At 37.1% G+C, this 72089-nt stretch overlaps 1 protein-coding gene across 2 annotated transcripts; it reads right to left on the minus strand.

Annotated features, from left to right (window-relative positions):
• Positions 1-38594: 38594 nt before the first annotated feature.
• Positions 38595-44371, minus strand: LOC149206645 (protein NRT1/ PTR FAMILY 4.3-like). Of its 2 annotated transcripts, none has more exons than XM_089395518.1 (5): positions 44021-44371; positions 41515-41732; positions 40959-41399; positions 40049-40212; positions 38595-39694 (listed from the first exon to the last, which is right to left on the minus strand). In XM_089395518.1, exons 1-5 carry the CDS (start codon positions 44160-44162, stop codon positions 38782-38784), a joined length of 1878 nt encoding a protein of 625 aa, XP_089251644.1. In that variant the 5' UTR covers positions 44163-44371; the 3' UTR covers positions 38595-38781. The 2 variants fall into 2 exon arrangements, with proteins under 2 accessions (XP_089251644.1, XP_089251645.1); XM_089395519.1 differs by lacking the exon at positions 44021-44371 and adding an exon at positions 41897-41936.
• Between the last annotated feature and the right edge of the window lie 27718 nt (positions 44372-72089).

Below are 72089 nucleotides of genomic sequence, written 5' to 3' on the forward strand. Positions count from 1 at the left end.
TGGAAGGCAACATATTTGGCTAAGTATTGGCTAGAGCTCATTTGTGAAGTAGTGAGATAGATTGCAATAGTGCAGATTTTCTCGGGCTTGAGTAAAGCATTGTAATATTCTCACATTTCTTGATTAATGCAATATACATATAGCAGGGGGTTTTAGCTATGATTTTCCAAAAAAAATATTTTTTTATGTGTGATTGAATTCTTCCTTTTTCTTCTTCATGGTTTCATCGATCAATTGTTGTTTCTGCTGATGAGTAGAGTATATTCAAGTAAAGTGTTTTAGCATATTACAATCTGCAATTTGAATCTACAAGGAATTTCTATAGGAATTGGGTGTATTGATATACTCTGGTCAAGATGTGTAAGATCCAAAACCTTAAAAAATTTAGTAGACCAAGCACACTATAGTGTTCTAATTAACATAAGCTTTCAACCAAAACGAGAACACATAAGGTATCTTGAACTGCAGCCACTTTATTTAATTAATTACGACAAATAATAAATGTTGGAATAATTAACATAAGAAGCCCTCTCCAATGGCATGTTAGGTTACTCATCAAATGAGAAATCACAACACTAAAGCACAATCATAGATCCTGGATGGATACACCAGACAAATTACTCCCACGGGGTTTTTGTCTCTTGGATCAACTAGAACTGACCTTGCCAAGTTCTCAACAAAGGAAAAATAGATAAATAACTCGATATGATCTCAATGCCTAGCTCATATCCCCTTTTATAGGCTTGATGGACTCTCTAGAATCTTTATTTTATTATTTTCCCTCAAAAAATGAAGGGGAATACTAGGGGAAGATACCATGGGTATATTTCATCTATTTTGACCATATCGAGAAAACAGAATATTACAAATCCCCCCGCCCAAAGATTGATTTCCCTCAAGAAATCTATTGCAATCCAAAACAGAAGCATCTGGACATTAATACCAAGATCCCCTACAACCCAGTGTGTTATTCTATGCCTCCAAGTTAAAAGTTCCTGAATGGATCCTCTTATACCTGGATCCCAAACAATCCTCCAGCCAATCTTGCCCCCAAGGGATTCTCCTGGATCCCAATGCCACCTAAGTCCTAGGACCTATGGGTTATGATACCATCTCAGCCCTGCACCATTTCTCGTGCCAAAGGGCCAAGTTGCAATATTCCCTTGGCTATGAGTATCCTCCTAGGAATCAACCCATCAATAGAGTACCAAATCATAATCTCTCACCAATCCAGGCCTTGGGAAGGATGAATACCTTCAAATATACTATGTTGATGTTGCTCAATGCTCAACTCATGTTACTCAACTCGGTCACCCAAAATGATGCATTTGAATAATTCTTCCCTGCTCTTCCCAATGTATAAAGGTGGGTTGGTGGTGTTGCAAGCCTTATCTATGTACTCATGTAGAGGGCTGCTCTGGAACTCCCTACTGTACTCCTCTTGCTTCCTTGTGAGTGACTTGAGTCGTTCCTCAACACGAGAGAGCTTGGTCCTTGATTTGGCATATACCCCTATGAGCTCTTCAATTTTTCTATTCTCTTGTAAGGCAGTGTCTTGAACTGTCCAGACTCTCTGCTTTAACATCATAAGATATGTCTTGAAATGCATGATCCTCTCCTAAAAGTCCTCTACTGACAATTTGGGTTCCCTATTGAATGTTTCTGTATCAGTCTACATCAAATGCCCCACGACCACAACTTCATCTTGAACCTTTGACTGACCGTCCAGAAATGGTTCATCCTACATACTATATTTGTCATGATCTCCACATGATCATGCTCATCATGTCAATTTATTACCACTGGTTCCTCATTTTATTTTCCTTGAATTTCTTCTTCCAAGCCTTCTCCACATGTGGCGATAAGTTGTCCACCCTCTGATTGAGAAACATGGATGTACTAGTGGGCTATTATCTACACCTGATGGCCCATACTTTTTATGGACATTCTCCTAGATATCTATAGACTCAGATACCACATCATCAAGAGGACTCTACCTCCTTCCTTTCCCCATGTAATTTTTCAAGTTGAATGATTATCATCTGACATCGACTTCTCTGAAAAGCATGGTGTTGATACTCACCATTCGTACTTGACTGCTTGGATCCTTCATAGATTCTCTTCTAAAAATAAGTGAACCCAACTATGGATGAATCCCCATGATTTGAAGAAGTCTCTAACTGTTCTACCTTTGTTGCCTCCTTATCACCTAGACATGAATGGTTAAGGGCCCAAGGTCCCTTGCAGATAAAGCATAGTCCTCTCCTCCTTAGTTCATTCTTCCTCCAAATTTTTTTCTTTCTTCCTCCATCAATCCTTCTAACTGCCTTCCTAGTCAGTGTCTTCTGACCAATTTTATGTTTTTCCTGACCAACTTCTCGACTAGCTCATAGGTAGTTGGTGATACCTTTGGTTCCTTCCTCCAAATGATCAGCAATTTAGATCGTAGTATCTTGCAAATGTCAACATATCCTTTTAAGAACAGGGACACAATATTTTGCATGCATGCTTTAACATGGTTTGAATGAGCTGACGTAATACTGGTGTAAAATTTTTGGAGAAACTAAAATATCAACTCGTCACATTCCAAATTCAACATGAATGTGCCAAAGCTGAATTTTTCCATTAGTTCTAGAATTTTTTTTTGCTTCTGAGAGGTAGGAGGCATGATGTTGTTGAACCCTTGAAGGGTTTATACTATTAGTTGCAATATCCCCCTCATGATATCATGGTTGAAAGATGGTAGTGGTGATGTTAAGGCTATAATCTTGTTGAGACAAGATGCAATTGTGAGTCTAACCTTTTCACAAGAATGCTCCAAGAATCTAGGCTATATCAAGGAAAGCATTGATGCCTTTAAGCCCCAACTTGATTTTTTCCAGTCTGATTCCTCTATCAGGGACAAAGCCATATCTAATGTTTCCAACCGTATCATTACATCTTCAGACTTTGTAGACTGCAATTTGGATCCAAGTTCAAAGAGACACTTGCTTTTCACATCTTCCTTTTGGATATCCTTTGACTATTGAAGGATATAATGGACCTTTCGAGAGAAAGTCTTGTTGTCATGCTCTTGCTTCTCATTTGTAAGTTGTTTCCATTTTTTATCTGCATATGTAGTGTATCCCAGAGGACCACCTGATGTATTTCCATGTCAGTTCCTTAGGTTCTTCCAAAAGTAAAATGATGACATCTTCTCTCCTCGGATCAATTTACACCCTTTGAGAAATTGATCTATACTGGGCTTGAATCTTCATCCTCGATAAATAAATTGATCACCTACAAATAATAATAGTGGAGAAAAAAAATAATAACCCACTACAACAACTACTGGTGTAGAAGAAATCAATGCCCAAAACTCCTTTACAGTAAATCTAAACTCAACTCCCTCTTTTTTTTATTCTTTTTTTTTAATTCTTTTTTATACCCCAAATAATTTCCATATAGTTTATTAAAGCATTGGGCCCAATTATTAAACACAAATATTAAAGAGGGTGTTTTCACAGTAGTTGACCCAACATATTCAACACACTGAAGCTTTGCTTACAAACCAAAGTAGCTATCGCCCTCGGCACTCATTGGATAGTTGATAGGGAGTTATGCTGCAAGCTTGGAGAATAAATAAATGTTGATTCCTCAACCACGCTCTCTGCGTCCCTCACAATGGATTCCTGAATCCTTCGTTTGATGGAATGGTGACTTGCATTTAGACCACTCTTTTGTGATCTACATTTTTGCAGACAACTCTCCCTTCTTTTGTGCTCGTGCCAGAGCTCTCCTCGATGATGGATCGATCCACTGGATTCGACAGTCAAACCCTATGATCTACACGCCCATATTCATGTCAGAGAGCTTCCTCTCTACATTGCAGAGGGTTCATTTCAGGTGCCTTGGTCAACTCGTTCTCCCTCATTATGCTACCAGGGTTCGTTTCGATGCCTTGGGTGATTGTTCTCCCTCAATGTGCTACACAGGGATCTGCTTCGATGCCTTTTTCGACCCATCTCCCTCACTACATTGCATAGGGTTCGGCCCTTAATTGATAGTTCTTAGTTGTGGTCAAAGGGAGGTGGCGGACCATACAACCAGGTGGGTGGTCACCCCAATACCAAAAGCAACGATGATCCGTCTTCCTCCAATATTTAATTGGTGCTACTTTGCTACATTCCTAACTTAGAACTACGACTCCAAATAAATACAAAACTCGCTTGAACAATTAAATTCAATGTATTCCCAACTTGACTTTAAACATGAAATGAATAGTCACAGTTCCCATGATACCTCGGCGTTAAAAACTCCACTCCATTTCAAACATGACTGCCCTCCGTATATTTTCCTAAGTTCAAATCCAACTTATGAGGCCAATACCAAAATTGGGAAGATCTGATATCCATGACACTTCTACATTCGGTGCCTCATATTCCAAACAAACTTGGACACCCTACTATCAATTGCAAGAGGAATTGACAAAGGTAGATTCAGAGTGATCCAAAGATGTTTTGACAAATGGAGAGGGAAACAGGTTGCCTTGCTTTGGTGGGTTAATGCCCATCACATAAGCATGATGTCTCACTACGTGTTCTATTTGGCCGATGTAGACTCTTTGTAGTGATAGCGAGCATGTCTAGACACCCTTAATCCTAGAACCCGTCAATTAGATGGTGTACGATGTAACCCTGATGTCTTTCTCAGGACTTCTCGACAACTCTCTTCAAAATCTTCATCTGATATTCTATCTCGAATTGTAGCGAATTGATTTTCTTCTCAATCTAAAGAATCTGATACGTCTGCCACTCAATATTTGAATTCAAATTGCTTCCCAAATGTTGGGACCCTTTTGGCACCATGATTTTCCCTAAATCTCTAGGGATGACCTTGGAATGGACCTCAATAAAATCTCTATGTGATGGATATGTGGGCCTTCAGCAATCGCTTCTGTGTGCTTGACTATTCTTCGACGAACGCCTCACATAGCTTCTATATGACTGATATGGCCCTTTGTTCTTGGACTTCTGCGTAAGGGATGTAGGGTAGTGTTACTCGACCTCGTGGTCAAGCGACTATGCATAGAGTATGGCCTGTCGACCTTTTAAGAACACACCCTCCTCTTGTGATTTATCAACACTCCAAATATAAATCAAGATTCATTTTTGTTACCTTCGACGTAGAGCTTTGTCATAGTGGGATCGATGATGGCTTGTGCTTCAATGAGGTGTGAGGAACACTCATAACCTTCTGCGCAAGTATACCCTTGGATTTGGTCAATTATTATTCATGATCAATGAATGATAAGCCTTTATCATATATGAATCTATCCAGAGCTTGAGATGAGTTGCCTCATTTCAACATACAAACCGCTCAATAAGATTATGATCGTCTCAATTCGAGTAGAGTGTTACAAAACCTGTAGAGATCCAAAAACTAGTGTAGATAAATGGATAGACGCTTTGAATCTTCAATGGACATATTCATATCTATTCTCAAAAACCTTCTCGAAATAATTAACTGAAAAATAAGAGACCAACTAGGGTGATATCGAATGCCACTGAAGATGGAAAATGCTGGCTAGGGTGAAAGAAATCCCACCAAAGTTACGACAAGGATTTTCAATCCTACAAAATTATGATCTTCTGACAAAAACCCTCAGGCTAGTAGGATGCACAGCTTTGATGTCACTATAAGATCCCAAATCTTAAAAAATTTAGCAGATCTATCATATTATAGTGTTCTAATTAACATAATGATGCAGGAGCATGAGGCTTGAAGACAAAAGGCTTCGAATTTTTTTCCAAAAATACAAAAAAAGTTTACAAACAAAGTTGTGGGATCCTTTAGCTGTCACTTTACAAAGCTTCTAGATAGGATTTGAGCTAGAATTCATGGATTTGGATTATCTTGTAATTAATTCAAGTAGTTAGGCTTAGTTAAGATTCTTGAGGAGAATATCATGCAGATTAGATATTATCTAGGATTAGGTAGTTTCGATCCATTGATTTAGGATCTGTTTTTTGTATGTATAGGTATTTATGTAAGTTTTGAATTAGTGTAATGGGATTTGGCTATGGAGGATTGGATTGTAAAATTTTAAATCTCTCTGTGTCTCTGTGTATTCTATGCATGAATGGTCAATCCTGGAGGTTTTAATTTGCTTCAAAATGTTTCTGAGTGTTGTTGATTTCCAGTTTGGCCCCTCTAGAATTAGAGTTTTTTATAATCTTGTGTTTTCGCATCTAAATCTTCACTCACGGTGCATTGAAATAACTTGAATGTATTTTGAAACCACAAAGTTAGTTAGCAATATTCTAAATCCGACAGATCACAGGAAATACTTTAGAGATAGACTAAACTTGGTGGAAGTGCTAAGTCTGGCGAGGAAACCTGATAAATTCATGAAAAATGTTGGAAATAATACTGAGAGGGGGGGATGAATCAGTATTAGAAAGTCAATAATATTTCATTTCCATAATCAAATTCATATACACTACTTCAGTTAATGAAACTTGTGTGTATACGCAACTGTATTTAAGGCAACTAGTGTATACCCTGCAACCTTATAATTTAGTTAATTCATCATATGTTGATCTTTTAATCTGTGCATCAGAACCATATAAATAGTAACCAGGTGCAGTAAAAACAGAACAGACAATCACACATATGAACACAAGATATAAGGTGGAAACCCAATGTGGGTGAAAACCACCTACTGCAATCGTCTCTATCTTCCTTTTAATAAGAAACTTCTTTTTACAATTCTTGTACTGGTGCAGTCTTATACCAGTACGCAGGCTTCTACCTGCAAAAGGCTACAACCTTCTCTCGTTCTCCAGCTTCTCCTAGAAGGGAGCTACAACCTCCTAGCTCTTGTACTAGCTTATGTGTTTACTAGTACGTAGCTGTTGGCTTACAGAAGGCTACAACCTTCTCTTTTATTCCAAGGACCACGTTTCATAAATTTTCAGACTGGATCTATCAATAACATCAATAAAACATCACATATATCTGCATCAACCAATCTCCTTTTCACCAACCAAAACTGAATCAATCAATCACTTCTTAGAATTTTGTAACCAAAATATAGTAACATTAACCAGAACCCAAGCCAAAACTCAGAACACTGCAATAGCAAACAATAGTAGCTAAAGCATATTTTATGAGGTGTTTTCTCAAGGCGAACCTGCATACAGATCTGCAAATCAAATTTAAGATGTATACGTTGTTTTGATATGCAGAACCAACGTGTATACACACCTTTGCTAAAGTGAACCTGCGTACAGATCTGTAAATGATGATTTAAACTTTACAATAATTCCAAACATCAGTTATACCCAGATCATCATATTTATAGATTACAACATGCGCCAATTAATCAGATAAAAGATCAAAACCACACAAAGATACTTCTCTTCAAGCCTTAAGATCTTGACCCATCATTAGATCTTATCCTTCATCAAGCACTAGGGTTCATCCTTGATTTAGATTCAACTATGCACCATAACCCAATAACCTATATTCTAGAACTTGCTTTTCATAATATATTGAATGCTTGAGTGCCTTTGCCTAATGATCTTCTCCTCCTTTTATAGTCTTAGGCCGTACTCAATACCATGGACCAAAACCACTTAGAACCAATACCTTGGACCAAATACCTGGGATCAACACTTTGGATAAGATACCTTGGACCAATACCATGGATCACAATACCATGGTCCAAATACCACATACCAAAACTAAATTTTCCAACATGTACGTGTCTTTCCTTCCATGAAAGTGCGTGTGTATGCTATACGCGCCTTTTGGTATGCGAACCCGTATGTATACACGGCTTGGTCAATGGGGAACCTGCATATACCTCTCTTTCTTCATTCTGTGAGTCTGAACTGTGATCTGTCATTTGAGTGAGTTGCCATCAAGGACAACACCTGTGTCATAGTGCCAAATCTTGTGTCATAATGCCAACAATCTCCCCCTTTGGACTTTATGGCAACCCCAAGTCACTCTCCCCCTTCATCCTCAAGGGCAAAGGGTTATGCTCCCCCTGAGTACATGCTAAATTCTTTGAGATGTTGAAGTGTGCTGATTGAGCTCCATGCTCGAGTCCATGCTCCCCCTAAGTATAAGTAAGGTCTACAAAAAGATGTTCTAAAAGAATTACATGATTCTATACCTACATCATAAATGACCTTCCTATCACCAATGACTCATACATACATCCATCTCCCAACTAAGTGGGGATATACCAAGTTTGACTCATCCACCCAACCAAGTGGGGATATACCAATACATTACAACATCCATCCCATGCATAGTGGGGAAACAAAATAGGTCATTTCATGACCTTGATATTAAAAGACATACATGACATAGAGACCAAATATTTGAAACAAGATCATGATCGTCATTAGCAACTATCATCAGCAGCATCTCCCAACAACCATGATCTCCTCCTGAACCTGTTCCACCTGAATAAAAAACAATTGTGAATTTGTGCCAAAATAATGCCAACAATGCATTATTAGAAGTATATGCTCCCCTTGAACCTGTGCCAGATGATCATTGTCAAACTCATATCAAACTCCTTTCATCCTAAGTCTGGCCCACTGTTTTTCTCCAAACCAACATATACGTGATTGTATCCACAGAAACCAACGTATGTACTCGGATACGCTTCATGAAACTCGCATATAACCACTTTTCTCTGAAACAGATAAGTTTTAACAGCAAGATGATGCATCAACTACTCCCAACTTCTATTTTAGATATTCAAATGTCTCTCTGGGCAGTGGTTTGGTGCATATATCAGCAACCTATTCTTTGGAGGGAACATACTCCAATTTGACCTTTTGTTCAAGCACTTGTTCTCGTAAAAAATGATATTTGATGGGTATGTGCTTGGTCTTGGAATGCATGACTAGATTATTTGAAATACTGATGGCACTTGTATTATCACATAGAATGGAGATAGGTGGAGTACATGTTTTGAATGTCTTGCAATGTTTGCATCATCCAAAGGAGTTGTGTGCAGCGAGATGCAACAGCGACATATTCTGCTTCAGCTGTAGATAATGCAATTGAACTTTGTTTCTTGCTGACCAAGACACTAATCTAGAATCCATAGAGAATGCACCACCACTAGTGCTTTTTCTGTCATTCACGCTTCCTGCCCAATCTGCATCTGTATATGCATGAAGTGTAAGATCCATATCTCTAGGATACCATAAACCAAAATTCTGAGTTCCTTGAAGATATTTGAAAATCCTTTTGACTGTCTGAAGGTGTGATTCCTTTGGACTTTCTTGGAATATTCCAACTATTCCCACTGCATGCATGATGTCTGGTCGGGTACGTGTTAGATAAAGAAAACTGCCAATCAAGGATCTGTAGGTTGGTTGATGTACTACTGCTGATTCATCATTTGAGCTGAGACTGCATCCTATTACCATGGGGGTACATACTGGTTTAGAATCTTCCATGCCGTATTTTTTCAAGATCTACTTGAGATACTTGGTTTGTGACAAGAAAATACCATCTTTATTTTGTTGAACTTGTAGACCAAGAAAATATGTAAGCTCACCAAGCAGGGACATTTCAAATTCTTGCTGCATTACCATTGCAAAATTCCGACTCATGGCTTCTTCATTGCTACCAAAAATGATATCATCAACATACACAACAAGTATTAACAATTTATTATTGTCAATATTTGTATATAGATTGCTATCAACTCATCCCTTTGAAAAACCTTGTTGATGGAGGTATTTGTCAAGACAGTAATACCAGGCCCTTGGAGCTTGTTTTAGACCATAGAGAGCCTTTTTGAGTCTGCATACAAGTTTTTCATCATTTCCAAGGATGAATCTATCTGGTTGCTCAATATATAATTCTCCTAAGTCTCCATTAAGAAAGGCAAATTTTACATCCATTTGGTATACTTTGAATTTCTGAAAACTAGAAAGAGCAAGGAACATTCTTATGGCTTCATGTCTAGCAACAGGTGCAAAAGTTTCTTCAAAATCTATGCCTTCTTGTTGAGCATACCCTTTACAAACAAGTCTAACCTTGTTTCTAATAACTTCTCCATTTTCATTCAGCTTGTTTTTGAATATCCATTTGGTTCCTATGATATTCTTATCATGAGGTCTAGGAACTAATTCCCAAGTATTATTCTTTTCAATTTGTTCAAGTTATTCATTCATGGCCTTGACCCAACATTCATCTTTGCATGCTTCATTTACATTTTGAGGTTCGATGGAGGAAAGCAATGCTAGATAGCTTGAAGTTCTGTAATAGTTATTCTTGTCTGCACACCTGCCTCTTTCTGTCCCAAGATTTGAGTCTCTGGATGAATTTTCTGAACATATCTGGATGGAGTATTTTCTTCTGCCACTATCTGTTCTTCTGGTGCTTCATTGGTTTCTTCTTCTTCAGAATTAGTCTGATTTGATGTGGAAGGATAATTCTCATCTTCTCCACAATCTTCGATTTTTACCTACTTTGAATTTTTGCCTACTTCATCAACCACAACATCAATACTTTCAATGATTTTCCCAAGTATTTTATTATAACACTTATATCCTTTACTTTGGGAAGAGTAACCAAGGAGAATGCCTTCATCTGCTCTGGGTTCAAACTTGCCAAGTTTTTCATTAGTCCTTTTGATGTAACATTTGCTTCCAAAAACTTTGAAGTATTTTACCATAGGAGTCTTACCATACCAAAGTTCATGTGGAGTTTCAGTGTTGTTTACCCAAACGTTTGCTTTGTTGAGAATAGTGACGGCAGCAAATGCAGCTTCACCCCAAAAGGTTGCAGGAGTTCCAGATTCATCTAGCATGACATGAGCCATTTGTTGAACGGTTCTGTTCATCCTTTCTACCACTCCATTTTGCTGAGGAGTCCTTGCAGTGGAGAATTCTCTTTTTATTCTATGTTCTTCACAAAAGTCAAAGAATTCATCCAAGGTAAATTCACCTTCTCAATCAGATCTAAGGCATTTGATTTTGCAATCTAATTCATTTTCAACCAAAGCTTTAAAGGCTTTGAATTTTTCAAATGCTTCATATTTATGCTTTAGAAGCCCCATCCAACACATTCTGGAAAAATCATCAATGAACAATATAAAGTATTCCTCTCCACGAGGTGACTTTTTCCTTGATGGTCCACATAAATCAGTATGAACAAGTTCAAGAGGCTTACTAGCGGATCCTTCCTTTTCAGGGAAGTTCGCTCTAGTTTTCTTACCAAATTGACATGATTTGCATATTGTATTTTCTGGGATGCTAATATCAGGAAGATCACAAACAGACCAGAATTTGCATGCCTTTCTTATTTGAGAGAAGCTTAGATGCCCCAATCTTCTGTGCCATAGCCAGTGTTCATCATTTTTTCTTAGATAGCACTGTTGTTGTCCTCCCTTGAGTATGTATAGGTTGTTTTTAGTTCTTATACCTTTGATCACTATTTCTCCTATATCAAGCTCACGAACAACACATCCATTTGATCGAAATACTACTTCATTTCCTTGATCACACATTTGACTGACACTCAATAGATTATGCTTTAAACCATCAACATACATAACATTCCCACCTTTAACCTTTTCTTTTAAGAGAACATAACCTTTACCTTTTATGATAGTAGGGGTGTCATTTCCAAATGATACCTTCTTTTCCTTTTCGAAGGCATTATATGACTGAAGTTTTTCTTTATCACCTGTCAGGTGTTTCGAGCATCCACTGTTGGTGTACCACTGATTTTCTTGTCCTTCCGCATATAAGGCTATACCACATCTTCCTGTTTGTGGTTCTTTCTTTCTCCATATTTTGGGACTCAATGAAGTTTGCTCCTTCTAAAATGTTTTCTGAAATTTACTCCTGCATTCAGAATCTTCATGACCGAAGTTGTTACAGATAGAGCGTTCTATTTCATTTTCAAGAAGAGAAAAGTTATTGTAGGTCCTTTTCATGATCCCAATCACATTCCTTTGATTTCATGCTTCTCTAGTCATGATGGTCTTGTAAGCAACACATTGAGCAGCTTTGTGTCCAAAGTTATGACTTGAAAAACATTGGCCATTAAAGAAGTTCCTGCGATTATCGAATCTATTGACCTCGTGATTCATTCTTGAAGTAGTTTGAGTATGATTTACCTGAGGTTCGTTGTAGATTCTGTTCATCCTTAAAGTAGTTTGGACCCAATCTACCTGGTGATCTACTTTATGCCTTTGCTGACGATCGTCAAATTGTTCACTTCTCTTTGCTGCATCAAGATAGATTTTAGTGGAGGTTGATGGCTTTTGTGCTTGAGATGCTTCTTCAGTATATCCAAGACCTATCCTTATCAGAGGAGAATGCTGCACTTTGATAATTTCATCTAAAGTTTCTGATCCTTTAGCAAATCTCAGATTGAGAGCTTTTGTTTTCTCAATATCTTTTCTTAGACCCACAATTTCACATTCTAGTTTTTCATTGTGTTTTTCTCTTTCAGGAAGTTGGAATGTTAGAGTATCTATAATCATATTCTTTTCTTCCAAATAGATTTTGAGTTTAGAGATTTCTTCATAAAGGTCATCTTCATCTAAAGCATCCAAGAAATCATCATCTTCAAAAGCCATTAGAAGTCTATGGTCATTACTATTTTCTTCTTCATCACTATTGGATAAACCATCACTATCTTCATGCGTATATTAGCTCTTCTTACTTACACTTTGTTTTCTATTCCATTTTTCTGATTCCTTACCTTTATCAAGCTTATCTTTATGAGGACATTTGGCTGCATAATGACGGACTCTTCCACAAGCAAAACATTTGAAAGGTAGTTTACCTCTGAATCTTCGAGAACCCCGTTGAAGGTTCTTGACAAAGTTTGCTTCTTCCTCTCCTTCTGAAATACATCCTGATTCATTGAGTTCTTCTCTTCCTGAAGCTTTGAATGTAGCTTCTCTCATGTCTGATGGACCTCCTTTTCTCATTTCAAAAGTAGTTAAGATTCTGTGCAGTTGTGTCATAGTGATACTCTGAAGATCCTGATTTTCTTCTATGTCAAAAAATTTTGATTCAAACTTAGTAGACAAGGGTATTAAAACCTTTTCAACTAAAGTAACTTCTTTTATCTCTTCACCCAAGTTCTTCATGCAATTAACAATCTCATCTATACGTAAGAAGTAATTAGCTATACGTTCATCATTGTGCATTTTGAGAGTTTCATATTGAATTCTAAGAGATTTCAGTTTTGCACATTTTACCTGATTGTCTCCTTCATAGCTTAGAACGATCTTGTCCCATATTTCTTTGGCGATTTCGAGCTACATTACTTTGATAAATTCTAATTGTGACAGACTCCCCAATAATGTATTGACAGCCTTGGCATTATTTTCATATTTCTTTTTACCTGCCGTATCTGTAGGAATTTCTGATGGAAATGTATATCCTCCTTCCATGATTTCCCAGACATCTGTTCCAAGAGATTGAAGATAGGATGTGGTTCTTACCTTCCAATAAACGAAGTTGCTCCCATCAAAGATTGGTGGTCTAATGGATCCCTCTCTTTTGTAGTTACTCATGATGATAGATCTTCCTTCAAGAAATCAAGCTTCTTTTGAAGGACCTGCTCTGATACCAATTGTTGGAAATAATACTGAGAGGGGGGGGGGAGTGAATCAGTATTAGCAAGTCAATAATACTTCATTTCCATAATCAGATTCATATATGCTACTTCAGTTAATGAAACTTGTGTGTATATGCAACTGTATTTAAGGCAACTAGAGTATACCCTACAACCTTATAATTTAGTTAATTCATCATATGTTGATCTTTTAATCTGTGCATCAGAACCATATAAATAGTAACCAGGTGCAGTAAAAACAGAGCAGACAATCACACATATGAACACAAGATATAAGGTGGAAACCCAATGTGGGTGAAAGCCACCTGCTGCAATCGTCTCTATCTTCCTTTTAATAAGAAACTTCTTTTTACAATTCTTGTACTGGTGCAGTCTTATACCAGTACGCAGGCTTCTACCTGCAGAAGGCTACAACCTTCTCTTTTCTTCCAAGGACCACATTTCATAAATTTTCAGACTGGATCCATCAATAACATCAATCAAACATCAAATATATCTGCATCAACCAATCTCCTTTGCACCAACCAAAACTGAATCAATCAATCACTTCTCAGAATTTTGTAACTAGAATATAGTAACAGTAACCAGAACCCAAGCCAAAACTTAGAACACTGCAACAGCAAACAATAGTAGCTAAAGAATATTTGATGAGGTATACGCTACTTCAATGTGTCGAACCTGCGTACATACAGTGTTTTCTCAAGGTGAACCTGCATACAGATCTGCAAATCAAATTTAAGATGTATATGTTGTTTTGATATGCAGAACCAGTGTGTATACGTTCCTTTGCTAAAGTGAACCTACGTACAGATTTGTAAATGATGATTTAAACTTTACAACAATTCCAGACATCAGTTATACCCAGATCATCATATTTATAGATTACAACATGCACCAGTTAATCAGATAAAAGATCAAAACCACACAAAGATACTTCTCTTCAAGCCTTAAGATTGTGACCCATCATTAGATCTTATCCTTCATCAAGCACTAGGGTTCATCCTTGATTCAGATTCAACTATGCACCATAACCCAATAACCTATATTCTAGAACTTGCTCTTCATAAGATATTCAATGCTTGAGTGCCTTTGCCTAATGATCTTCTCCTCCTTTTATAGTCTTAGGCCGTACTCAATACCATGGACCAAAACCACTTAGAACCAATACCTTGGACCAAATACCTGGGGTCAACACTTCGGATAAGATACCTTGGACCAATACCATGGATCACAATACCATGGTCCAAATACCACGAACCAAAACTAAATTTTCCAACATGTACCCGCCCTTCCTTCTGTGAAAGTGCATGTGTACGCTATAGGCGCCTTTTGGTCTGTGAACCCACGTGTATACGCGGCTTGGTCAATGGGGAACCTATGTATACCTCTCTTTCTTCATTCTATGAGTCTGAACTGTGATCTGTCATCTGAGTGAGTTGCCATCAAGGACAACACTTGTGTCATAGTGTCAAATCTTATGTCATAATGCCAACAAAAACCCAAGAGAAGATCGGAATTGTCTGATCAATCTAGATATAATAGATATAATGGTCAACGCATGCCAACAAGCCTAGGTGTTAATCAGAATAGTAAAGTGGTCTTCATAGGTGTAAGCAATATCTCACGCAGTCTCAAGGTGGTAAGTAGTATTCTAAATTTTCACGCGATTAGCTTTAGTGGCCCACACGTAGCATGAGAAAACCACTTTTCTTGCGCACTCTTGGCTTGTTATACATCGCGCAAGATTCCACACGAGATTATGCAACAATCATTGGATCAAGCGGGATTGACCAACGTTGGAGATCGTCCAGACTAGTTGGTGAGCAGACGACGCAATAACCATCGGATTGAAGAATGAAATCAACGGCGGAGATTTAATGCGCTAAAGGTTTGTGGAATAGAGGACGCACTAATGTTATGAACTGGGGTTTTAATCCCTTTTGATTCCGTGGAAATCTAAAGGTTTGCCAAATAATAGGTAAATTAAACAGTTCTGTTATTTCAGTAGAATAACTAAAATAGGAGGTTGATGAATGATACTCCAAAGGAAACCCGAGAAAAAGTTCCACTTGAACTTGAAGAAATCATTTCTAGTCTTGAACGATTATCCTTAACAGCTGCAACCAGCCCATCACATAAGCTTGCAAGCAAAATGAGAACACATAAGGGATATGGAACTACAACCACTTTATTTAATTAATTACTGCAAATAATACATGCCAGAATAATTGACAAAAGAAACCCTCACCAATGGCATGCTAGATTGCTCATCAAATGAGAAATCACAACATTGAAGCACAATCATAGATCCTGGATGGGTCCACCAGAAAAAATACTCCCACGGGGTTTTTGTCCGTGGGATCAACTAGAACTGGCCTTGACAAGTTCTCAACAAAGGAAAAATAGATAAATAACACAAGATCATCTCAATGCCTAGCTACTATCCCATTTTATAGGCTTGATGGACTCTCTAGAAGCTTTATTTTACTATTTTCCCTCGAAAAATGAAGGGGAATATCATGGGTAAATACCACAGTAAATACCAAGGGTAGATCTCATCCATTTTGACCATACCTAGAAAATGGAATATTACAAATCCTCTTGCCCAAAGATTGTTTGCCCTCAAGTGATCCATTTCTATCCACAACAGAAGCATCTATATATTAATACCAGGATCCCATACAAACCAATATGTTATTCTATGCCTCCATGCTAAATAATCTTAAATGGATCCTCCAATACTTGGATTCCAAACAACCTGGCCCCAATGGATTCTCCTGGATCCCAATGCCACCTAAGTCCTAGGACCTATGGGTTATGATACCATCTTAGCCTTCCACCACTGCTCGTGCGAAAGTGTTATCACCAAAAAATTGATCATCTAGCCTAATTTACTAGATGGATCGAAGTACACCATGTAAAGCCAATTTTACCATAGTAAAATTGCTTTCACTTTGAAAAATTACTTAATAAACCACCTTTGTTAAGTAATTTATAATTAAGCCCATAAAGAATAATTAAATAAATCACTATTTATTTAATTTTCTTCTAGGAATAATTAATTAAACCATTGTTCAATTATTATTCCTCGTCATATTTGACCCAATTATGAAAAATCAATAGATAAATTATTAATTATCTTATTTTTCTCTAAGAATAATTAATTAAACACTAATTAATTATTATTCTTTGTCAAGTTTGTCTAATTCCCTTAGGAATAATTAAATAAATCATTATTTGTTTATTATTCCTTAACCAATTTCTTGAGATGATAAATAAATCATTTATTTATTTATTATTTCTAAATAAAAGTTTAAATACTTTTTCCCTCTTAACCAAATATAATAAAATATTCTAAGTGGTTATTTCAAGAATGGGGTTAATAATATTTTATTATTGCTCATCATTCGAGATTAACTTGATATTTTGTTATAAATAGACGGGTTTTCCATTCATTATTCACTTTGGATTATTTTCATTGTTGCACTCACTGTTGTAACTATAATTATTATCATTGTCGCACACCATTTTTCTGCCATTTGAGTTCCAATTGAGCTCAAACATTTTATTTGTTGGGTTTACACATTATAGAGGAGAGAGACTCTACACAAGCTGAAAACATTTGAGGATAGCCAAGAACCCATCCCATAGAGGGAGACTAGTAAAATTTATTTGTTCCCTTCACAGGTGTTATAATAAAATATATTCTTTGTATATCTGGTTTCCATTGGATGATTGGAGTTATTATTGTTTCTTTTTGTTGTTTGACTATGATTGTGGCATAGATTAGGACTTTCGCAGGTTTTGCTTCTATCAGTTGCTACAGATCTACAATGTTTAGCAGCCATTTATATTTTTGAAATTGTTTATCATCCACAATCTTAAGTGCATTCTTTTCGTACATCTTTAAGAAGAAAACATTATAACAGAAAGGGCCCACGCTGCAATATGCCCTTGGCTGTGAGTATCCTCCTAGGAATCAACCCATAAATAGAGTACCAACTCATAATCTCTCGCCAATGCATGGCTTGGGAAGGATGAATACTTGCAAATCTACTATGTTGATGTTGCTCGATGCTCAACTCATGTTGCTCCACTCGGTCACCCAACATGATAGATTTGAAGAAATCTTTCCCGCTCTTCCTAATTTATAAAGGGGGGTTGGTAGTGTTGCAAGCCTTATCTATGTACTCCTGTAGAGGGATGCTCTGGAACTCCCAACTATATTACTCTTGTTGCCTTGTGAGGGACTTGATTCATTCCTCAACACTAGACATCTTGGTCGTTGATTCGACACATGCTCCTATGAGTTCCTCAATTTTTCTATTCTCTTGTAAGACAATGTCTCAGACTGTCCAAACTCTTTGCTTCAACATCATAATATCTGTCTTGAAATGTATGATCCTCTCCTAAAATTCCTCTACTGGAAATTTTGGTTCCCTGTTGAATGTCTCTGATCTACATCGGATGCCCAACAACCACAACTTCATCTTGAACCTTTAACTGACCCTCCAGAAATGCCTCATCCTACATACTATATTTATCATGCTTCCCTGCATGGTCATGCTCATCATGTCTGTTTATTTCTACTGGCTCCTCATTTGATTTTCCTTGAATGTCTTCTTCTTGGCCTTCTCCACATTTGGGGATAAGTTTTCCACCGTCTCTGGTTGTTAAACATGGATGTACTAGTGGATTGTTATCTACACCTAATATCACATACTCTTTATGGATGTTCTCCTAGATATCTATAGACTCAACTACCACATCATCAGGAGGAATTACCTCCTTCCTTTCCCCATGTAATTTGTCAATTTGAATGATTATCATTGGCTTGTCTTCTAAGTTTCTCTAAAAATCATGGTGTTGTTGCTCACCATCTGTACTGCACTGCCTGGATCCTTCATAGGTTCTCTTCTGAAAATCGGTGAACCCAACTATGGATGAATCCCCATGATCTGAAGAAATCTCTAACTCTTATGCCTATGTTTCCTCCTTATCACTTGGACATGAATGGTTAAGGGCCCGAGGTTCCTTGAAAATAAAGCATAGTCCTCTCCTCCTTAGTTCATTCTTGTTGCAAATTTTGTCCTTGTCTCCTTCATCAATCCTTCTCAACTCCTTCCTAGTCAGCATCCTTCTGAGCGATTTTATGTTTTTCCTAACCAAATTCTTGACTAGATCATAGGCAGCTAATGATACCTTTGGTTCCTTCCTCCAAATGGTCGACAATTTGGATCTTAGTATCTTGCAGATGTCAACATCTCTTTTTAAGAAAAGGGACAAAATATTATGCATGCATGCTTTAACATGGCCTGAAATTTTCCATTAGTTCTAGAATTTTGGGTTGCTTTTGAAAGGTAGGAGACATGATTTTGTTCAACCCTTGAAGGGTTTCTACTATTATCTACAATATACCTCATGATATCATTGTTGAAAGGTGGTAGTGGTGATGTTAAAGCTATGATCTTGTTGAGACAAGAGGAAACTGTGAGTCTAACATTTTCATAAGAATGCTCCAAGAACCTAGGTTGTATTAAGGAAAGCATTGATGGCTTCAAGGCCCAACTTGACCTTTTCCAATCTGATTTCTCTATCAGGGACAAAGCCATATCTAATGTGTCCAAGCGTAGGAGTACATATTCAAACTTTGTATACTGCAATTTGGATCCAAGTTCAAAGAGACGCTTGCTTTTCACATCTTCCTTCTGGATATCCTTTGACTGTTGAAGAATAGCATGGACCTTCCGCGAGAAAGGCTTGGTGTTTTTCTCTTGCTTCTTATTTGTAAGTGGTTGTGATTTTTTATTCGAAGAGGTAGTGTAGTCCAAAGGATTGACTGATGTATTACCATGTCAGTTCCTTAGGTACTTCCAAAAGTAAAATGATGGCAGCTTCTCTCCTCAGATCAATTTACACCCTATGAGAATTCGATCTACACTGGGCTTGAATCTTTAGCCTCGATAAAGAAATTGAACACCTGCAAATAATAATAGTGGAGAAAAAAACTAATAATCCAATGCAACAACCACTGGTGTAGAATAAATCAATGCCCACAACCCCTTTACAATAAATCTAAACTCAACTCCCTCTTTTTTTTATTTTTGTATTTTTTTTGTTTTTGTACCCCAAATAATTTCTATATAGTTTATTAAAGCATTGGGCCCAATTATTAAAGAGGGTGTTTTCACAGCAGTTGACCCAATTTATTCAACACATTAGAGCTTCACTTACAAACCACAATAGTTATCGTCCTCAACCACTCAGTGGAAAGGCAGTGGGGAGTTATGTTGTGGGATTGGAGGAGAAATAAACGTTGATTGCTTAGCCACGCTCTTTGTGTCCCTCACGAGGGATTCCTAATTCCTTCATTTGGTCGAATGGAGACCTGGGTTTAGCCCACTCTTCTATTATCTACGTTTCTCTGTACAAATCACCCTTCTTCTATGCTTGTGCCAGAGCTCATCTCGATGATGGATCGATCCACCGGATTCAGCAGTTAACCCCTATGATCTACATGGCAAGATTCATGTTAGATAACTCCCTCCTTGTGTTGCATAGGTTTCATTTCAGGTGCCTTGATCGACCCATTCTCCCTTTATGCACTGCCATGGTTTGTTTCAATGCCATGGCTAACCGTTCTCCTTCACTGCGCTGCACAAGGATCCACTTCAGAGCCTTCGTCGATCTGTCTCCCCCAATGCGCTACACAGGATTCAACCCCTAATTAATAGTTCACGGATTTGGTCAAAGGGAGGTGGAAGACAAAGCGACCAGGCAGGTGGTCACCCCACTACCAACAACGATGATGCTTAGTTTTCCTCCAATCTTTAATCAATGTTTCTTTGCTATGTTCCTAACTCAAAACCATGGCTCCAAACAAATATAAAACCCTCTTGAACAATTAAATTCATCGTATGCCCAAATTGAATTTAAACATGAAATGAATAGTTACGGTTCCCATGATACCTCATCATTAAAAGCTCCACTCCATTTCAGACGTGACTACCCTCCTTCTATTTTACTAAGTTCAAAGCCAACTTATGATGCCAATACCAAAATTGGGGAGATCTGATATCCACAACACTTCTATAGTTGATGCCTCATATTCCAAACAAACTTGGACACCCTACTTTCAATCGCAAGAGGAATCGACAGAGGTAGATTCAGATTGATCCGGAGATGTTTTGACAAATGGAGTGGGAAATAGGTCGCCTTGATTTGGTGGGTTAATGCCCATCACATAAGCATGATGTATCACTACGTTGTTTGTATGGTTGGTGCAAACTCTTTGCATTGATAGCAAGCATGTCCAAACACCCTTAATCTTGGAACCGATCAATTAGATGGTGTACGATGTAACCTTGATGTCTTTCTCACGGCTTCTCAACAACTCTCTTCAAAATTGTCATCTGATATTCTATCTCGAACTATATCGAATCAATTTGCTTCTCGATCCAAAGAATCTGATACATCTGCCACTCAATCTTTGAATTCAAACCCCTTACCAAACACTAGGACCCTTTTGGCACCATGATTTTCCCCAAATCTCTAGGGATGACCTCGGAATGGACCTCGATAGAATCTCTATGTGATGGATATGTGACCCTTCAGCAATCGCTTCTGTGTGCTCAAATATTCTTCAATGAAGGCCTCACATAGCTTCTATATGACTGATATCGCCCTTCGGTCTTGGACTTTTGCGAAAGGGATGTAGGGCAGTGTTACTTGGCCTCATGGTCAAGAGACTACCCATAGAGTATGGCCTGTTAGCCTTTAAAGAACACACCCTCCTCTTGTGATTTATCAACACTCCAAAGATAAATCAAGATTCATTGTTATGACCTTCAGCATGGAGCTTTGTTGTAGTGGGATCAATGATGGCTTATGCTTAAATGAGGTGCGAGGAACACACCCGACCTTCTGCGCAAGTATACCCTTGGATTTGGTCAATTAGTGGTAGCGATCAATGAATGATGATCCTTTATCGTATATGAATATATGTAGGGCTTGGGGTGAGTTGCCACAATTCAACGTACAAACCCCTCAATAAGATTATGATGGTCTCGATTCGGGCAGAGTGTTAGGAAATCTGCAGAGATCCAAAAACCAATGCAAATAAATGGATCGATGCTTTGAATCTTGAATGGATAGATTTAGATCTATTCTCAGAACCATTCTCGAAATAATTAACTGAAAAATAAGAGACCAACTACAGTGATATTGAATAGCACCGAAGATTGAAAATGCAGGTTAGGGTGAAATAAATCCCATCGAAGTTACGACAAGGATTTTAAATCCTAGAAAATTAGGATCTACTGAAAAAAACCCTCAGGCTGACAAAATGCACAGCTCTAATACCACTATAAGATCCCAAACCTTAAAAATTTTAGCAGATCTAGCACACTATAGTGTTCTAATTAACATAAGCTTTTAACCAAAATGAGAACACTGGAACTATAGCCACTTTATTTAATTAATTACTGCAAATAATACATGCCATAATAATTAACATAAGAAACCCTTGCCAATGGCATGGTAGGTTTCTCATCAAATGAGAAATCACAACGTTGAAGCACAATCGTAGATCCTAGATGGATCCACCAGACAAATTACTCACAGAGGGTTTTCGTCCCTGGGATAAACTAGAACTGACCTTGCCAAGTTCTCAACAAAGGAAAAATAGATAAATAACTCAGGATGATCTCAATTCCTAGCTCCTATCCCCTTTTATAGGCTTGATGGATTCTCTAAAAGCTTTATTTTATTATTTTCCCTCAAAAAAAGAAGGGGAATACTGTGGGAAAATACCATGGGTAAATACCACGGTAAATACCATGGGTAGATTCTGTCTATTTTGACCATATCCAGAAAACAAATTATTACATGATGTGATTGGGACATTTGACATTGATCATCTAATGACAGTTGGCTACAACATGCATGGACTTGACTCCCCAAAGGTGGATATTTTGTGGCTCCCGACTGTGTTGGTGATGGCAGTCGAACATCCACTCAAACTAATCCTTCACTTAAACACTTTGTTGGCTCTCATAAATCAAAATTTGAGATTCAAGAGCTAAGTTTTGACAGTGACGTCTACTCGGAAAAAGTTGTTTAACTAAAGAAGTGGGCTCTCATTGGTAATTAGATTTTTTCTAATATGGATGGATTACATATGTGGGATTGGGTTGACATACACTAGGTCCATGTAATTAAGTATAAACCTTGAATTAGTATCATGTTAAACAAGTGGTTTTGCTTCCATTTTCTCCATTCACGGGATGTTGAGAACATTTTGAGTACTCCTTGGGTACTTAGTTGAAGTTACTTATCTCTGCAACATTGGGATGTTGGATTCAATAGATTGATGGAGGTTCTGAGGCAAAACCTTGTATGGGTCAAGCTCCTTGGGATTCCATTAGAACTCTAGACTCGGCCGACGCTAATAGCTATCAGGGACTTGATTGGGAGATTTGTATATTTAGAAGAACACATTATATGTGACATGGAAAAATGAATTGCTTGGATTTTGGTCGAATTAGACTTCTTAGGGGGTTTACCTACTAACCTAGACCTATTCTGGGGAGATTTTTTGCGTCATCAGAGGCTGGACTACTAGGGTATTCCCTTCAGATGTCTTAGATGCCACTTTATAGGACATCTTCTCACTAATTTTCTATAATGGTTCAAGGGGTCTCTTCATGGATATATGCAACTAAATTATCCTAGATCAAATTACAGGGCCAATACCTCTTGTGATGGGCTAAGGAAGGTTGCAGATCCTAAAACAATTTGGCAATCCTCTCCAGGTAATTATCATCATCATGATTCACCTTCTTCTAAAACTTGTATTCATGACTCTGATGTGCATGTGGATGATTTTATTGAAAAACCTCAAGTATACCAAATGTCCAATATCCCCCTTGTAAAAATCCTCTGATTTGGGCTAAACACTCCAGGGTATCTTCCATTTTTTAGTCTCTATCCCTTTTACATGCATGCTCTACTAAGCCTGTTTCGATTGATCCGAGGGACACTTTAGACACCCTTGTTACTTTTGTTCGGAATGTGCTTGCATGCCCACCCTCACCCCTTTATCTCTAGTTATCCGTTTTGGTTCCTATTCAGGGGAAATCTCACCAACTAATTCAGTTGGAGGCGATATAGAATTTCTTAAGCACATTCCATCCCTAGACATGGCACCTTTAACTATTCACTCATCACTATCTATTGTACAATGCCTTATCATTATCCATAATTCCCGAAAAAATGTCACTGTCAGGAAGAAAAGGTGTGGTAAGCCCTATTAGCGTCCCCATGGGAACTCGACTCAAATTAGGATGTCAATTCTTTTTCTGGATGAGTTAGACTCCCATACTTCTTCTTCACTTGCAGTTTCTAATACTCAAGCTCTTAGAGACACATAGCTCGACTTGACCATTCCCCCATGAATATTATGTTATTTAACCTTAGGGGTTTAGGGAATACCCCAAAATGCAATTCCCTCAGTTACTTAATCTATGAACAAAATCCATTGATCATCCTCATACAAGATTTTATGGCTCTAGGGTTGAAGGATAGGCCTTATTTCTTGAAACTGTGTCTAGGATGGCAGATAGCTCGATGAATGCACATGGACTATCGGGGGGATTGGTTATTATGTGGAATCCCATGGTTGTAAAATTTTTGGCTTACTATAATTTTGTAGGTATTTTTCTCTCTGGATTTACTATGGGATCGACGAAGCGATTTCACATTTTAAATGTTTATGCAAGATATGGATCCATACTAGAGTTCTGGAATTGATTGGATAAATGTGGTCTATTAAAGATCGGTTCACTTATCTTGGATAGAGATCTTAATCTCATTGTGGCTACGTAGGAGATTTGGGGAACACATTATAGGATAGACCCTTTGGGGGATTTCTTTAAAGAATTGTTCAAGTCGAACCATCTTACGGACATTTTGTTGTACCCACTAATACCTACATGGATGAATGGTCGACTTGGGGTTGATGGGATTGCTAAAAGACGTATTCATTACCTAGTTCATGAAAACATGGTGGAGCAACTTTGGGTGATGAGTTCTTGTGTGGTTCTAGTGATGATGTCAAAAAATGATCCTATATTCCTCCAATGGTGCGGGGAATCTGACTAGAAAGGCCTTCCTTTCAAGTTCAATAATTCTAAGCTATCTGACAGTGATTTTGATAATTTGGTGCAAACTACATGGTCTATGTATGATCATCATAAGGAGACAACGTGTATGGATTTGATTTGTTGGAAACTAATTGAATTAAAAAAAGCAGTTATGATTTGGGAAAGAAAGAAAAAGAGACACAATATTATTGAATTGAATGATATAGACAAACAGATCATTATATTGCTTGATCCATTAGGTCTGGGTTTCTTCATAGTAGCACATAAGTGATTGATACTGGAACTTAAAGGTCAGAAGTGGGTGATCTTAGAACTCCAAGAGGTGGAGTGGAAGTTAAAAATTCGTGCAATATGGATATCCAAGGGGGTAAAAATACTAAATTTTTTTCATAATTTTTCATTCCAGAGGAGATGGATAAACACTATTTAGGGTCTATAGGATGGTGAGGGTAGGTACATCACTACACAAAAGGATTTGCATAGGGATGTTGCTCACTATTTTGGTAACATGTATTGTACCAGAGAGAATGTGGACATCAAAAACGAGTTGCAGGTCATACAAACATATCCTAAGATGTTTAATGACACTGACAATGATAAAATGGATCGGTCAATTACATTTGAAGAATTGGTTTGCATTAAATTCTTTCACTAAGGAAAAGAGTCCTAGATTGGATAGGTGGACTTTGGAGTCATTTCTTCATTTTTTGGAAATCATGGGACATGACCTATTAAAGATGGTCGAGGATTCAAGGACCACCTGTAGGATTTCGAGTGTGGTAAATTCCACATTTATCACATTGATCCCTAAAGTCTCCAAGCCAACATCCATTAACTATTTTAGGCCTATATCACTATGCAATATCATATGCAAATTCATATCAAAGGTTATTTCTACCCGACTTAAAGACACATTGTCAAATCATATTTTAGCTAAACAATTTGGGTTTTTAAAGCATCAACAAATTCAAGATGTCATGGTTATTGCTCAAGAATGCTTGCATGGTATTAAAGAAAAAAAGAAGGAAGTCGTGAATATGAAAATTGATTTGATTAAAGCATTTGACTGTGTGGACGAGGGATACTTGTAGATGGTTTTACATAAGATTGGGCTTTCTCCGATGTTCGTAGATTGGATTATAGCATGTGTCACATCTACAAATTTCATTGTTCTAATTAATGGGGTTCGTTCATTTTTCTTCAAGGCATCTCGAGGTTTAAGACAGGGGTGTTCTTTATCACCTTTGTTATTTTTATTGGTGATTGAAGGGATGAGCAAGTTGATTTTTGAATCACACAATTGTGGGTCATTTTCAAGGCTTTAGATCTCTAAAAATACCTCCATTACCCACCTTATATTTTCGGATGGTGTACTCATTCTAGGAAAGGCCTTTGTTGTGGAATGGAGAAATTTCCATGAGACTGTCTATGCATTTGGTGATGCATTAGGACTATTCATGAGTAAAAAAAAATCTATGTTGATTGCACCAACTCTGAGGGTGAATTGTGTATCAAAGATTGCTAATTCATTTGATGTGGAGATGGTCCAATTGGATGTTGGCTTCAAATACCTTGGTTTCCATCTAAAACCAAATAATTATGGGATCTGAGACTAGTCTTCGCTTATTCACAAATATGAACACAAACTTTCAACTTGGGCTCATAAATGGTTGACTCTTGGGGGTCGGCTAGCCCTTGTTCAAACTGTCCTGCGGAGCATAAATTTTTACTGGATGCATTTATACATGATGTCCAAGAACATCATCAAAAGGATAAACTATTTTATTTCCAAGTTTATATGGGCGGTATCCAGGTATGTTTACAAGATCCATATTGTGTGACTAGAGGCTATCCCTATGGGGAATGTGGAGTGTGGATGGGGTATTAAGGACATTGAAAAGTTTGGATGGGAACTTTTGGTTAAGAGTTTGTGGTGCACTATCAATGGAAATGGGATCTAGTAGGGGATTATAAAGAAAATGTGCCTTAGGAAACTATCAATACTAGAGTGGATAAAGGACAGGGACCCAACTCATAGCTCTATCTCTTACATTTGGAACAATATGTTAAAAGTGAAGCATTGGCTTATTGGGTATTTAAAATGGGAGATAGGATCTAGATCATTGGTGGAGGTTGGCCTAGATCCTATTAAAGGATTTGCTAGAAACCATTTGTTGCCTATCACATTTTTAGGCACATCTATAATTTAGGTATTTATTACTTAAATTAGATCCAATTTCCACTTGATCAAAGTTGCATATATCTTTCATGGTTTTGCTCACATCATTTAGGTTTATATGGAGAACTTGCATGTGTTTGGGACAAGTATGTGAGCAACCACGCATGGAAGGTATCACTTTAATAAGAAAGGTTGATAGTTTCACTTGGGATGGGAAATATTTGCAGGGACATGTCTCAATTGTGAAGGCCTATAAGTATATCACAATTCCACATTTGCATTCTGAGTGAAGTGTGTGGTACAACAAAATCTGGAAGTGGAATCTCCCAAAGAACTCAAATGCTTCGGGTGGTTGACTTGGAAAAATAAAATTCTAACATGGGATAATTTATGTTGTTGTGGAATTTGTGGCCCTAGCAGATGTGTCTTTTGTAAGGTAGAGGTTGAGGATGTGGTTGATCTATTCCTCAAATGTCCATTTGTGATTTCTATCTGATTTGGGGTCCTGCATATCTTAAATGTATTTGCTGACTGGAATTAAACTTCAATTGAGGCTTGTTTGCAAGATTGGATGTCTAGTTACAAAGAATTCTGAACTCTTCCTGTTTACATGTTTTTGGGTATTTGGCACAACAAGAAATGCTTGTATTTTTTAAAATAGAACATTTCCCATCAAATGCATTTGCATGTGAATATGTGCCTATTTCAAGGAAGCAAGGCCCGTGATTTATAAAAGACCCAAGAGAAATATCCATCACATGAATTTATGGTGTAGGTTTCCTATAGGTTTTTTCAATGGGGCATTGAATATGAATTGTGTGGTAGTGGGGCTTTCATAGTTATAAAGCCAGGCCAACATTAGCACTTATGTTGGAACAATGGGATGGGTACTACTAGCCAGGTAGAGATCATTACACTTTGGGGGGTCTTATACTATGCACGATGGTTATCTATTGAGTCTTTGGAGGTCTTTGGGGATTTGAAGGTTGTCATCGAATGGGTTATGGAGAAATCAACTTTCGAGCCACCCATATTTTCTAATTAGATGAATAGAATCATGATGTTAATGGGACTATTCCAAAGAGTAACTTTTTCACATATATATAGAGAACAGAACAGAACAGAATTGTGGATGTTCTTTAGAAGAAAAGAGATGATATATTCCGCTTTTCACAATGATAATTTGCATGAGACGAGGAGAATCTACTACACTTGAGCTGATTTTTTACTTGACATAAACTAAGTCAACATGAACTTGACTTAGAGACCTCTTAGCATGATATAGTGAAGACTAATTATGTTTTGACTTAGTCAACTCCTTTTGTTTTGACCTCTTAGCATGATATAGTGAAGACTAATTATGTTTTGACTTAGTCAACTCCTTTTGTTTTGTATTATCTTTTATGTGTTATATTTTTGGACTGATAAGCTGTATTAATGTCATGTTTTGGTCATGATTTAGTATTTTACACACGGCTGGCCATAGGATTGAACACAGATGAATTGCTATATGTAAACAGCCTCATATACTAATATAAATGATTTTTGTTTTTCAACCCGGAAGAAAAAGAAAGAAAAAGTTTCCACAGAAATATTTGAGTTGTGAACTTGGCGACTTGGGTTTACTGATTGGAGAGTTGTTGGAAACCATAACAGTCAGAGTGGGGAGGATACAACGGCAACTCCTATTTCCAACCCCATAGCCTCATTAATGCGGGGCTACATGCACAGGAGATAGGAGTTTATAACACGCGAGGTGGGTACTACGCCGTTTTTTTTTTATTATCTAAACGCGAGGTGGCTATCTCCTGCACATGTAGCCCCGCATTAATGAGGCTATGGGGTTGGAAATAGCATTTTCCGGATACAACAACGCGAGTAAAGAGTTGTGCAAGTTGGGTGAGAGTTACAAGGCGAGCAGAGAAATGATTTCGCATGATTGAGGAGACAATTCGTCGCACAATAATTGCTCGCGTCAATTCAACCACGAATGAAGTGCAAGTTCTGGGCACAATGGACGAGGCACGCAGTTCATGTGGGGTGTTATGGGGATATGTCTCAGTACTGTGGGGACTTTGCACGACCCGTGACGGAAGTCTGCATGACCGAGTGAAGCGACTGTAGGGTTGGAATGAAGGAAGGTGACGTGCAAACTATTCGGCCAGCCGTAGTCTACTATTGGGCCACACTCCATCCGGGTTGGGTGGACCGGTGGAGTCGAACACTAAGGTCTTAGGCGAGGACTGCTTCGCACGGCTAGGGCGAAAGTTGTGTGATGTCTATTGTAACATGGTGTTAAGCCAAATTAGGAACGTAAAACCGTATGTACAACATTGGCGCTACATGCTTAGAAGTCCACTGATGGCCTACATCCTGCGGGTCCTGTAGGGCCGTGAGACCACCCCATACATGCTATAAATACGACTCACATGATTAAAAATTTGTATGTTGCACACCAAGCTATTCCATACCACTTTTGCTTTGCGTCTATAACTCCTCATTTTCGGCCTCTCACTCTCAATCCATGATTGATTCTTTTCGCCCACTACTGCAATTCGCATTTCGGCTCTTGATTCTCTGGTTTTGCGTTTGTGGTACGTATATCAATCAGATCCTGATTATTCGTAATGCTAGAAATAATGAAAGAGGTTAGGCCTGATGTTAAAAATAAGGGAAAGGGCTAGGCTTCATCTTGACTTTAGAAAGGAAGTATCATTTTTACAGTAGAAGGAGCCAAGCGTGATCTTAATGTACGAAAGGAAGCAGTTGCGCGTGAAGTTCATGAACAGGTTAAACATTTTGTCCCAACATTAGAAGTAATAAGGGTCGTAAGCCCCTAGACGAAAATAGTCTATATTGTAACTCTGTGTTTCGCCGAGTTAAGTAGTTTCGTATGTAAAACCATATTGTATATTTTTGTTGTGCCATTATATGTTGTATTTGGTTAAGCGTTATGTGTATTAAACAAAAGATTTAACTAAGTAAAAGATTGTGGTGTAGGTGTAGTCCTAAGTCCGGTACCACTGGCTTGATTGTACCATAAATTAGAATGATATCGGTCCTGCGCACATAGAAGTCCATGAAGCACCTAAATCCGTATGCATCCTCTAAGGTTGTGACACGTGGCATTAGAGCACATTTGACCATCAATACATGCAACAATGATCGCTAAGAGTTGGAGGTGCAGAATTGATTGTTTTGGTGGCAAAACAAGTTGGCAGTTCTAATGGGTCACTGAAGATCCAAGTATGCAATTGTTGGAGTTGGTTGTGTGAAGGCTTACTAATGTAAGGATGGAACAACCATGGAAGCAAGTGTGACTCTTAGGCTCTGGCATATAAGATATGCATAACGATGGTTGTATGAGTTGATGTACATTGTGGATTGAGTTGTTCATACATTCACTTATTGGTTGGCTGGCATGGTGCAATGTAGAGATTTTTCAAGAGGCGATCAATTCAAGATTAAATGGTGCAAATGCGTTAGACAAGGGAAATGGATGAGGTAGCCTTGTAGAAGGCAAGTTGGATTGGCCAAGAGATTATTGGCCAAGTGTCTGTTGTGTCTTGAGGATTGAGGTTATTCGACTGAAGCAACACATGGAATGGAAGGGCACAGTAGTTTAGATTGCATATTGCCATAAGGGATGGTTAGATGCTCTTCATTGGGGCTTCACCATGATCCAAGATTCAGTGAATGCCATGGACATGGAAAGTTGGTTGATTGCACAAGGGTGGAACAAGCAGCATGAGTTGGACATAGGGTGGACGTTAAGGCTTGGTTATTTGGTAGTTGAGGTAGCTAAACGGGGTGGAGACATTGGTGGAGACATAAGCCAGGCAAGACCATGATGAGGTTGTGATGTGGATGATTCTTGGCTTCGTTGAGATAGATTCAACGTGACAAGTGAGTGAACTATGGATGTGACCTAGGAGCCTTCGTGTGTAAGTATATTGCCTTGGGTTATTTTTGACTTAACGTGAGGAGCTTTGGAGGAAGAACTACGTGACTTAGGGAGACCAAGTGTATCTTGCTTTAGGCATACTCAAATAGTTGAGCCATGCCACTTTGGAGTAACCTTGATAGTTTGGAGATAAAGCTTGATATGAGACATTTGCATAGATTCGATGGGGAAGTTGGGTAGACTTGGTTGTAACTATGGTGTGGCCTTAGTGTGGAGACACTTGGGCAACAATTCAATTGGGTCATGTAGACTTAACCATCAAAGTGGAGGATTCTGGAGTGGAGTGATTGAGGAAGTTGAATATTCCATTCCAAAATATAGATAGAGCCTAATGGAAAGTTAGTCATGGGATTGTTGATAAATGATCGAGCTTGGGCAGGGTGTAATCTCTCTGAGTTGAAGATGTCCTCCCCCTATAGTGTGAGACATTGGATTGGTGAGCTTAAGTCGACAAATATTCGGGAATCCGACAGACATGGGTGCGGTCAAAAAATTGAACGCACCCATGTCCATCAGATTCTCGAATATTTGGGGAATCTGCAATCGACTTAAGGATGCCTACATTGGATAGGGTAGGTCATTCTTGAGTCAACTTATGAGTAGCAAATGACCCAATGGTTCTAGAGGCTAGTTGGATTTGATGGAGACTTTGCATGGAGGTGCCTTCTTGAGGAGAAGGGCACAAAGATCTTTAGTGGCTTGTTTGGAGGCTTTGTGTAAATACATTGAGGAGATAGTGAGGCAAGTTGGTGCTTACCTTCATCACAAGGTTTCATAAATAATTTGGACCTACGAGATGAGAAATGTGTTATGTGTTTGAGTGAGCACATGGGGAGTGAAGAAGATTCAAGTGAGCTAGTTAGTGGCAATTGGATCGAACAGACTTGGCATCATATTGAGAGCCACAAATGGCATGATTGTCGGGGTGACACAAAATGCTCGCATGATGGACTTGGTGAGACTTGTGGGGATGAGAGCCATTTGAGTTTGATATCTCTTCAAGTAACTTGGGTATGGAGTAGACAATAGAGCTAGTGGAAAAAAAATAGTTTTGGAGAGGCTTTGCATGACAATAAGGTGCGGATGCATTGGTTCAAGACATTACGCAGATGGACTAAGTTGTAGACCAATGTAATAAGTATGTATGTGATGATTTGAAGACACATCACTTGGATCCTATGAAGTGACTTCTTGATGGAGTTGGGACAATGGCAATGACACTAGTGGAGGTTGATTAGTGTGATGGGGTGCAAGTAGAAATGAGTTAGGATGGCTTGAGCGTGTGCATTATCGAGTTGGTCATGATGGTTAGATTAATCACCCAATTAGTGCAATGCATGGGTCGATAATGTGTGAAGACATGGCAAAGTTAGTTGGAGTATGGGAACAATAAGGGTCATGATAGTTAAACACGTAGAGATAGTTTTGTAGAGTGGCAGTTGTGGTAGTACTAGTTGTGACAAGACAATATGGTTTGTACGGTGGTGGTAGCATCTTGAGGCATTGCTGACAAAGTTAGGAAGGAGTATGTGGCAATAAACAATTGGAGTGCATGACCACTTTGCGTAGATAGTAGTGTGGATAATGTGGTGGTACCATGATAATTCGAGGTTTCCTATGGAGGATGGAGGCACCAATTAGAGTAGACTTTGGAGATTCTATGTTCCACATACACATTTCATTTGGTGAACCTCGGACGCTGGTTTACTGAATGAAAAGTTGTCGTGGACGATAACAATTTAGAGTTGGGGAGGATATAACAAGGCGAGTAAAGAGTTGTGCGAGTTAGGTGAGAAAGTTACAATGCTAGAAGAAATGACTTCGCATGATTGAGGAGACAAATCGTCGTACAAGAATTCAACCATGAATAGATCGCGTGAATTCAACCACGAATGAGGTGGAAGTTCTTGGCACGATGGAAGAGGCACGCAGGTGGTGAGCTAAGCTAAGTTCTTGTGGGGTGTTATGTGGATAGATCTGTACTGTGGGGACTTTGCACGACCCAGTGGAAAAGGTGCGTGACGGATGTCTGCATGACCGGGTGAAACGGGTACGAACCGACTGTAGGGTTGGAATGAAGGAAGGTGCCGTGCACGACATGTGATAGAGGGATCGCACAACAATTCGCCCAGCCGCAGTCTACTTATAATGGGCCACACTCCACCCGAGTTGGGTGGACCGGTGGAGGCGCACACCAAGTCCTTAGGCGAGGACTGCTTCGCACGGCTAGGCCGCGGCCCGCAAGTTATGTGATGTTTATTGTGAGCGGCTGCACACAAATTCCTTTTATAATTGGGCAGAAGAGCCGGCCAACATACACTTTTGTATATTGTTATTATTCTATATCGTAACATGGTGTTAGGCCAAATTAGGAACGTAAAACCATATGTACAACATTTGTGCTACATGCCTAGAAGTCCACTGAACGCCTATATCTTTGCGGGTCCTGTAGGGCCGTGAGACCAACCCATCCATGCTATAAATACAATCTACGCATGATTAAAAATTTGTATGTTGCACAATGCACACTAAGCTTTTTCATACAACTTTTTCTTTGCGTGTGTAACTCCTCATTTTCGGCCTCTCACTCTCAATCCATGATTGATTCCTTTCGCCCACTACTGCAATTCGCATTTCGGCTCGTGATTCCCTGGTTTTGCGTTTGCGGTACGTATATCAATCAGATCTTGATTAATCGCGATGTTAGAAATAATGAAAGGGGTTAGGCCTGATATTAAAAATAAGGGAAAGGGTTAGGTGTGATCGCACAATGCACACTAAGCTTTTTCATACAGCATTTTTCTTTGCGCGTATAACTCCTCATTTTCGGCTTCTCACTCTCAATCCATGATTGATTCTTTTCGCCCACTACTGCAATTCGCATTTCGGCTCTTGATTCCCTGGTTTTGCGTTTGCGGTACATATATCAATCAGATCCTGATTAAACGCGATGTTAGAAATAATGAAAGGGGTTAGGCCTAATGTTAAAAATAAGGAAAGGGTTACGCGTGATCTTTACGTTAGTGAGGAATTATCTTTGTTACAGTGGAAGGAGCTAAGCGCGATCTTAATGTACGAAAGGAAGCAGTTGGGCATGATGTTACATTTGATGTTGCAGTAATACTCTCCTGTATGAAAATAGTCTATAATAAACCGAATATTTGTAATAAATGACTGTATGATTGCAGCGTAGTTACCAGGTTGGAGTTTGAATTCTCCCCATCTTATAAATAAAATAAATATATATATATATATATATATATAAAAGAGAAATAGGGAAAGAAAAATTCATATATTTTCCAAACTTTTCTTTAAAAAGTTATAAACATCGCTTAACCTCTTCCTAAGATGATCAAAAAAAAATTAGATACAAAATCTATCAAATTTATTAATATTATAAAATAAAATAATGTGAAATAAAATTCGATAATATTAATAACAAAATCTCAAAATTAGAATCCAATGTAAAAAATGAAGATTATTGATATCAAATTTAGATTTCAAATGATCCCATTCCAAAAAATTATCCATTAACATTGAATAGATCTATATAAACCTGAATGATATTAAGGCTATTTACAAATCCATATATACATGATTGATATTAAAGACATTTATAGACATTAATAAAACTATAGATCCATATATACATGATTGATAGCAAAGACATTTATAGACATTAATAAAACTATCTAGTTATCAGATCTAAATTTATTTAACAATAATAAAATTAAAATCAACCAACTAACTTTTTTGGGCTTCCATCAAATCAACAAAAAAAACAAATTCACTGAATTTTTGTATTTTTTAAAGCCAATTGGGTGAATTTGGTAGCCATGGTTTGCAGTTGTAAAAGTTGAATCTGGTTCAATACAAATAACAAAACACTATTGATATATTTTCATACTTTATTACGCTATCATTGAATTTTTGTATTTTTTAAAGCCAATTGAGTGAATTTGGTAGCCATGGTTTGCAGTTGTAAAAGTTGAATCTGTTGTTCAATACAAATAAGAAAACACTATTCATATATTCTCATACTTTATTACAGTGTTTTGAAGTTGATATATTTTGTTTGGTTTATTTATTTTAATTTTGTTTTTATATGATTTTAGAGATTTTAGCATAGTAAAAAAAAATGAAAGCACTTGTATATTATATAGTATTAACAAATCTTTGTTGTATATAGATAAAATTAACTGAAAAATTGTTATAGAAAAATTATATATACACTTTATATTCATTAAACTTGCATGTTATTTCTGATATACACATATACAAGAGTTAATTTAATTACTAGAGTTTTCGGTTTTAAAACACCTTTGTTATTAAAAAATTACAATATCAATTCTCTTGACAGTATTATGTATCGGTAAACTACATATAAATATATAAATAAAAAATCCAAATCGCCCTAATGACACACACTTATACCATTCACTTAAATTTATTTTTTAACTTATAAACGGTACTTTAAATATTTTATATAATCAATGATGATGAAAAAAAAACATAGAACATAATGTAAAAGGCAATTTATAAAAAAGTTATAATTTTTTTTTTAATAGAAAGAAGTGCCAGTCAAATTTATACCCCGAACCCAGGTGCAACAAAAGGACAAGTCAACTCCCACTGTTGCATACTTATAACATCAGCCATTACATCTTCCTTCACCATCATATTGCTTTCTGTTGATATTATATTTTCTTAGTAAATCAAGAAAGCTCAAGGATACATTACATCTTCCTTCACCATCATATTGCTTTCCATTGATATTAGATTTTATATGTTTTCATTGATATTATATTTTATGTAATACATCAGGAAGGAACAAGGATACACGTTGATGCTTTTTTTTTTTTTTTATATTTATTGTTATAGTTGGTACACTACAGTAACAGGCAGGATGGATTTAAAGCGTGGATATTGCACGCTCAGCTTTCAATTTTTAAATTCAAACCCTAGGTTTCGGTCGCTCATTCTCAATCCAATCCATGATCAAATCCTTTCCACGCCTAATGCATTTACCTTTCGGCTGCTTATTCGGTCGTTAGGTACTGCTTAGGATATAGTAACTGTGTACCTTTATGTAATATTAAAACTTCAAATAAGATATTTACATTTATTTTAAAATAAAAAGCGAAAACAGATTATTATAAAATAATATAATATAATAAAAAAAATATTATGTCTCAACTTTTTATATAAAGAATTGTATTTAAGATTATAACGTTTTGAAATCTTACTTCATGGAAATTCAGACATTATCATAATTAATTGTGAAAAGTGTGGATGTTTGAGATTTTTTTAAATAGAGAAACTCTGCACGATTAAGACTTTTTAAAGTTTTATACATTGTATTTTCAAAACATTCAATATTATAATAACTAATTTTGAAAACTAAGACAAAACCACCCGACTTTTAAAAGTTTTTTGAAATAATTAATATTAAAATTCAAAATATATTTATTAAAAATGTAAAAGTGAATAGAGAAACAATTTAATTTAAAAGTTTTTTGAAATAATTAATATTAAAATTCAAAATATATTTATTAAAAATGTAAAAGTGAATAGAGAAACAATTTAATTTTAATTTTAAAATATAAATAGTTATAATTTTATTTTAATTAATTTTTTTCTTTTTAATATTATTAAAATATATGGTTATATGTGTCGAAAGTTAGTTTAATGGGTGGAGTTCATGTTGCTAAAGAATTTTGGTAATGGGAAATCACTTAGTCAATGATCCTCCACTCCCTAGAAATTAAGCTCTCTTTTCAAGTGGATTTGTTTGATAAAAAGGAAAAAAAACATTATTATAATTCAAATAAATTAAAATTACTTAATAAAAATATTAATTATTATATATGTCATAATAATTAAATTATATAAAAAAATTAAATAATACTAAACATTTTTAAACTATATATCTAATTTTATATATATAGATAAATAGATAGATACCTCATTTAAATAATGAAAAATTTTCATAATAACCATTTCTAATAGCTTTTTTTATAAAGTATAAATCAATTAGTTAAAGTGAAATTAATCCCAACCAATCTTAAGTCCAAATCTCAAAAAGAAAAAAATTGAAAATAAAGAGTGTGAAACAAACTGACTAAACCTAATAAAAAAAAACTAATAAAAAACCACTATTTCAGATAATTATTAAACTATATGTCAATTAATCATTTATTATAATTTAAAAAATATCATAAAAGTCAAATTGTGACCAAATCAAACTCATGTGCTCATTTTTATTATTTTAAAATACAAATATTTAATATTTGTACGGTATATCATCGTTACATCACAATCCACGCCCTACCCGAGTACAAATTATTATAAAAACACCGTCATTTATAAGATAAACCACCGTATCAACGCTAAAATCATGGAATCCCTGTGAAAAAGCAGGGCAAATCAACCATTCAATCTTCGTTCGCTATCAGTTTGCTTTTCGTTGATACTGTATTTTATATGGCAAGAATATTTTCTGAGATCAGTCAGGAGAATCGGGTGTACACGTTGATGTTTCTCTGGATATTTAATTTGTAGTCGGTGTTCTACCGTAACAGCTCAACCCATCCATCCTGTAAAGGTGACCTGCACATGACTAAAAGTGTGCATATTGCACGCCAAGATTCTAATTTTCTAATAAATCCTCAGTTTCTGCCGCTCATTCTCGGGTCATGATTATATCCTTTTCAAACCTAATGCATTCCGACCTTGAGCTGTTGTACTTATCTTCATCGGATTCCAATAGCAAGATTGGGCGCGATCTTAGAAAAAAAGGGAAGGAGTTAAGGGTACTGTTAGAAATCAGCAGAGTTTGGCATGATACACATGTTGTTGCAGATTTTACATGGTAAAACTTTTTTTGGGTGGTCTAAACATGTCACAATTTCACTAAGATTGAAATTCTTTAAAATTTGATCGGGGAGTATTAGAATTATAAAAAATCTTTGTTTTATAGTGGAAATGGATTTCGCAGTATTAAAAAACTTCACCGGTGTAATCTAGATTTCTTAAAATTCTTGCATGATTTTATCAAAATCATGCCATTTTCCAGGCAAAAATAGTCTGTTTCTACTAACAAAACCTTTCTAAAAGTAGAGAATAATAGTAAGAAGTTTTTATTGAGGTTTTTAGTTACATCAAAATTTGTAGGTTTTAGTAAATTGCTGATCTTCATTATTACTTTTAGTGAGTGGTTTGTTTCATATTTTCAGCTAACAAGTTAGAGTTAGTCTATGTAATTGATTTTATTATTATCTTTAGTGGGTAGTTCGCCCCCATATTGCCATGTGGCAATTAATCAATCAATTGATTCCCAATGAATTGAATGACTCTAAAACCCCTCAAAAACAACTAGATAAATAGCATATTGAATTTTTGATTATAAATTTTTGATTATTATCTTTAGTGAGTAGTTGGTCCCATATTGCCATATAGTAGTAAATCAATCAATTGATTCCCTGTGACAATGACTCTAAAACCCCTTAAAAGCAACTAGATAAATAACATATTCAATTTTCGATTATAACAAAAACATAAGAGTTTATTAACCTTGGAAACCTTTACCATTACATTTAGTGAATGGTTAGCCCCAAAATAGCCATTAGTCGAAATGATTGATTCCCATAAGTAAGTTTGACAATTAATCTATCAGCAATGTATGGAAATAGTGTATAACTGTCCGCATATTACCATCATTCAAGCTAAAAGCTTGATACAACTTGAACTATCTAGCTACCTAACTAGACTTTCGTTTAATTTTTCTTTCAACATTAGTACATAATATTATTCTATTCGTGGAGTAAGTTGATTCCATTAGACCAGTAAGCAGGAAGTTAATTCCCTGTATTCCGGAATACATCTGGGGAAGTGCTCGCATTAACTCTTGAAGAGTGGCAGTCTGCCGAGATTTGAGATGCCGGATGATGAAACGCGGAGTTGTACTTATACCATCTCGACCAGAAGATGTAATTCAGGAAATTGATGAAACTCAGAGCAGCCAGCAACCAGTAGAAGAGGTCGAGGTGGTCTTTGTTAAGGTTATTGTCTGAAAGCCATCCTCCATTTGATCCAGAACCTGTGACCTTGTTAACAATTGAGACCAGAACGCCGCTGAGATAGAATCCAAATGAATAGGAGCAATATGTGAGAGCAGTCAGCATGGATTGCATCCCTGCAGGTGATTGACTGTAGAAGAATTCAATCAAGCCCACTGCTGTAAACATTTCTGATAAACCGAACACCAAGAATTGCGGCGCGATCCAGAAAATGGTCAGTGGAAGGGACACTTTATCTGGACCGTCCATCAGTCCACTGTCCCGAGCCACTTGTTTCCTCTTGGCCTCCACCAGAGCGGCTGTGACCATTGAAAATGTGGAGATGAATAATCCAATTCCAATTCTCTGAAGCTGAGAAATGCCAGTTTCCTTTCCTGTCATGCCTCGTAAGAAGGGCACGAGCACGGCATCATACAGTGGGACGAGGATTACCAGCATTATGTATGGAATTGCTTGCAGCGACGCTGGTGGTACGTGGAAATTGCTGCGCCCGAGTCTGCTGTCCATGGTGCTGCCCTGTTGAACGGAAAATGTTTGCAGCTGTGCAAGTATGCAGTTCAGGACGATCGTGCAAGCGAAAATCGGGATGACTCGTATGACAACCTTCACTTGCTCGACCTGTGTCACTGTGCACAGCTTCCAGGGGCTCCCATCTTCATTCTGATCAACTATGGCAGCTTTGTCCAAGAACCTATCGTTTCAAACACAGCATGTATATATGTGCCCATGTTAGAGTCATAATAATTGGTAATAGAATGGAAATTTATGACTTTCTGCTCATGTGAGATGAGTAATTTTGATACGAAATTTCTGGATCTATTACATTAAGTTTTGTACGGTAATGAGTGTACGGTGGCTCATTTGATGATAATGAGTGTACGATAAACTACACTAGCAAGCTCGAAAAATCTACTAAAAAACATAATGTGATAGATCCCAAATTCTCATATCAAAATGGAAATTACATTTCTTTCAAGAATATTATACATGCATGCAGTCTAGTTTGGGTTGAGTTTTACGTTATACTCTTGAGAATGAGCAGCACCTGAATTGATCTGTATGCAAGAGCAACTGACGATCAGGTTGGGTATTTTTGAGGACTGCTTTCTCCAGATGGTAATTATAAGGATATGGATCACGTAGTTCATGCAACATCTTTGGATCAGATGGGCATCGGAGTTTTCTCTTGTGCGCAGCAGCCACCAAGACCTGAACGTTCAAGCAAAAAAAACCAGTCAAGTTTGATGCATCAGAGAGGAGCAAGTTCCTGGAAAATTCTAATATTAATTTTCAATTTTTTCATGTAGGAAAATTATGGAAAAATATAAGAAGAACCAGATAATTATAAAGAAATTGGGATAGAAAGATATGGATTTGAAAAATAGATTTATTATCAATATTTTGGGGCTGTTTGGATGGAATAATTGTGATTTTATCTATTTAAATTTTCAATTATATAATAACATGTGATCTTGGTAACAAAGAATTACATAATGACAAGTGATATAATGACTGGAAACTTAGTTAATGACATGTGATGTATGACTTCCAAGCTTGTTACATAATTGCATGTGATATAATTAGTTAAAACTTTGTTAATGAACTCTAATGTAATGACTTCGAACTTTGTTGTTAAGTCTATATACTATATATTAGTATTTTCTAAATAAAAAACTTCAAATTTACACATCTGTAAAAATGAAATTTGAGCAGAAGAGACTTGGAATATAACAATCTTGAAAATAGGACGCCTTTCACTGATTGATTATTTGCAATATAGAATATGATGCTTGCATTTATGCCAAAAGAAAAAGTTCCATCTATTTGCAGTGTACAGTGCATCAACTGGATATCAATTATTGGACTGTGGAAGCCTCAATAATTCATACTCTTTGCGCCAACAAAGAATCTAACGAGCTAAAAAAACGTGGATGCATATGGGAATATCGACTCACCTGGGCAATACGAGTGAGCACACTTCCTTGTGGAACCCTATTTCGGTAGAATGGTGTTCCAATAGTAATACTGACTAAGCCTAACACCATGACAGATGCAGAAACTCCAAAGCCCACATCCATACCACATCGGCTTTGGATCCAAACAAGGAATGTTAAAGCAATCAGTTCGCCGATGCAGAAGCTGAGATAAGCAAAATTGAAATACGTTGACATCTTCCTTCGCTCTTTTGCATCATTTGCATCGAACTGATCACCACCATGTGCAATCATGTTAGGCTTCAGACATCCACTTCCCAGAGCCACTAAATATAGTCCCAGAAACAGAAAGAACGCCTGCACCCCTTTGGGTTGCTTGCAAGTTTCTTCTGGATTCATAATATTGCAGCTCTCTGGTTTCAGTCTGGGCACGTGAGCTTGTACAGCCATTACAATATATCCCTGAAAGGCAGTGACATACTTTTCAATCAAAAACTTTAATTCTGCAGTTATGCCTATGTAATACCTAATATACAAAAAATTCAATACTATGAACCGTGGGAAGAGATGGACTCACACTTAATTCAATTAAACCAAAGACTATGATTGTCAGGAAACTGCCAAGGTAGGAGTCAGAGATTAATCCTCCAAGGATGGACAGAAGGAAGATTGTGCCCACGAAATTTGTAACAATGTTTGCTGACTTTGGTAGGGAGTAATGCATGTCATTAAACACATATGTTATAAGGTTATTCCCCACTGCTGCAATTGCCATGATCTCGAAAGCCTGCAGACCTGTTAAAAAAACAAGAAGAAGATTATAGTTAGGACATGTTTAGAAGCTTTATTGCAACTATGATAACTATCTAGTATTAGAGTGCCTAAATCTCAAAGCTTTTATATCTTTAATAATGGATGGAATGTATATTTTGTAATTATGATAATTATCTAATATTAACCTTTCTCTGAGATCTGTCTCTTCATCTTCCGGAGAAGATGAACACACTGGCTAGTTGGAAAGGTGTCGACCAAAAAATATTTTTTCTCTATGTATTTTTTCTGAAAATTCTCAAATGTAGAAATATCAAAAATTTTATGATAACTATCTAATATTGCAGTGTTGAAATCTCAAAGCTTTTATGTATCTAATAATAAGCCGAGTATTTATATCTTTAATAATAAATAGAGTGTCCACCCTAAATCTTCGATAAACCAAATCCTAAAACACAATTCTTTTCCTAAAATTTATTTTAGAACCTAATTTCCTAAATTATGTGATTACAGTACATCTGTACACTCAGATTGTCATACAAAACATGGGAAAACGAAAAAACAATAAGATTGTCTGGCAAGATCAAACAGCAAGTTTCTGCAGCACATTTTCCTCAGTATTCGACGTACAGCTTCCTGCCTACCAGTGATACATGAGTATCGAATAAATCTTAGTCGTGTACAATTCGGTACTGGCACTTTAACACAATAATACTCCATACGACAATATTCTAAGCTCGTGATTCCATAATCTGAAGCTAAACATGCAAAATAAATCCAAAAAGTGACATTCCATGTTTACCTATACAAGTTAATTATTATTCCTGCAGGGGTATTCCGATTTTTGAAGTACCAATTTTCAAATGCATAGACTGTGTGTGAATGGAAGCTCGACACCCTGTACTAAACACTAATCTTTTCAATTATACATTCCATATAATTCACTAGAAATTCCACCTTAATGTTGAAAACTGAAGCAATATGAACCAGAAATCTGAAATGGTTTGAAACAGATGCCTCCCCAATTATAACAACGACTTCACAGAATCAAAAGACAGCAATAGCCCACTGCCCACTGTTGAAGATTTATTAACAAACTTAAAATGAGACATCCACAAAATCAAAAGTTAGCAAGAGCTTATGTCTCAGATTTAACGACAAAAATCAATACGGATCAATGAGAAACCTATAGTATATTATTTTGTCAAGCTTATTATGTTCAGTTATCATTACTTACCAGAAAAATGGAAATATATAAACCATTGAAATCATTACTTACCAGAAAAATGGAAATATATAAACCATTGAAATCAAAAGGAAATGGAAAAATAGAGAGAAAAATAATGGTTAATATTTTTTTTAAAGTAAAAGGAAGGTAAAATTTATGTAAAAAAACTTTTAAATTTAATGGTTTTAAGAAAAATCTTAAAACATGAAAATATTGCAGATTGTGACATCATTAAGATAAAGTATATAAAAACTTGTAATTTTATAGCTATTACTGACCCTTCACTGTACGTAAATACTCTATTCTATTTTATATATTTATAGAATAGCACAGCTGGCTGCTGCTTGAGTTAAGTACTAAGCGTTAAATGGTATAAGCTAACCAGTAAATGGTATAAAAATGCTTGACAGTTAATATTTTATAACATTAGGAAGGAGAGAAGAGGAGAATAGTTAGGTATTTTATTTTTATTAATTTGATATTACATCTAATTTTAGAATAGTTTATAATCAAATTAAGTAAATGTGAAAACATAATTATGAATTTAGAGATTTAGGAAACTAATTACTGAAAACTCTATTAAAGGAGGTGAAGAGAATATGTCGACATTTTTGATTCAAAGATGATGAAGAAACTAAGAGAAAATGTCAAACATCTTGATTCTGAAGATGATGTAAATGTAGAGAAGAAGACAAAAATATGTCAACATCTTTCTTGATCCCTGCAAATAAGATAAAAAATTTGATCAACATCTTTCTTGATTCCTGAAAATAAGATAAAAATTTTGATTGGAAGAGAAATTAATGAGCAAATGTTCAACCTCCACATAACAATAAACACATAATATGAAAAGAAGAGCTATATGGATACTGAACTCCCAAAAATCTCAAACAACTAGTCAGCCCTGCATAGAAACGCAGGTTTTACACTCAACATCGCAGACATGGTTGTTAAGAAAGCAAAAGAGAATTGAACTAAATAAGTAGTGGAGAAAGAAAAAGCAGGGAATGTGAGAGGTGACAGGATCGAGTCTGCACTAGGGGAATGGAAGAGGGAAGTCAAATTGTGCAAAATTTTTACACACCCATTACGAAGACCGCAGCTCTCATCCCTCCGTGCCTGCCATGAACGGTATCCCTTCCTTTCCAGTCGACTGAAGTGAACTTCCGATCATCCGTGGGCACCAGATCATCTGTGGCGACCATGTCTAGTGCGTGTGATTCCATGTTATTTATTGGCTTATATGAAGCAGCAGCAATATTTTGAGGCAGGGCAATTCAGCTCCCTACTACAACACTTATCCAACAAACTAATCTGAACAACATGGGGATAGCAAAAGTGCATTATATAGCAAAAAGGTGGAATGTTAGATTCAAGAAGCTGCTGTCAAATGCATTGATTGTGTCCACTTAGTGGGTTCTACTGTGGTAAAGTCAGAGTGCCCATGTCTTTTGCTCCACACTGTACAGGAGACAACACAAACATAATGGTCGTCCACCACCGCCAAACCAGGGAAGTTAAAACAGATCAACGTCAAACAAATATAAATTAATTAACCCTTCTCCCTATCTATTCATTCACACCCACCGCACAATTAAACTTCCTGCTTAATCCCTCGCTCCCTTCTCCTGCCAGGTATCGCACTAACCCGGGAATTACTCTGCCCGCCTGCTTCGTTTTCTGCGCTAAAGTTGCCACACATTCCCGGTACTCTCCCTTTGCTTTCTCGTCGCAATCGATCTATCCACACAATTGTGTTTAGAATATTCACGTTGACAGTGAGGCGCGAACAAACGTCTCATCTCTGTGCCCATTCCCAGCTGGTCCCTGATTCCCATACCATATTGTTTTTATTAAAAAAAATTAATGAAACCTCTCTTCTCTTTTTTGCATTCTGTACTGCGGGCCTTATTTTTTTTTTCCTGCGCGGTATCATTTATTGAACTCGTATTCGTGATCTGTCACCACCACATTCCCTTCCCCACTGCTTTTCTTAAGCTCCACACAACTCATATTCAGTAGCCATTGGTATTCAGCTCAGGGCAGCCCAGTGAAACGACACAAAGCAGAGCAATTAACCAAGTGGCATTATAATATTATTTACCCCGTGTTGGCACGGACAGAATCCATGTGACTCTGGTGTCCAAAAATATCCTTTAACGTTTTAAACATTTAACATCTACTATATAAAAAAAATCATATATATATATTTTTGGGTAATAGAAGGAATTTTATAGTTTTGAGAGTTACTTCAGTTGATTGAGTTTTTGTGGTTAAAGTATTTTTGTTATAGATAAATGCTCAATTCTCTTAACTTGGACTTAGATTATGATTATGTTAGAAAAAAGCAAAAAAAATAAAACTTCAAAATATATAAAATTAGATATTCAAAGATTTTTTTTTGGACTTGGATTATGATTAAGTTAGAAAAAAGCAAAAGTAAAAAATAAAATTTCAAAATATATAAAATTTGATATTCAAAGGCTTTATTAAAATATCTTTGTTATTTTAAATGTTCAATTTTCTTAGTACTCTTAGAGTTAGACTATGACAATGTGAGAAAAAGAAAAAATAAAAAGTAAGACTTTGAATTGATGTTCAAGGTTCTACTAAAGCATTTTTGTTATCAAGAAATATTCAATTCTCTTAACACTCTTGAAGTTAAACTATGCCTATGTAAGAAAAAGAAAAAAAGAGTAAAACTTTGAAATATATAAGATTTGATATTCAAGGCTCTACTAAAGCATCTTTGTTATTCATAAATGTGACTATGACGATGTGATAAAAAGAAAAAATAAAAAGTAAAACTTTGAATTGATGTTCAAGGCTCTACTAAAGCATCTTTGATATCAAGAAATGTTCAATTCTCTTAAGGCTCTTGAAATTACACTATGACTATGTAAGAAAGAGAAAAAAAGAGTAAAACTTTGAAATATATAAGATTTGATATTCAAGGCTCTACTAAAGCATTTTTGTTATCCATAAATGTTCAATTCTTTTAACACTCTTGGAGTTAGACTATGATTATATGAGAAAAAGAAAAAAGTAAAAGTAAAACTTTGAAATCTATAAAATTTGATGTTCAAGGCTCTACTAAAGCATCTTTGTTATCGAGAAATGTTCAATTCTCTTAACACTTTTGGAGTTAGACTATGACTACTTTTAACACTCTTGGAGTTAGACTATGACTATGTGAGAAAAAGAGAAACAGAAGGTAAAACTTTGAATATATAAAATTTGATGTTCAAGGCTTTACTAAAGCATCATTGTTATCCAAAAATGTTCACACTCTTGGAGTTAGACTATGATTGAGAAAAAAAAAAAAAAAAGAGTAAAACTTTGAAATATATAAAACGTGATGCTCAAAACTTTACTAAAGCATTATTGTTACCCATAAATGTTTAATTCTCTTAACACTTTTGGAATTAGACTTCAATTATTTGAAAAAATAAAAAAATAAAAAATAAAACTTTACAATATATAAAATTTAATGTTCAAGGCTATATTAAAACATCTTTATTATCCAAAATATTCAATTCATTCTTAAACTATACCTATGTGAAAAAAAAAATAGAACTTGTTTAAAGCTCTACTCTCCATGGTTTTAGATCCTTAATGGATGAATCTTTGACTCCATGAGTCTTTAAGATGCATGGGAATTTTGCTTCACCTTTTATCCCTTAAGATCTAAAACATAAATAACACATATCCAAAGGGTAAATAATAACACAACTGAATCGGTGGAGGTTTACCAGTTCAAAATTTTGATTTTCTTATTTTCCTACTTTTGATTTGTAATGTCTATTTGATTGTAATGCCTATTTGATTACATAGGGTGTGGAAATACAGGCATAATGTTTACTTGAAGAGTTTCGAAACACTTCGAAATTCTAAGCATTTTGGTATTGTGAAGATTTTGAATATATATGGTTTTCTAATTATTTTGGTAGAGTGAAGACTTTGAATATATAGGGATTTGAAAATTATAGTTTTTAATATAAAGATAAGTATAAGGAGTTGTGCTTAAATTTTGAAGGTTTTAGTATTTTGGAAGATTTTGACCGTATAGAGAGAGTTTTGAAGTATAAAGGGGTTTGGAGTGGAAGGGGTTTAAAATATGTGGGTTTTTATAAAATTTTTTGGTATTTTGTTATTATTTATTTTTATATTAAATGGAATAAGTAAGTTAATCATTGTTTAATAAATATTTAATTAATTATTATATAAGAGTGGTTAGTAGATTTGTATAAATTATATTTATTATTACTTATATATGTTTGTTTGTTTGGTTTTTTTTTTTAATGATAAGTAGATATGAGGTTGAAGTGGATTATGTTAATTATAGTTATTTAAGTAATTCAATGGATTTGAATTTTATATGGATGTTTGGTGAGATTAATGAGTTCATTTTAGTTGCAATTGAGCACAATAATATTAAAACATAAAATTTGAAATATATGTGAATAAGATGGTTTATTGCTTAAAATTGTCGATTGTCAAAATTATGAATATCTTTTTGATGAAATTTCTCACCCACAAGGAAATTGTTTTTGAACTATGATATGAAAAGGAAAATTATATTTCTAAACATAAATAATGACCCCAGGTTCTATTTCTAGACACAAATAGTGACCCTAGGTTCTATTTCTAGACACAAATAGTGACCCTAGGTTCTATTTCTAGACACAAATAGTGACCCCGAGGGTCTATAAGTGTCAGATTCCTACCTTGACCTTCCTCCTTTAAGCTACTTGTGAGTTAATTAAGTGTTGTATGCATTCATCCTCTTTGAATAAGGCCCTATTGATTTATTTTTTTGTACAATCATCACCATCATTTAGTGCTTGTCCTTACCCCAAATTTCATACTTAGTCGTTTTCCTAAAAAATAGTGTGTGGAACCTTTTCATTATTATGCTTCGGATAACTCCTAGTTTTTTGCACATCCCTGCTCTACACACTATTCACCCCCACATTAGTCCATACTTCATCATTTTTTTGAAAAAGTGTGAGGAAGGCTTGCTTATCTATTTCTTTCTCACACTTTTCATTTTGCACAATCCATTTATGCCACAAATACTTTTCTCTTGCACAACACTTTACTCTACACATTTATTCCTCTATACACCTAAAATGTTCACACAAGGCATACTATAATACTATAAATTTGATTTCTTTGCTTATACTCCATAATTAGTGACAATGAGTTTTTTACTCCTTTAGAGGCTAATTGAAAGCTCATTAAGAAAGTTTGATCTTCGAGATGAACATGAGTTGATATGTACTATGTGAATTATCTGATATTACACCAGTTAGAGACATACCATGGACTATTAATGTAAGGTCCTCGGGCGCACACACGGTTGGGCGCTGGGCGAGTTGGGCCGCACGACGGGCGCGCGGGGGAGTTGGGCTGCACGACGGGCGAGTGCGGGCGCGTTGAGCTGCACGACGAGCGAGTTGAGGTGCATGGGAATGCGACGAACAGAAGAGTTGCTTGCAATGAAATAAGGAACGATGGAAAACGATGGCACAGTTATACCCCATGGAGCGTGGGCAAGATGATTGATGGCCGACCTATGATAATGGGCAAGCCAACATGTTTGAGGGCGTTCAGAGGGTGTGCAACCGTGGGTTGGGTGGTCGGCTGGGTAGCCCCACCCACACGTTACAAAGACTATATATTGGAGTGTTTGAAGAGCATTTTGAGCATCGAACTTCGACCAACGAACTTCGCATAAGGTGCAGTATTCAAGTGCGCAAAGGGGACAGGAAGGAAGCGCACAACTCATGCGCTATTCTTGGTTCAAGCCGCATGTTTGGAAGTGACATTTGGTAAAAGATGAAGGTTGGGCAAGGTGTGCCGCAGGTTGAACGAAGTGCTATTTTGTGCCGGGACTTGACGGGGGTGTCTTGGTGGCTCGGGTGAGCACCCTCCCACTGTGCAAGGTGTGCAAAAAGGTGTGTAAAGGCAGTTTTGCCATGATTGTAAATTGGCTAAGTATAGACTTGGATTTTGCCAAGGATACTTGTAAAAGCTTGTATTGTTGAAAGATTGATTAATACATATATTTCAGGCAGACTCATTGTTCAAGGAGTTGCCCCTCCCTTTATACTGTGCAATTGTGTTCTTGTTATAATTGCTGTTGATAATGAATGAGTATGGGTGTTCATTGGTATAAAGGCTAAACATAATAATACTTGGTTGCGAAACACAAACTAAGTAAGAGAAAGAGAATTAGGCATAGTCCACGAACATAAGTATTGGTGAAAAGAAAGTGTTCGGTGGTGCCGCACCTTGCCAAGAGCGGTTGAAAGACTATCGCCAGCTTGGGGGTGTGATAGGTGGTATCAGAGCAGCTGATTCAGGCATTGAAGATCAAAGCTGCTACACACCTCCACTGAAGTGAAGGTGGTATTAGAGCAAGGTTGCTCGTGACGAAGTGTAGATATTGAAGCTAATTCAGGGTTGAAGAAGCTTGACAGTTGATGAATGAGCAGATTGCTCGTGACAGATACTTGCAGGTGAAGGAAGCTGTTTCACATACAAGTGGAGCAAGAGCTGGTTCATGTTTGCAGGGAATATGGAGAAGGCTGAAAAGGCACAGATGGTGGATGAACCTATGGAAGGTGAGTCTAGCCATGATGCAGTTGAAGTCTTCTGGTACAAAGTGTTGGAACAAATGGGTCGATGGAGTTCTAACTGGGTTTCGATGAAGGCTGAGAACTTGAAGATTCGAGAAAGCTGTTCGGAACTAAGGAGGGAACTTGAAGAAATCAAGAGCCAATGCGGAAGTACGACTGATATGGAACTCAAGGAACTTGATGAGGAGATCCGACAAAGTGGCCTTGGTCTTCAAGAGCTCTTTGATGAAAGAGCCCGGTTGAGGAAGGAAAGTGCCAGGGTGGAAGCCGAAATCAAGCAAGTTGAGGAAGAGATAAAGAAGAAGCTTCTTGGTAAGAAGATTGTTGAAGAGATCGACTACATTCACAGGTTGGGAACTCACTACCGAGACAATCTAGAGGACATTCAGAAGTTTAGTTCTATGAACTTAGTCAGTGGACACTTGGTTGGTGCACTTGAGCAAGATGCGATGGAGGACAAGCTTGAAGGGAGTCGAGATGGACCAAGATCGAATTGCTTAGAAGAGCCAAACAAGGAGGTGAAATAACTTAGGAGGAATGTCAAGATGGGGCATGAGCCAATTGACTCTTCTGAGGCCGAATTATTGAAGAAGGTTGCTGATGTGAGACACAAGATAAAGCCAACAGAAGGAGGTGATTCCTTGAAGCTGAGTTTTGTGCAGGTAACTGCGAAGGGCAAGAGATTTGCAACTTTGGTGGATAGAGGAGCTACTCATAGCTTCTTAAGCAGGAAGGCAACAAAGTCTTTTGGGAAGAAAGCAAAGATGGAGAGGGAATGGAGTGCTTTCAAAGTAGTCAACTCTACCATGAAAGCTGTTGATGGCGTGGTTTGGAAAGTTGGACTTGAGGATCGTGGACATGGATGATCATTCTATGGTGTTGGGGCAAGATTTCATGAGGCTTGCACAAGCCTTATCAATGGTGGACCGGGACATTCTCTTGATCACAGCTGAAGGAAGAACCATGATGGTACCGATGAATAGGAGGAGTTGCTTGGGGTATAGGCCAAGGATGACTTCTATGACATTGTATCCCAAGGACCCGAATATGAAGCATGAGGATGTGGAGCAAAGAGGACTTGGGAGTGTGACTCAAACAACGAAGGAAAGGAAGCTGGTTGACTTCGTTGTAAGAGTTAGGAAGAATGAAGGAAGTGAGAAGGCAATCTCACGAACATGGAGACACTTGATAGGAGCATCTTCTACTGATGATCTTCACAATGGAGTTGCAAGTGAAGGGAGTTCGAGTACTACTTCAGAGGTAGTGGTTGATGAGGATTATAGAGGTAGAGATACTGCTGGGATAGTGGACTTTTGCAGGTATGCTATGGGCATATATGACTTTCAGTTGACAAAAGACAAGCTAGGTGAGCTTGGGTGTACATGTGAGGAGATTGAAGCTGTGCATAGATACTTGAGGACACAACATCAATCTGACACATGGGTGGATGAGAGTCAAGGAGGAAACTTCCTGGCCCTCCTTTCTCTATAAACAACCTTGGAGGAGGGTTGGTGTGGAGGCCTTGGTAGGGAGGAACCACACCAACTTTGCAAGGGGCCTTGGAAGAAGGCTTCTTTATGATAGATTGCAGACTTGGATGCAGATGGCCAGATGTTGGGATGGAGTCTACATGGATTGGACATCATGGACAACTAGAGTCATGGATATCAGGTTGGGGATATAGGGCATGACAGTTTGATGCAGGGACATGAAGCAGGAATGTTGTGCTGATGCTGTTATGACATGGAGATACATGAGCTAGTGGAGAGATTGTACTCTTTTGTGCAACAAGACCATGGCTTGAACATGTTGCAGATGAGATGGAGTTCCATGGACTTGAGCATGGGATGGAGATCAGACTTGATGAGTCCGAGATGTAGCAGAAGTCAGGGAAAGACTTGTGGTGGCATAAGGATGTGCATTCTTGTGATTTGGGCGTATGGTTGGACTGATCACCCGACTAGTTCAAGTCATGAGGGGTACCAATGTGCAGAGGGATGTTACTGTTGAGTCGACATGTTGGCACATGTGTGCTAGCATCTGACGAAAGACTACATGAAGGGATGACACATGATGAGGACAACACGGATGTTGCAGTGGACATGTAGCTTGGATGGAAGGGCCAACCTTCCTTGATGGGAAGTAGCATGAGGAGATTGTGACAGAGGGGTCGATGATCATGGATTGAGATGATATCTGATATATGACATACCGTTGAGGTGTATACCTTGGTATGGAGGACTTGGTGACAGTTGGTTACTAAGGCGAGACATGGTGGAGATGGAGTTCTACATATGTTGCAGGGATGCTTGCCATATGTGGAGGAATTGACATCATGGGTATTGATGATCTTGGTGGATGGCTACCAGGATGGTATGTTGTTGAGGACGACAAAGATTTCAGGTGGAGGAGGATGTAAGGTCCTTGGGCGCACACACGGTTGGGCGCCGGGCGAGCCGGCCGCGGGCGCGGGCGAGTTGGGGCGCACGATGGGCACGCAGGCGAGTTGGGCTGCACGACGGGCGCGCGGGCGAGTTGGGCCGCACGACGGGCGAGCGCGGGCGCGTTGAGCTGCACGACGGGCGAGTTGAGGCGCACGGGAATGCGACGAACAAAAGAGTTGCTTGCGACGAAACAAGGAACGATGGAAAACGATGGCACGGTTATACCCCATGGAGCATGGGCAAGATGATTGATGGCCGACCTATGATAATGGGCAAGCCGACATGTTTGAGGGCGTTCAGAGGGTGTGCAACCGTGGGTTGGGTGGTCGGCTGGGCAGCCCCACCCACACGTTACAAAGACTATATATTGGAGCGTTTGAAGAGCATTTTGAGCATCGAACTTCGACCAACGAACTTCGCATAAGGTGCAGTCTTCAAGTGCGCAAAGGGGACAAGAAGGAAGCGCACAACTCATGCGCTATTCTTGGTTCAAGCCGCATGTTTGGAAGTGACACTTGGTAAAAGACGAAGGTTGGGCAAGGTGTGCCGTAGGTTGAACGAAGTGTTGTTTTGTGCCGGGACTTGACGGGGGTGTCTTGGTGGCTCGGGTGAGCACCCTCCCACCGTGCAAGGTGTGCACAAAGGTGTGTAAAGGCAGTTTTGCCATGATTGTAAATTGGCTAAGTATAGACTTGGATTTTGCCAAGGATACTTGTAAAAACTTGTATTGTTGAAAGATTGATTAATACATATATTTCGGGCAGACTCATTGTTCAGGGAGTTTCCCCTCCCTTTATACTGTGCAATTATGTTCTTGTTATAATTGCTGTTGATAATGAATGAGTATGGGTGTTCATTGGTATAAAGGCTAAACATAATAATACTTGGTTGCGAAACACAAACTAAGAGAAAGAGAATTAGGCGTAGTCCACGAACATAAGTATTGGTGAAAAGAAAGTGTTTGGTGGTACCGCACCTTGCTAAGAGCGGTTGAAAGACTACCGCCGGCTTGGGGGCGTGACAATTAACTTCTCATCATCATTCTCGCATGGCTCAATGAAGGTGGTACGTGATCAAATGATGTGTTACTAAATGCTACCACAAATCAATATTTATACAATTAAGAGCTTTGTAAATCCTTATTGATATGTTACATATATCTAAGTGCATTGAATAAATAAGTAATATGGCGAGTAAAAGGAAGAAGGGCGTTGTTTGTGGGGGGGAAATAATTCACTTGCATGGAAAAATTGGAACTTCTATTAGTAAGTATTAGAATATGAGCCAAAAGGGAGAAACACAATAATATAATTTACAATACTAGGCTAGCTAATGTTGCATGTGTAACTAGAGGTCTTTGATTTAAGGAAATATTTTGTTGGTGTGCTAGTTGATTTGATCCCGAGACCAAAACTATTAAGCTTGCTTTGCAAAATAAGAACCATGTTTTGGTCACTCTTAAGGTTTTTAAAAAGATGTTAAATTTTCTAGAGCCAAATAGGAAACTTAAATTACCCAAAGCCTATGCATTCCTTGATTCTTACGGTGGTGAAATGAAATTCTTCAGTTTTCACTCACTTTTAATGTTTGTGTTAGGGTTTGTTTAATGTATCTTCCTAAAACTTCTAGATTGTTTCAATATTCATTATCACTAATCCATTATGACGGATATATCTATCAATGATTATATCTCATAGGGTTTATAATTTTTTTGTAAGCTATTAAATTTACATGGTGGATTCATTGTTTTAATGTATATAATGAACTACTTGATATAAATGGATGTGGAAATACTAACGTTATGTCCATTATTGTTTAATATACTTATCCTTCTCTATGCCAATGAATACCAAAATTATATATTGGGCATATTCTACTTCTTAATCTATTGTTTTTTAATCTTAAGGTGTTTATGTTATGGGAATGATGCCATCTATTGGAGGTGCTTTGATCAGTATGAATTAATTCGAGTGTTTAATATCTCCACTCTACATTAACTCTTCACCTTTTAATTACATTTCATCATTAATATGGCAATATAATAGTTTAAAAAATGGTTCTAAAGTGATTTGGGGAAATTATCATTTGTGACATATCAAGGGTTACCCCCTCTGGTCCAAGGGCTAGCTTCTGGCCTAAAGTGGGGAATTTTTCTAAACTTCCATTGGATGCCTTAGTATAAAACCTTAATGGGGTCAATCTAGGAACATGATTAGGTGCTCAAGTTTATGCTCAAAAATCAAAGTGTTGGAATCATATTAAACTTAGCTTCAGATCAAAAAGCTCGTCATTTTGATTCCAACGGTGTGAACGGTACTCAAATCTGAGCTCATATGCAGAAGTTAGAGCAATTCAAAGTTCAAGTTTGACTTATCTACATGGCAAGATTGGATGATGCGCAAAGCCCTTCAGCGAATGAAGAGGTGCCAAGTGGCAGGCCGACATTGGCCCCCGCATATCAAAAATTGCAAAAGATAGGCGAAAATGTGTTACTGAACCGGCCCCGAGAAGAGAACGGATGCGATGCGATAAATCGCAATCGCAGATCGGCGAGGGGAGGATAATTTCAGTAATCGGCCTAGAGTTGTGATACAATGGATCGGCCGGGGTTGCGGTGCGATGGATTGCAGATCACAATCACAACTCGTACGAAAAACAAAGACCCGCAACAGGTTATCCACCGATTATGAAATGTGAAAGGGATCCCAAATGCGATTGGATTATAGGCTTCGGTTAATACCCTGTTGGGTCCGTCGATATCGTAATCGTACATCGCTCGCTATGTTTACAGACCTTAAGCCCACCAGACTTCGCCAATTGCAATTTGTGATTTGGTCGATAAAATCTGGCTCGCCGCGTGGTGAAATTTTCGCCCAGTTAGCGGATTTCAGGTCGAATTTGATGGTTAGTAGCCAGAAAATGGGAATTTGTTGAGAAAATTGTGGGAGAACTGGGAGAGGTCATAAATTCTTCAGTTCTTATCCAAACTGGTTGCAAAAAGAGTTCATTCTAGCAGTTTTAGATATTCTTAACTCATTGAGATAGGTTTCAGAGGCATTTGGGCATTGTAAACACACTTTTGTTTTGTAATTTTGAGCATAATAGAGAGGCCCAAGCATTGGAAGCTGGACCAAGGAGGCGTAGCCCGCGACAGGTAGCCTAGGAGGGGTGAACTCCTCATCAAATATCTATGTTGTGTGTTGTATTTTGATGTTCTTTGTTGTTATTTTGTTGTTGTTCAGCATATGTTTTATAACATTTACATAAGAAACTCTCATGGGAAGTAGTTAATTAAGCAAAAATGGTGAATCCTTAAGCACTTGATAAGCAAATGATAAGAATCTTAGGTTTTATTCTGGATGGGGAATTAGCACAACATTACTAATCTGCTCCATTTCAGATCAATTTGGTATCAGAGGATTGGTTTTTTCTTACTAGATTTGCTTGTGCAAAGAAGGAATATTGTTTGCTAGTTTTGTTTCATGCTAACAAGGTTAAAAATCAAAAGAGGTGAAGGAAAGCTAGTTGGAAGCTCTGAAGTTGGGTCAAGTGGAAGAAGAGAAAGGTTTCCAAAGTCTTCCACACCATTACATCCTCAAGTTACAGTTGATACTCTAGAGATCATGTCTCATGAAGGAGAACCTACAAACATGACAGAAGATGAGAAGACCTTCAGAAAGTATTTCTTTGATATGATAGAGATGGTGAAGGTCCTCTATGAAGAGAGGAATAGCAGAAAGTTCTGAACCTCCCAAAGGAGAAGGCTCTTCAGGAGGAGATAATGGGAATGGAGATAAACCTCCACCCTCTCCACCATCTTCTTCATCTTCTTATTCACAAGTATCTTCACACTCTTCCACTAATACAAACCTTACTCATACTCATCATCATTCTTCAAAAGGAGTTGAAAATCACCTCTACTTAAACTAGATGTTAAATTTGAGTTTCCCATGTATAATGGTGAAGTGAATGCAAGGAAGCTTGATAATTGGACTTCTTAGTTGGAGGTGTATTATAGAATTTAGAACCTTCAAGAGGATGATATCAAAATTCAGTTGACTTCATTGAGAATGGAGGGTGCAACACTCATTTGGTGGGAAGCAAGGACTCGAGATGAGATCAGAAAACATGGTAATATCTCTATTACTTGGTCTGATTTCATTGCTGCTATAAAAAGACAATTCTACCCTTTAGCTCATATGCAAAAATCTATTATGAATTGGAAAATTTTCAGACAGTTAAAAGGTCAAAATGTGCAAGAGTATACTTAGGAGTTTAGGAGAAGAGCTCTTATGCTAGGAGCAGACTTGCAGTCACAAGATACTTTGTTGAAATACATAAGAGGTTTGCATAGCTATCTTCGACACACCATTCTTATGTTTAATCCCACAAATCTTGGTGAGGTTTGTGTTCAAGCTACACACCTCGAAGAAAGAGGGAAAAATGTACAAGAAGAAGGTAAGAGAAATCCATTCCGGAGTGGTGAAAAAGGAAAGAAATCTAAAGGAAGGAAGAAGAAAAATTCTTTTGTTAAGAAAGAAGTGGAGAAACTCGTGTGCAAGAACTATTCCAAAGAGGGCCATGTTGAAGTGCATTGTTGGAAGCTTCATCCTGAATTAAGATCAAAGAAATTAAACAATAAATGGAAACAAAAGACAAACTCTATTGTATAACAAGACTTGGGTTCTGACTCAGGTGATGAAACAAAGATTGCAGCTACAGTCACTAAAGGAAAAGTCGTGGAAAAAAAAAGCAAAGAGGAAGTTGTGTCAAGCACCAGCGCAAAAAATAACTCCAACAACGCTTCAAATGAAGAAAACGGAATTGAGTTGTTCCATATCATAGTTATTTCCAAACACACCAAGATTGATATGCTATTTGACAATGGATCCCAGGAACATTTAATTTCTACAGACTTGGTCAAAAAGTTGAATTTGGAAACGTGCCTCATCATAAATCGTATCCATTGGGTTGGATAACCAAGGATGCAAATCTTCAATTCACAAGGAAATGCATTTTCAGGTTTGCTATTACTACCAATTTCGTTGATGAAGTTGAATTAGATGTAGTGTTGCTGGATATTTCTGGAATTGTGTTGGGAAGCCTATATTTGTATGACCAAAAAGCCGTTTTCCATAGATTTGAGAACATATACCATTTGTTCAAAGATGGAATGGATTATATTGTGAGATCCCATCATAGAAAGCTTAATCTATCTTTAGCAAGAGTAGGGAAAATGAAGCGACTGGTCAATTCCAACAAGAATCTCGTGCTCCTTATGATCAAGCAGAAGAATGACATGGAGTGTGAATCCTTTACAGGCTATGACGTGAAGCTGAAAGTAGAATTGGTTGATGTGGTCAATGAATATGGAGATGTGTTTCAAGAACCAAAGGGATTACCACCAAAAAGGGGAATTCAGCACGAAATTCAGCTACAGCAGGACTGTCCACTCCCAAATATCAGTATTTATTGAATGTCAATTCTAGAAAGTTTAGAAATTAAGAAACAAGTCCAGGAATTATTAGATAAAGGTGTAATTCATCCCTCTACTTTGCCATGTGGTTCACCAATTTTTTTGGTACCCAAGAAAGATGGAACCTAGCGCATGTGTGTAGATTATTGAGCTTTGAATAAAATTACCATAAGAATCGATACCCACTGCCCATAATAGATGATTTGCTAGATCAATTGAAGAATGAAAAATATTTCACTAAATTAGACTTGAGAAGTGGATATCATCAAGTTAGAATAGCTGAGGAGGATATTTGGAACACTGCTTTTAAAACCAAACAGGGATTGCTTGAGTGGCAAGTTATGCCTTTCAGTCTTTGCAATGCTCCAGCTACATTCATGAGAGTTATGAATGATGTTTTAAGATCCTTTCTTGATGAGTTTGTAATTGTCTATTTAGATGATATTTTGATATTCAACAAATCACAAGAAGAGCATGTCAAGCATGTGAGGAAAGTGTTGGATGTCTTGAAAAAAGAACAATTATTTCTGAAGATGTCTAAATGTGAATTCAAGAAAACTTCCTTAGTGTATTTAGGTCACATAGTTGGAGGAGGTGAGCTGAAGATTGACCCCTCTAAAGTTTTGGTCATTGTTAATTGGCCAATATCCAAATCAGTCACAAAAGTAAGAAGTTTTTTGGGAGCAGTGCAGTATTCGAGGAAGTTCATTGCCAATTTCTATTCCATAGTAGCTCCACTACATGCTTTGGCCAGTGTGAAGGTTGTCTTCCAGTGGGGAGGAAAACAAAAAAATTCGTTCGATGCTTTAAAATAAAAGATCAGTTCAGTCCTAGTTTTAGCATTGCCCGATTTGAAACAACCATTTGAAATACAAACAGATGCAAGTGACTACGCCATGGGTGCAGTTCTTTTACAACATGGTAAGTCCATTTCATTTCATTCAAAGATGTTTAATGGTGTTGTTATTAAATATTCTACATATGATAAAGAGATTTACACATTGACACAAAGTATGAAGAAATGGAAGCATTATTTAAGGGGAAAAGAAACCGTTATTCAAACCGAGCGTCAACTTTTGCAATATCTCAATCTCAAAAAAAATTGCAACAATCAAGGCACTTTCGTTGGATGGGATTCTTACAACAATTCTACTTTGTAAGCAAGTACAAGAAAGGTATTTGTAACAGAGTTGCTGATATGCTTTCTAGACCGGTTGTTAATGTAGCCATTTTACTCAAGAATCATTATGTTTTGCCTGAAAGTTATGTTGAACAATACACACATGATGTTGACTTTCAAGAGGTATATTCAAACTTGAGTCAAGGCCACCAAGTTGAGGAATTAGAATACCATGTACATGATAATCAGTTGTATCATTTGGGAAAAATGTGTGTTCCATAGGGAGAGAGAGTAAATATCACAAGGGAAGTGCACACTTCTCTTATTACTGGACATTTCGGTGTAAGTAAAATAGTGGAAAATCTTCAGAGGTATTTTTATTGGCCTCGTATGTTTGAAAGTATGTCACATTTTATCAGAGGTTGTTCATTGTGTGCAGTTAGTAAGCCTAGTAATAGGAAACTAGGATTGTACACACCACTTCTAGTGCCTTCACGTCCATGGGACACTGTTTCTATGGATTTTGTAGGAGGTATTCCTTTATCAAGAAAAGGTCATGATTATTTGTACATAGTTGTGGATAGGTTCAACAAGATGTGCATATTAATGCCTTGTAAAAAAAAAATTACAATTGAACAAACAACTCAACTTTTCTTTCAAAATGTATGGGTTCATTTTGGATTACCTACTTCTATTGTAAGTGATCATGATTCCTGATTTGTTGGGAATTTTTGGTCAAATTTATGGAACTTGATGGACACCAAGTTGAAGAAAAGTACAACCTTCCATACGCAAATAGATGGTCAAACTGAAGTGGTTAATGGGACAATTATTCATTTGCTAAGAGGATATTGCAACAAACATCCAAAGTTGTGGGATGAACAATTGCATTGTATTCAACATGCTTACAATAGATAAAAACACTCTTCTACTATAACTTCGACTTTTGAGGCATGTCTTGGTTATTTTCCTAAATCGCCTTTGGATTTCATCTTTGAGAAATATGTAGTTGTCTATGGACATAGCAACATAGACATAGCAAAGAAATTCATTGAGAAAATTCAGTTGATTCACAAAACAATTCAAGAACAACTAGAAAAGAGTCAATGCAAGTATAAGGCAAGGCATGATCAGCATCATGTGGATCATTAGTTTCAAGTAGGTGATGAATTTTGGCTTTACATTAGCAAGGAAAGGCTTCAAGGTGAAGGTAAAAAGCTAAAACCAATCCGTTATGGTCCATTTAAAATTCTGGAAAAGATTGGTAATAATGCTTTCAAGCTTGATTTGCCTTCATATATGCAAATTTATTCTATTGTTAATGTTGAAAATTCGAGATTGTATGAGCCTCCTTTGATTGAATACCAAGGAGAAAGTGTGCAAATTCCATCAATTGAATATTTTTCTACAGAATTTCTTGATGAGCTTCAACAAGATACCTACTTGACAGAAGAATGAGGTCATCAAAGAGGGGAAATGTTGATTATCTTCGATTGGGTCTCAAAGGTACAAATCCATCAAAGGAAAAATGGATTGAAGAGGGGAAGGTGAGGGAACAGTACCCTCATCTGTTCAATAACTGAATATAATATTTTGGAGTCCAAAAGGCTTCATGGGGAGGAGTGATCAGGTGCTCAAGTTTATGCTAAAAAATCAAAGTGTCATAATTTTGTTAAACTTAGCTCCAGATCGAAGAGCTCACCATTCTAATTCCAATGGTGTGAACAAAACTCATATCTGAGCTCATATGCAGAAGTTAGAGCAAGTCAAAGTTCAACTTTAACTTATCTACATGGCAAGATTGGATGCTGTGGCAAAAGCCTTCAGCGAATGAGGAGGCACCAAGTGGCAGGCCTCCATTGGCCCCCACATATCACAAATCACAAAAGATAGGTTGAAAGGTGTTACTGAATCAGCCCTAAGTAGAGAAGGGATGCGATGCGATAAATCACAATCACAGATCGGGGAGGGGAGGACAGTTTTAGTAATCGGCCTGGAGTTGCGATGCGATGGATTGGCTGGGGTTGCGATGCGATGGATCATAGATCAAAATCACAACTCACAGGAAAAACAAATACCTGCAACAGGTTATCTGTCGATTGCGAAATGTGAAAGGGATCTTGAATGCGATTGGATTATAGGCTCTGGTTAATACCTCGTCGGGTCCGCCAATATCGCAATTGTACATCACCCATTATGTTTATAAACCTTAAGCCCGCTAGACTTCACTGATTACGATTTGTGATTCGTCCAATATAATATGGCTCATCACCTGTGAAATTTTCACCTAGTTAGCGGATTTCAAGCCGAATTTGATGGTTAATGGTCAGAAAAGGGGAATTTGTTGAGCAAATTGTGGGAGAACTGGGAGAGGTCATAACTTCTTCAATTTTTATCCAAATTGGTTGCAAAAAGAGTCAATTTTAGCAGTTTTGGCTATTCTGAACTTATTGAGACAGGTTTCAGAGGGCAATTAGATCAAGTAAACATTACCAAACTTGTAACTTCTAAGAAACTAGCATTCATAAGATAATAAGTTGTAGATAAAAAAATAAAATTGCTAAACAAGGAGAATGAAATGAATATTATGTCAAGTCAAATAGTTCCACCTCGGTTATTTTCATTATTGAGTGGATATCGATGGATTTGGAGGGGGACACAAATGTGCCTCAATTCTTTCCAATCTATGGTTCAAGTCCTTCACTTGAAGCTATAACTCATCCAACTCAAGTAAGATCTCATATTTTGCATCATGGTGGTCCAAAAACACCTTTACCAATAAATAATTTGTTTCCCAATAATGTCTATCATATGCAAATATCAATTCTTCCTCCCATGAGTACTTTTGGTGTCTAGGATCAATGTAGCTACTGAAACTACAATTTCCATGCCTAAGAGACAACTTTGTTCTCTGAAAAATCTTTGTTCTACCTCTTACGTTCAATTTAGATATTGGGTGGAGTGTGTTCATGAAACTAGTGTGTAGAATATTCCCTCTAGAAGTGAGCCCCAAATCCTTTACACCTAAGAATAAGATAATCCTAATCTACAAAGAGCATAATGATGAGTCATTTCTTCAATTGAAAGTGTAAATAGATGCATAGACTAAAGAGTACCAATGAATCTAGATTGCATAGTGGCATTAGGAACCAACAAAGGATATGTCAACTCCTCCCACTTTACAAACCTTGACTGGTCATTCCCCACCCTAAAATCATCCCACTACCAATGAGATGAGAAAAATAGAATCCCCAACCTTCTCCTTTCTAAAGGGGGGTGGCTAGGAAAGAAACAACACAAGTATGCATACTAATTAACTTCCATCAGAGGCTTCCCCATGATAAAAATTTCTCTAAGTGTCTCCAAGGTCAAGAGGTGAATTACTATTAAAATGGAAATCCAACTTAATTTCCATCTCATCATTCTTACATGTGGGGTCATACCCCCACATTCCACAATCCTATGGTGCATTTGAGAAGGATATTATGGCGGTTGGATGAAGTAATTAACCATAATGTGATGAAGTGGATGTTATACATGGCTACTCAAATTAAGGGGGATGGGGTCGGAGCGGGGGCAGGGGGGGGGGTGTGGCACCTGCATGGCACATCTATTCCCATTATTACTCAATGTGATTGCTACCATGTGTCCTACCACCTATCACCTCCCTTGACACCCAATATGGGTTTCTTTCATATATTTAATTTAATTTTCTCTTGTTTCTATAGATTTTAGAATTATATTCTTTATGTAGTTGATTGTGTCTTAAATTTAAGGGTTAAGGAACACTACAAATGGTATTAGAGCCCTTTCATGAGCTAGAGTACATCTAAATTTAACTAGAATATTTTTAGGCTAGAGACATGTTCCAGCATCTTTAAATAATAAAGTGATATGTTGTTTAGAAAGTAAAAGTATAGTTGGGTAAGGATGCACATAAAAAATATAAAAGGAATCACATTGTTGTAACCCTTATAACCTTTATTGGTATCCCTTCAAGTATTACCATATTAGAAAACACCTATGTATGGAATTTCACTTCCACATACCTTCAAGCATCTCAAAATTCCCCTATGTATGCTTGAAACCAACTCTAGATCAACTGATTGACCATCTATTTGGCATCATATACAAAGAATATCACTCTGTAGTAATTAGGTAGCTTATCTATATGCTTAAGAGCATGGTCAAGATTCCTTACTTAGTGCTATGAGATATTAGGTCAACTAATATTACTAAACCCTAGAAATATATGAGAGAGTGATCAGAGAGCTATAGTGTGACACCTCTTTTATTATCCATAATTTTGTAATGTAATTAAGAACATATAATGTTGGGGTTCCAACATTTATGTTATGATGTCAAACTCTATTATATGATGTAATATTATTTTTATTAATAAAAATTCTAGAGCTAAAGAAAGGGGAAAACCAACAGATTATGATGCCTCGGGGAGGGGGAAAACCTCACTTAAGAGGAAAAATATACCTTGGGTGAATATTTCCCTTTGATGTGATGGTTAGTCTTCCAAAAATTTGAAAGGTTGGGAATATGAAGGGTCAATGTGTGATTATAAAAATAAGAGGGAGGAGCAATCAAGGGGTTCTTCTTCTTGGTTCTTAAGCTTCTAGTTTTTCTCTCTTCTATTATTCTCTCATACATCTCTCTCTCTCACTTAGAAATTTTGAATTGCCAAAAGGATTGGTAACAAAACCAAGAGAGGTCCAGACCTTATGATTGGTTAAGAGCTTTGAGTGACAACTTATGTGACAGGAAATGAATGTGTTGTAATGCTTTTTCTTTGGACTAGATGGCTTTGAGGGCTAGGAATGGTCTTGATTTTGTGTTGCACATAGAGCACTAAAAAGGAGAGGACCACAAGATTATAGCTATCATAGAAGGTCTCCCTTATGCTGTGTATACCTACATGGTATCTTTTTTCAGTGTGAGCTTGGTCAAAGACGGAAAGGTTGATCACTAAGTTTTCATGTGTGTGTGTGTGTGAAGGAGAATGGGCTTCACATCTGGTGTTAGAATTTAGTTTGAATATTAGTGTGTGAAATACCCCTGAGTTATGTTCTCCCAAAGGCATCAAGATTTAGCAGGAGGGTTGTTATCTATGAGAAAAATTGTAGCATGGCTAAGTCTATGGTGGAGTGGAACGTGGCTCACCCTACTTCAGATGCTAGTATTTTTCTGTTTGTAATAAATAAATAAATATTTATTTATGTGTTAATGATATTTCTGGCATAGATGGTTTAGTGACAAACATGATTACTTATTTTTGTTATATCATTTAATTTGTTGATCTTGGTGTTGGTTATGACAATGAAGTTTTAAATCAAATAAATGTCGTGAGTTTCAATTCACTTTGATGTAGAATTCAAATGAATTGGTGTGGATTGGAAATTCATGATAATTTTGGTAATTGCATGCCTTCTCAATTAATTGCATGCTACATTTTATATATTTTCCTTTACAAGTTATAAGTCCCGAAATTCCTCTGGTTTAAATAAGTCGAGGAAGATTTTTGGGGTCATTCATGGAGTTTAAAGGTGGAAGCCAAAATGTGATTTATGGGGTAAACAAGTCATCTTGGAATTTTTTCCATAAACTTTTTCCTTAGAGTTTCCAGAGGTTGAAACTTGGATCATATTAAGGGGTAATCTTGCTGAACATATAGTTCAATTTTTAGATATTTGGTTTGTTATATTTTCAGATCTATGATCTGAGGAAGTCAATATTTGTGAATGCTACTTTAAACAAGTCATCCTAGAATTTTCCTATAACCATTTTTTGGAAGGTTTCAGAGGCTAAAACTTGGACCATATTGAGGGGAAACCTTATTGAACATATGGTTCAATTTTCAGATCTTGGTTTGCTATATTTTAAGGGATATGATATAAGTAATTTTGGCTCCCTGAATGCTCCTGAAACCATGCTTCAAAATGGTCAGCTTGATATTCTTAGTATAAATTTATTTATAATATGTTACAAACCCTAAAATATGGAGGATACAAAGAATATATCTTAAGGAGCCTATCTTACAAGTTTTAGATATTGGATTGCTTCAATTTAAGAGATATTCCCTTAGGAATTTGGATCTCCTGAATGCTCTTGAAGTTGCCTACAAGGCTATTTGAATAAATGACTAAAATGTTTCATAATTGATTGCATACAAAGTGTTTGATTAAATACCTTAAAGATATAAATTAAAAGGAATGCATAATTGAGTAGTATATTCTAGCAAGGTATGTAACATAGTAGTATCCCCACATTTTTAATCAGGATTTAAGGGAGAAAAATGTGATGCCCCATATTCCTAATGAAGAAATAGGGTGTTGGGTGTGTTATAAAGTGGAATCAAAGCTTATTGCCAAGCTATTAAAAGGAAAATGAAGATTTTGGGTACCATGTAACCTCTGTAAATCATTGAGGGAACTAGGTATGTGACATATAACACTTTAAACTCCTATACCTTTAGGACCTAATAACCCTAAGTTTTCCAATCAAATAGTGAAATTCCTATAGCTTTGCTTTGAAAAAGAATTTGAAAATTTTATCCCCATAGTAACAATCAGCTAGAAGTAATATCCCCATAAGACTAGTACTGAGGAGAAAAGGTATCGATCCATCTAGCACCAATGTGGGGGCCTACTTTCAAATATTTCATGTGTCATGATGATCATGTGGGTATATCTCTTAAGTAACCCTTTTGGTTGGATCTAACAATATAATGATATTAGGTATATTTGATTAGACTCCTTTCAAGCCTTGATTGCAATGAAATAAGTGAAGAATACCACTTACAAAAAAATATTTGGTGGTCCAATGGTTAGAATTTGCAACATGGACAACTCAAAGAACCAACAATATGTCCCACCTTCTCCAAACCAAAAATAACCAACCCACTCAATGCTAAACTATATAAGAAAGGGGTTGTTATCATTAAGTTTACACTCCACACTATGAATGAAAAATTAACAAAAAAAGGAGAAATATTGAATATATTAGGTTCTTGAATCATTCTCAATATATCATATATAAACATTGATCTAGTGATAGCAGAATTTCCAATCCATTAAGTGCAATATGCACACATGTGTGACGATAATCCATGTTGATGTTTTCAAGATCACGATCCATGGTACTATTTTCCAAAGGTTGGCACAAATAAATTTGATGGGTATAATATCTTAGGGTGGATTACCCAATGCAACACTATATCTCTATCCATGGTAATGCCAATGACCTACACAAACTTCAAGTCATTTCCTTATATTTAGATGTTGAACATTGGCAGTGGTGAGAATGAGATAAGAAGGCTTATAAGGGCTACATTGTCTGGACCTAGATTATGTAAGTACTTTATGCTCATTTTGAATATGATTCTCACCATTTGGGATGCCTAACACAATTATGCCAAACTATAATAGTTACAGAATATATTATCACATTTTATTGATTGGAAATTTTCATAGAGGACTAATCAAATTTTTTTTAAGAATGTTTTGTCTTAAGGAATCAATTTGAACACAAGTCGTAATGTAATTCCCATAAAAATGGTTGGAAGCTTATGATATAGCTCAAGAAGATGAGATGCTGATCAATGAAAAATCCAAGGTGCCATTATTCACCACTCTCCCTAGTCCCCTTATGGTTACTATAACCAAATCATCCATCTCACAATCAATCTGCATCCATACATTATCTTTAGAAGAGATTGAAGAATGTAAATTCCTCTATTATTTTTATAATTTTCATGGGTGATATTTCAAAGGGCATAACTATAAAGGACATAAATTATTTCAAATGGATGTATAATCACACGACTCTTAAGAGGACATTCTTATTGAATATATTCCTAAACCAACTTTGGAAGACACCGCCCCTTGCCATGGAAGATGGAAATACCCTTGCAAGCTCCTTGTGAGGAAAACTTAATTTCTCTCCATGCCCTATTAGTTTTCTTAGAACCCCAAACCTTGAAATTGGTTGGTTACATCAATTATTACAAAGTGATTATGTTGATTGATAGTGGTAACTCCTGCAATTTTATTCATAGGAGAGTGGTACAAAGACATCCATTCTTATGTCTATCCCATATCTATTTTTTAAATTATGGTTGTTGATGGTTGTATGATGAAATTTGTGGTCCAATATGAAAACATGAAATTTCAAATTAGTTAGTATCATTTGAAACTCACATGTTTTTCTATTGAAATGGGAAGTTGTGACATTGTCTTAGGACACAATGTTTATGCACTTTCGACCAGTTACCATGGATTTCAAAGAATTATACCTAAGATTCATGTAGGAATGGAAAAAGGCACACCCTTAAGGGTATTACATCTAGTTCCCATGAAATTATCACCTCTCATTGTATGGAGAAGTTGTTGAAGAAAGGGCACTTGAGTGTTATTGCACAATTCAATGCCATACAAATACTCAACATCATGATACAAGAGATTCAACTTGATTTGCAACCAATTTTATCTAAGCATTAAGATGTATTTTAAATGCCATAAATTTTACTATCTTCATGTGGAGAGCATGACCATAGTATTCCCCACAATATTCTATGTAGTCTACCAACCAATGTGCATCATTATTAACACCCTTTTTGCATAGACAAATGAAATTGAAAAGGTCATTCAAGAATTTTTGGATACAAGAGTCATAGATCCTAGTACTAGACCTTAGTAATCACTAGTGGTCATGGTATTAAAGAAAAAATGTACTTTACAAATGTGTTTTAATTTTTAGGCTCTTAGTAATTTGACCATCAAGGACTAATTTCATATCCCAATCATTGATGACCTCTTGGAAAAAATTCATGTACCAAAGTTTTTCATTAAACTTGGCCTTCATTCTAACTTCCACCAAATTAGGATGAATTAAGTAGACATCTGATGAGCCCCAAAAATGCATAATTATATGGGCTCATTCAACCTCCTAATTCGACTTAATCCACCATTCTCATTAGTTTATTGCATGTTTTTTATTATATTTATGCTAATAGAGTGAATTGGGTTAGTCATTATGTCAACAAGTCTAATGTGTGCTTTATGCAGTCTTTTTGGTCAATTTGGAGACAAAATCAAAGGTTTAAATGAGCACTTGGCAGCCAAATTCGTGGAGAGGATTTTTAGGAAGGTGTCCCCTTCATTTATGGGCCCTTACCTCGAATTCTCCACCATCAGCTCGGAGTTCAAGGGCCACCAAATCGATTATCACAAGGGCAGCCAAGCAAGTCAAGTAGGACTGCTGTTAACTACAAGTTTTGGGCAGCCGAGTCCCTAAAGTTTAGGAGGACTGTTGGGGTCCTCAATTTGTATAAATAAGAAGGCTTAGGGCCTCATTTTGGTTAGCCAGTAGTTAGTCACTTTGTAGGCAAAAGTTAGCTAGTTTGTAGTTCGATTTTAGTCAGTAGATTAGCTTTGCATTTCAGCACATTTTCAAGCTTTCCCTTCTGGACAGTATTTTGATGTAACTCTTCCTTTCTTTCCCAATAAAGATGAATCTAGCTTTGCACCAGCTCTAAATCTCTCTTAGGAGGCTGTATCTCTTGGAGTTGGGCCCATCTCAAGCGCCCAGTACCTCCTTTGTTTATCTTTATGTGTTTTTGCTGCATTCTTAGAATAAAATCTGCTATTTAGATTTAAATCTTGCTTTGTTATTTAGATTGATTTCGATGGTTAAAGTAGCTTCTTATGTTTAAAATAGATTGGTAGGATAATAACAGGAAAAAGGCTCCAAAAAAGGGTCAACAAACACTTTTGGTTTCACCTCTTCCTTATTGGATCAGGGGATGGAATTGAAGTAACCGTGCTGTCCCAAACAAAAACACTAGTTTGCTTTACCATGCAATCCTTAGTGTACTGTTTTCATTTGCAGAAGTTGGTTATCTATTCAGATCTCTGAAATGTTTCATTGCATAGTTGATATACATGGTTCTCTTCCAAATAAAGCTGTTGTTCATTCACTTTATTGTTAGTTAGATTATATTAGCTAGGACTTTGATTACTTGCAAGACTTTGTTGATTCAGTTGAATGTATACGGTGCAGGGCATCTCTACAACTCTTTCATCCACCTAAGCTTCATCAGAGCCATCTGCTCCATCTCCTAGCTAGGTTCCTCGTCTCACATCTGTCCTCTTGCCCACATAACCCTACCTTTTTGTGCAATCATAGTTTCAGCCTTCTTAGAGCCAATTTAGCCATCTACACCTTCTCACCACTCCATCCACCAGTCCCTGGGCCACTTCAGACCCCTATCCTACCTCCATATCCATTCATGCATCTTCCCTCACTCACCCATCCTCAAAAATCCAATTTTTGAACATCCTGTAGAAATTCCTGAACATCTTGTAGAACCCCTGCAGACTTCTTGTAGAAGCTCACAAATGAGGTTTCTTGATAGCCAAACTTTGTGAAACTCTCTGGAAGTGTGTTAGGGACTCCTTAAACCCTCTCTGAACCTTCCCAACCTCTTCCAAGCATTTCTCCTCCTTGATCCACCCCTGCACAATCAAAGAACAATGAAAGCATATGCATGATGAAACTGACAACTTAATAAAAAATAAAAAAAGATGTTTTCTTCAGATAGTGATAACTTAGACACATTAATTTTACCTTCCTTGAAGTCAATAGCATTTGTTTCTGTAGCTTACATCCTCTTTCTTGCATCGATAGGGATAGCTGGTAAAATTAGGGTTTGCTAGGGTTTGTGTTTTCTTTCAATTTTTCAATCTCTTTTCGCAAATAGATTATCTTCCTTCGAGTTAGCTTTCATCCATCAATTAAAAAGTTTCTTCTAAGAGCTCATAGAAGTTGGCTTAAGCTGACCAAGTGACCAAGTGACAGCTGACCAAGTGACAACTGCGGCAATAGCTAGTACTTGTGCATACAGCACTGTCGCTTCCAAGTTTGTTACGAACTACCGGGTTGATAAAATTACAGAAGGGAGTTCCAGGAGTTGCAGCATTATTGTTGCAATACTGGAGCTCACCACTCTTTTTGGTGTCGTTGCCGGGGAAGCGTCATAGTATTGGTGATTGCTGCTTTTCTTCTATTTTCTACTACAACCTTCTGCTAATTAGTTTATTTCATTTCCATTCTGTGATTTCATTTCCGCAAAAGTAGATTAGACATTTCCTGCTTTCATAGATTAGCATTTCAATTCCGCAATTTCAATTCTGCAAGCATAGACTAGCATTTCATTCCTGCAATCTCATTTGAGCAAAATAGATTAGTCCTTTGCTGCTTTCATTTCAATTCTGCATTTTCATTTCAGCAAGATAGTTAGTTGCAGTTCAATCTATTTTAGTTTTTGTAGGTACAAGAAGAAAAAAAGCAAAAATCACCCAAAAAGATTCCTTTCATGCCTTGTAGGAGTAGAGATAATTCAGAAAAATGATTGCACAACACCCCCACTGCTTCACAGAGCCAAACTTCTCTCTTCTTCGATGGCTGTGATTAAAGAACCCTTAGGTGGACAGCAAGACATATTTGAAGAACCTCAAGGGAAGAAGAAGAAGAAAACATTCCTTTGGATCAAATGGCTACAAATAGAAATGTTGGGGGCAGTACCTTGTCCAAAAATTAATTTGCAAATCAGATGGAAGATTTTAAGAGCGAGATGAGGCAGTTTCTTGCCATGCAACTGGATACCTTGCAGATCCAAAGGAAGTAAGAGGAAACCAATAGGGCTTTGGCCATCTTTTGTCCCAGGTGCACTAGAAAGCATCCTAGGAACGAATGTTCCTTACACTCCATAGAAGTGTGTTTTGTCTGTGAAAGAGACCATCCTACGAATCAGTGCCTTTCCTTGCCCGGAATCAAAGCTGCATATCAGAGGGCAAAAGGAGCCACTGAACCACTCTATTATTTGAACCAAAGGAGGGCACATGGACCCATACCCTACCAGCAGGGAATGCAAGGGACATCCCAGACCTATTACGACCCCTATCAAGCCACTTCCATGCCTTCTTGGGGTCCCCCTGCTCATCCTTCCTGGTCCACACCCCCTCCTTTATCCTCCTCAATACCATGCTTCTCCAGTTGCTCATTTGTTTCACTCTTATGTTCAGCCACAACCTCAGTGGAATGCACCTCATAAGGGGTGGAGGCCCCAGTACAACTCTCCTTCTGCTCCTTTACCTCCGCCACCTGCCCAACCACAAACCCATCCACATCCATCTCAAATATACACCGCCACTCAACTACCCATACAACCATTTCCAAAACCATACAATGGAGTAGCTCAACCCAATTGCAAACCTGAGGCACAACATGTCTAATTGACTCCTCTTGAGCTCAATGATCTTCACCATAGCTCAGGAAGAGTATTGCAAAAAAGAGATTATCCTGAAAGCATTGAAGGACCACATCCAGCAAAAGAAGATTCAAAAGAGGAGATCAAAGAACCATGGGCTACACTTAATGAAGAGAAGACATCAGAATCAGAGATCGAGAGAGCTTCCTCATGGTTACCATCAAATCCTCCATATATTCAAGAGAAAAATCAGCAAAAAGAAGAAGATGAGAAGCTCATGATAGAAGAAGATACGAAGAGTGATCCAGATCAGCAAAAGGACCAAGGATATCAGATCTATATTGAAATATGGTTTCAGACGGTCACTAAGTTGCAGAAATACTCTCTTCGTCAGCTATGTTTGATCCCTTCAAAGTCAAATCATTTGGTCTCTGAAATCCGGATAGCTGTCAAAGCATGCATTTCAAGCCTCCACATCATTTTGTCTCTAATATCGATGTGCACATGGCTCCATTGGAAGTATTCTTACACTTGAAAATGATTTTGTTTTTCAAGTAGGGTAGGGTAGAAAAAAAAAAAGAAAAAAAGAAAAAAAAATGAAAATAATGAAAATAAGAGGAAAAATCTAAGGTGAAAACCTCCTCGGAGGCGCCTTAGATTGGCTCATTGATTGAAAACCTCCATGAGGCGGTCAATGGGTTGAAAAAAATAAGAAAAAAGAGAAAAGAAAAAGAGAATAAGATCTCTGGGTGAAAACCTCCCTTGGAGGCGCCCAAGGTAGGCAATTAGGGTGAAAACCTCCATGAGGCGCCCTAGTTGTTTTTCAAAAAAAAAAGAGAAAAAGAAAAGAAAAATAAAGCTAATTTCCATTTAATAATTGCAGGTTGCAAGAAGAACATTGCAGGTCAGGAGGATCGCTAAAAAAAAAAGACAAAGGAAGTTTTATGCCTTCTACAGGAAGTTCTGTGTCTTTTACAGGAAGTTCTGTGTCTTCTACAAGAAGCCTGCAAACAAGCCAAAATTGATCTCTAAAGAGGACCTGAAGGCCGAGAATCTATCCATGAGGCCTGCAAGCATCCATGTTTCCATCCCTCACCCTTCTCCATCATTTTTTCCATCTCATTGTGCTCCTTTCCTCAAAACTGTGTGTTCTACAGGAAGTTCCTGTAGAAATTACAGGATTTCTACAGGA

This window comes from Pinus tabuliformis, chromosome 1_2, assembly GCF_031772625.1.
Source record: "Pinus tabuliformis cultivar Carrire ecotype Pingquan chromosome 1_2, CPIR1, whole genome shotgun sequence".
Taxonomy (NCBI): domain Eukaryota; kingdom Viridiplantae; phylum Streptophyta; class Pinopsida; order Pinales; family Pinaceae; genus Pinus; species Pinus tabuliformis.

Bases quoted from the DNA above. Each gene is read 5' to 3' on its own strand.
- LOC149206645 (XM_089395518.1), bottom strand. From the start codon at position 44,162: ATGGAATCACACGCACTAGACATGGTCGCCACAGATGATCTGGTGCCC. The intron at 41,400-41,514 runs GTGAGTCCATCT...ACTGCCTTTCAG, and splicing joins TTGGTTTAATTGAATTAAGT to GGATATATTGTAATGGCTGT. The intron at 39,695-40,048 runs GTGCTGCTCATT...TTGAAACGATAG, and splicing joins TTGCATACAGATCAATTCAG to GTTCTTGGACAAAGCTGCCA.